This window comes from Ranitomeya variabilis, chromosome 2 (assembly GCF_051348905.1).
Source record: "Ranitomeya variabilis isolate aRanVar5 chromosome 2, aRanVar5.hap1, whole genome shotgun sequence".
Taxonomy (NCBI): Eukaryota; Metazoa; Chordata; class Amphibia; order Anura; family Dendrobatidae; genus Ranitomeya; species Ranitomeya variabilis.
This window is the reverse complement of record NC_135233.1, coordinates 26227665-26299753: the sequence shown is the minus strand read 5'-3', so window position 1 is coordinate 26299753 and position 72089 is coordinate 26227665.

Here is a 72089-nt window from a genome sequence, read left to right as displayed (position 1 = left end):
AATAGAAATTTTGTGTAAAAAAAAAAGTACTTTTTCATTTTTACGGATCAATTTGTGAAGTACCTGAGGGTTTAAAGTGCTCACTATGCTTCTAGATAAGTTCCTTGGGGGTCTAGTTTCCAAAATGGGGTCACTTGTGGGGGAGCTCCAATGTTTAGGCACACAGGGGCTCTCCAAACGTGACATGGTGTCTGCTAGCGATGGAGATAATTTTTCATTCAAAAAGTCAAATGGCGCTCCTTCCCTTCCGAGCCTTACCATGTGCCCAAACAGTGGTTTACCCCCACATGTGAGGTATCGGTGTACTCAGGAGAAATTGTCCAACAAATTTTAGGATCCATTTTATCCTGTTGCCCATGTGAAAATGAAAAAATTGAGGCTAAAATAATTTTTTTGTGAAAAAAAGTAATTTTTCATTTTTACGGATCAATTTGTGAAACACCTGGGGGTTTAAAGTGCTCACTATGCTTCTAGATAAGTTCCTTGGGGGGTCTAGTTTCCAAAATGGGGTCACTTGTGGGGGAGCTCCAATGTTTAGGCACACGGGGGCTCTCCAAACGCGACATGGTGTCCGCTAAAGATTGGAGCCAATTTTTCATTCAAAAAGTCAAATGGTTCTCCTTCCCTTCCGAGCCCTGCCGTGCACCCAAACAGTGGTTTACCCCCACATATGAGGTATCAGCGTACTCAGGACAAATTGGACAACAACATTCGGGGTCCAGTTTCTCCTTTTACCCTTGGGAAAATAAAAAAATTGTTGCTAAAAGATCATTTTTGTGACTAAAAAGTTAAATGTTCATTTTTTACTTCCATGTTGCTTCTGCTGCTGTGAAACACCTGAAGGGTTAATAAACTTCTTGAATGTGGTTTTGAGCACCTTGAGGGGTGCAGTTTTTAGAATGGTGTCACTTTTGGGTATTTTCAGCCATATAGAACCCTCAAACTGACTTCAAATGTGAGGTGGTCCCTAAAAAAAATGGTTTTGTAAATTTTGTTGTAAAAATGAGAAATCACTGGTCAAATTTTAACCCTTATAAAAAATTGTTTCCAAAATTGTGCTGATGTAAAGTAGACATGTGGGAAATGTTATTTATTAACTATTTTGTGTGACATAACTCTCTGGTTTAACAGAATAAAAATTCAAAATGTGAAAATTGCGAAATTTTCAAAATTTTCGCCAAAATTCCGTTTTTTTCACAAATAAACTCAGAAATTATCGACCTAAATTTACCACTAACATGAAGCCCAATATGTCACGAAAAAACAATCTCAGAATCGCTAGGATCCGTTGAAGCGTTCCTGAGTTATTACCTCATAAAGGGACACTGGTCAGAATTGCAAAAAACGGCAAGGTCATTAAGGCCAAAATAGGCTGGGTCATGAAGGGGTTAATGTCTGCCTAGCTGCAAATCCAAGCCTATCATGGGCAATACTTTGTTGCTGGGCAGTGTATCTAATCCACTCATATGTCATACTAAGTGCAAAGATGCTGTATCTAATCCTATCATATATGATATGGACTGCCTAGTTGTGTATCCAAGCTTATGATATGTGATAGTATCTTCTGGACTGTGTATTTAAGCTAATCATGTTTGATACTTTGTGTTGAGCTGTGTATCTAATCCTAGGGCGTGTCTGTGATACTGTCTGCTAAGGTGCTGTATCTAAGTTTATGTATAATACTATGTGCTAAGGTGGTGTATCTAATCCTATCATATATGAAACTGTCTGCCTAGCAGTGTATCCAAGCCTTTCCTGTGTGATATTGTCAGTTGAATGTGCCTATCCAAGACTATAATGTTTCACACTGTCCGCTAAGTTGCTGTATCTAAGCTTATGTTAAATATAATAGTGTTCTGCTGAGCAGACATATCTAACCCTGTGATGTGATACAGCCTAACATGCCAGTGTATCTAATCCAATTATGTAAGGTACTGGACACTTGGCTCCTGTATCTAAGAAAATTATCTTTGATACTATCTGATGAACGTAGGTTCATCTCCTAGTGTATCCTCACCCACCCCCTGCAGACTGTGAGCCCTCGCGGGCAGGGTCCTCCCTCCTTATGTACCGGTATTTGTGTGTGCCTTGTATTGCTCATGTTTATTGTACTTGTCTATATTTGCCCCGTTCACATGTAAAGCTCCATGGAATAAATGGTGCTATAAAAATGTATAATAATAATAATAACTGTTGCATCTAATCTTTCCACATGTGATTTTTGCTGGTGTATCTAAGCTGTTTTGTCATGGCGTGATACATTGTAACATGTTTTCACAGGAAAAAAGATTCTGACCTGTAGTAATTTGTGATTGATCTGCTGTATACGCTGATTACACAGGAACTAGACATCCTGTACAGCTGGTATAACCTGGGCATCTCCTGTATATAATTATATATGTACAGCTGGTATAACCTGGGCATCTCCTGTATATAATTATATATGTACAGCTGGTATAACCTGGGCATCTCCTGTATATAATTATATATGTACAGCTGGTATAACCTGGGCATCTCTTGTATATAATTATATATGAAGAGCTGCTATAACCTGGGCATCTCCTGTGTATAATTATATATGTACAGCTGCTATAACCTGGATATCTCCTATATATAATTATATATGTACAGCTGGTATAACCTGGGTATCTCCTGTATATAATTATATATGTACAGCTGGTATAACCTGGGCATCTCCTGTATATAATTATATATGAAGAGCTGCTATAACCTGGGCATCTCTTGTATATAATTATATATGAAGAGCTGCTATAACCTGGGCATCTCCTGTGTATAATTATATATGTACAGCTGCTATAACCTGGATATCTCCTATATATAATTATATATGTACAGCTGGTATAACCTGGGTATCTCCTGTATATAATTATATATGTACAGCTGGTATAACCTGGGCATCTCCTGTATATAATTATATATGAAGAGCTGCTATAACCTGGGCATCTCCTGTGTATAATTATATATGTACAGCTGGTATAACCTGGGCATCTCCTGTATATAATTATATATGTACAGCTGGTATAATCTGGGCATCTCCTGTATATAATTATATATGTACAGCTGGTATAATCTGGGCATCTCCTGTATATAATTATATATGTACAGCCGGTATAACCTGGGCATCTCCTGTATATAATTATATATGTACAGCTGATGTAACCTGGGCATCTCCTGTATATAATTATATATGTACAGCTGGTATAATCTGGGCATCTCCTGAATATAATTATATATGTACAGCTGGTATAACCTGGGCATCTCCTGTATATAATTATATATGTACAGCTGCTATAACCTGGATATCTCCTGTATATAATTATATATGTACAGCTGGTATAACCTGGGTATTTCCTGTATATAATTATATATGTACAGCTGGTATAACCTGGGCATCTCCTGTATATAATTATATATGAAGAGCTGCTATAACCTGGGCATCTCCTGTGTATAATTATATATGTACAGCTGGTATAACCTGGGCATCTCCTGTATATAATTATATATGTACAGCTGGTATAACCTGGGGATCTCCTATATATAATTATATATGTACAGCTGGTATAACCTGGGCATCTCCTGTATATAATTATATATGTACAGCTGCTATAACCTGGATATCTCCTATATATAATTATATATGTACAGCTGGTATAACCTGGGTATCTCCTGTATATAATTATATATGTACAGCTGGTATAACCTGGGCATCTCCTGTATATAATTATATATGAAGAGCTGCTATAACCTGGGCATCTCCTGTGTATAATTATATATGTACAGCTGGTATAACGTGGGCATCTCCTGTATATAATTATATATGTACAGCTGGTATAACCTGGGCATCTCCTGTATATAATTATATATGTACAGCTGGTATAACCTGGGCATCTCCTGTATATAATTATATATGTACAGCCGGTATAACCTGGGGATCTCCCTTATATAATTATATATGTACAGCTGGTATAACCTGGGCATCTCCTGTATATAATTATATATGTACAGCTGGTATAACCTGGGCATCTCCTATATATAATTATATATGTACAGCTGGTATAACCTGGGCATCTCCTGTATATAATTATATATGTACAGCTGCTATAACCTGGGCATCTCCTGTATATAATTATATATGTACAGCTGCTATAACCTGGGCATCTCCTGTATATAATTATATATGTACAGCTGCTATAACCTGGATATCTCCTGTATATCATTATAGATGTACAAACAAATAAAGAAAAATGTACAATGAACGGCACCAGAGGAGTACACATTCAGGACTTGGATCCACGTGAGTCCGATTAGAAGCCCGCATGAAATCCCAGGGTCTGAGGTGCTCAGCAATTATAGCATGTAGCTAAATGAACATTAAGTGGAAAGAAATGCGGCACTCACCCTTTTGTGCTTGTGGAATCATGCTCTTTATTGGACCGACATAAGATCGTTGTTACATGTCCATGTAATACATCAGGCGTACAGGAGGGTGCGGGATGGAAGGTGGACAACGGCCGTTTCGCGCAGATTGCGCTTCGACGAGTGGACCCGTCCAATAAAGAGCACGATTCCACAAGCACAAAAGGGTGAGTGCCGCATTTCTTTCCACTTAATGTTAATAATTATAGATGTACAGCTGGTATAATCTGGGTATTACCTCTATATAATTATATATGTATAGCTGGTATAACATGGGCATCCCCTGTATATAATTATATATGTACAGCTGGTATAACCTGGGCATCTTCTGTATATAATTACCGTATATATGTGCAGCTGGTATAACCTGAGCATCTTCTGTATATAATTATATATGTACAGCTGGTATAATCTAGGCATCTTCTGTATATAATTACCGTATATATTTACAGCCGGTATAACCTGGGCATCTCCTGTATATAATTGTATATGTACAGCTGGAATAACCTGGGCATCTCCTGTATATAATTATATATGTACAGCTGGTATAACCTGGGCATGTATATAATTATATATGTACAGCCGGTATAAACTGGACATCGCCTATATATAATTATATATGTACAGCTGGTATAACCTGGGCATCTCCTCATATAATTGTATATATACAGCTGGTATAACCTGGGCATCACCTGTGTATAATTATATATGTACAGCTGGTATAACCTGGGCATGTAAATAATTATATATGTACAGCCGGTATAAACTGGGCATCGCCTATATATAATTATATATTTACAGCTGGTATAACCTGGGCATCTCCTCATATAATTGTATATATACAGCTGGTATAACCTGGGCATCTCCTGTATATAATTATATATGTACAGCCGGTATAACCTGGGCATCTCCTGTATATAATTATATATGTACAGCTGATATAACCTGGATATCTCCTGTATATAATTATATATATACAGCTGGTATAACCTGGACATATCCTGTATATAATTATATATGTACAGCTGGTTTAACCTGGGCATCTCCTGTATATAATTATATATGTACAGTTGGTATAACCTGGGCATCTCCTGTATATAATTATATATGTACTGCTAGTATAATCTAGGCATCTCCTGTATATAATTACCGTATATATGTACAGCTGGTATAAGCTGAGCATCTTCTGTATATAATTATATATGTACAGCTGGTATAACCTGGGCATCTCCTGTATATAATTATATATGTACAGCTGGTATAACCTGGGCATCTCCTGTATATAATTATATACGTACAGCTGGAATAACCTGGGCATCTCCTGTATATAATTATATATGTACAGCTGGTATAACCTGGGCATCTCCTGTATATAATTATATAGGTACAGCTTGGAATAACCTGGGCATCTCCTGTATATAATTGTATATATACAGCTGGTAAAATCTGGGCATCTCCAGTATATAATTATATATATACAGCTGGTATAACCTGGGAATCTCCTGTATATAATTATATATATACAGCTGGTATAACCTGGGAATCTCCTGTATATAATTATATATGTACAGCTGGTACAATCTGGTCATCTCCAGTATATAATTATATATGTACAGCTGGTGTAACCTGGGTATCTCCTGTATATAATTATATATGTACAGCTGGTATAACCTGGGTATCTCCTGTATATAATTATATATGTACAGCTGGTATAACCTGGGTATCTCCTGTATATAATTATATATGTACAGCTGGTATAACCTGGGCATCTCCTGTATATAATTATATATGTACAGCTGGTATAACCTGGGTATCTCCTGTATATGATTATATATGTACAGCTGAGCTGATATAACCTGGGTAAATTTTGTGTTTCTTGAGTGTGAAATCACTTTAGAAACATATTGGAATTTATAGTCATCTCAATGTGACATGTGGGAACTTTGTGTAATTTGGTTGCCCCCTCCTCCTTCCCCCATATAAGTGTATGGAGCCTTTAGACACAGTTGCAGTCAGTGTGATACAACATTGTGGGTCTGTGGTGAATGATGCTGCCACCATGCACAGCTGTGTAATGTACATGACAGCCCCGTGTTATATCACATCAATCCTGATACAATATTAGGCAAAGAATCTCCCCCTATAAGAGTGTATGGACAGGGCAGGGGGTGCACAGGAAGCAGTAACATTCAGGCTCTTGTCCCCAAAACTTTTACAGAATTTGCATTGGGACAAAAATAACAAATGACTCCACAGAACCTCTCCTCTTCTGTGAGCAGCCAGAGGACATGTCTGTCACCAGATGTTTGGGGGACACACACAATGACATTGGCCGCAGGTTGTGCACCATTGTTCTACTAGTTACAGTCATCAATTCACAAGACAGATTGTCTTGGGATGGAAAATGTAAGGCTCAATGGGAAGGGCATTTTTGGCTACTGCTATGGGTTTATTTAACTATGTCATACTCTTTCTGAAACAGATTATCTCTCTACATAATATCAATGGACAATTGAGCAGGAGTAGTTTTCTATGAGACCACCCCTTTAAGAGATGTATAGGAATATCCATTGTATCAATCATAATGACCACCAAATTCTTCTCAAAGTCCCAAGACCCTTGTTCACCAGACGGAAATAAGTGTCATGATCCAGTCCGGGGTTTGGTTCTGATTATTCTCTCCGCGGGATGGTCATGTGGGGGTTAATCTTCCTTGCCTCATTTTGGGATCTGTCTGGCTATTTCAGTCCACTGTTACCTGCAAGCAGTGTCCGTTATAGTTCCTGTCTCTGGCTTGAGCAGCTGACTCCGTTATACCCCAATTCATTCTCTGCCCGTTTACCTAGGTCCCGTTTCTGTGTTCCCCTGTAACTTCTCTCGTTGTGTTACTCGCTCTCCGTATTGTGAACCCTTGGTATTTGACCCGGCTTGTTCTCTGACCTGTTGCGTTTCTGGCTTTCCTTATCCCGTTCGGCTCTGACATATTTGGCTTGTTTACGACCACGTGTATTGGTGTGATCTCTGTTACTTCATTCCCTCTCTATTGCTGACCCGGCTTTGTCTGACTACTCTTTCGCCACCTAGTGGCTCCTGCCTGCTGCTCTGTGATTTCACTGAGAGTGTACCTGTTTTCCTTCACCCACACCCCCTGGTGGAGGTTGTGTGCTACTGCACTGCAGCAGGCATTACATGAGCCTGTGTAACAGACACCATACTCTGATATCTAGAGAAAGAAGTACATAAGACTCATAAGGATAAGTAATGAGAGATCTTTAAGTCAAGCAGAGTGCTGATGGATAAGTCAAAATGGGGGATTGGTATAATACAATAATTATAACAAATATTTTGAAAACATTTCAAAAGGTTCCAGAAACGTAAACTCTTGAGCTCCATTGAGAATTCCAACATAGTCAGAAAAGAACAAGAGCGTTTCCTGTTTCCACTTCCATGTACAGATGTTTATTTGAAGGGTTCACGACATTCCAAGGATGTGAGAAGGAAGAAATTGATCCGTCACCCGCGCCTCTCGTTCTGCGCTCCGGCCTGCTTACACTATCTTAATGAGAAACCACTCTAGAAAAGGAAAAAAACAAGGAAAGAAAATGTTACCAGCTGTGTGTCATGGAGAAATATTATCCTGAGCTCAAACTCCCGCACAAAATCTGCTTTTGTCATTTTAGAGGTATGGCGGACCATCCTATCCTCAGATGCCCTGCAGCTATAGTTAAAGTGAACCTACCATTGTCATTTTCTTTTCTCGCAGAAATAGCGCTCCCTTTGTCTGTGGTCAGTATCTGGTATTGCAGTTCATCCTGATGAAAATGCAAGAGGACCATGCCTCGCTCAATCGTTAATGGTTTTACCTGGGAGTTTTCTCCTCCCAGGTAAAGAGCTGGTTGCATCCACTACCCACTACTACAAACTATTCTATCAATAGGTGTCAAGGTAACAGCACTCTGCTCCCTCCAATTGTCAGCACAATACGAAATTGACCAATAATTGATGAACGAGGCGACGGCTGCTTTCACTGCTAGGTCAATTATTGGGAAATTCACAGCTATTAAATAGGCAGTATTTATAAAAATATACAAAAGTTTCTACAAAGGGGACAGAACAATACAGCATATACAGTGACATAAAGTAAAAAAGAATAACGAAAGAAAATTACTAAAACTGGGTCACGGAAATGGCTCAGATTTATGGAGGGAAGAACAACTCCAGTGAAACATGGGACAATCCTACAAAACAATGTATCTTCCTGGCATTGAACAAGGATCATAATTGGCATTGGCTTTTTATTAACACAAGTTACACCCATACACCTCCCCTCAGGTGACAAATAACAGGGCTGGTCTTCAGGGAGTTATAGGATGTGTCTTAGTCTTAAAAAATTATGGGAGTAATTACCGTGATCTTTCCTATCACGATTTATCTATTCATAGATAGGAGACATGGTATGTTGTCATCTATCTGGACGTTATTAATTTGGCGGAGGGTGGCCATGCTTTACATTTGCCATTTCATCACGTTTCCAAAAATATGACTTTCCTATCTATTATTTTGACGCAGTTCATAAAACCTCACTTGATAATTTCTAAAAAGTAGACAAAGAAATGTTATGTTTTCTTTTTTAGCTGGGGCTCTTATCTATACTGGTCGTAAATCTGCCCTTCTCTGCATTCTTGTGCATTTAAGTTAAGGTTGGCCTCCCATCTGCTAGCCGTTAGGATTTTCCTTTCCTTAATTATCTGTTTCCAAAGGAGGGGATCAGCTAAAAAAGTGGTCATGTAAAGGTAACTTATTAGATTGCAAGCGCTTGAGTCTCCTTATGGTTTTGCAATCATATCTTTAACAATAGGATTAACATCGTTTGGCAAATAAAATATTTTCTGAATTTTATAGTGTAAGACAGTGAAACTTCTCCCAAAAGTGGACATTTCTGGGGTCTTTTTTGGCTTTCATAAGCTGGTTGAGGAAGGTCTTGTTAAGAGGTATGCAGTAACATGTACAATGGAGAGGGGACCCTATATCCAACATCAAAATGTGGCCCTATTATGCTGCTGAGTTTTGCCAAAGAGAAGGACCTGCTGGCTTCTTTAGCCTTCCAGAAACTTTCCATGATCCTTTGTACCTACCTCCCTCTTGATTGCTAGTAATGCAGTTCCTGTGGGGTGGGGCATCCTGCACACATTCTTGCAGTTCCTTTGAAATGAAGCATCCTGGAAAGATTTTCTTAGTTTCCCTTGGGATGGGCATCCCATACATGTCCTCTCAGTTCCAATGGGGTATGGCACTGATCTCTTAGTTCATCTGGGCTGGGGCAACCCACACAAGTTCTCACAGTTCTTCTGGGAAGGGGTATCCCACAAAGGTTTTCCATGTTCCCCTAGGGAGGGGAATCCTGTACAGGTTCTCTCAGTTCCTCTGGGAAGGGGAAAACCACACAGGTTCTCCAAGTTCCTCATGGGAGGGGCATCCTGTACAGGTTCTGACTTCCTCTTGGGTGGAGCATCCCGCTCAGAGTATTTTATTTTGTGTAGGCTTACTGCACTGGTTCTCTGTTGTGATTTTGCTTTTTGCTCCCTCTAGTGGTCATTAGTGATTTGACTCTGGAGCTTCTGTCTTTTCCTATATCCTCACCTGGGCCGTTAGTTCAGGGGCGTTGCTATATAAGCTCCCTGGACCTTCAGTTCAATGCCTGGCATCGTTGAAATCAGAGCTAATCTGTTGTGCTCTTGTCCTATGATCCTGGTTCCTGTATTTCAAGCTAAGTCTGCTTCCTTGCTTTTTGCTTTTGTTTTGTTTGGTATTTTTGTCCAGCTTGTTCCAATCTGTATCCTGACCTTTGCTGGAAGCTCTAGGGGGCTGGTGTTCTCCCCCCGGACCGTTAGACGGTTCGGGGGTTCTTGAATCTCCAGCGTGGATTTTTATAGGGTTTTTGTTGACCAGATAAGTTATCTTGCTATATTCTGCTATTAGTAAGCTGGCCTCTCTTTGCTAAACCTGGTTCATTTCTGTGTTTGTAATTTCCTCTTACCTCACCTGTTGTGAAATTGGATTTTGGGCTCCCCCGGTGGCCACTGGTGGAATTGAACTGGTGTGCATCATCCTCTCTGTTCACCTGTTTCCATCAGGATGTGGGAGTCGCTATTTAGCCTTGCTCCTCTGTCACTTCCATGCCGGTCAACATTGTAATCAGAAGCCTTTCTGTGCATGTTCCTGCTGCTAGACAACTCCCAGCTAAGTTGGACTTTAGTCCTTGTTTGTTTTTGCATTTTGTTCCAGTTCACAGCTGTAGTTTCGTTTCTGTGTCTGGAAAGCTCTTGTGATCTGAAATTGCCACTCTGATGTTATGAGTTAATACTAGAGTCTTAAAGTAATTTCAGGATGGTTTTTTGATAGTGTTTTCAGCTGACCATGAAAGTGCCCTTTCTGTCTTCCTGCTATCTAGTAAGCGGACCTCAATTTTGCTAAACCTATTTTCATACTACGTTTGTCATTTCATCTAAAATCACCGCCAATATTTGTGGGGGCCTCTGTCTGCCTTTCGGGGAAATTGCTCTAGAGGTGAGCCAGGACTATATTTTCCTCTGCCAGGATTAGTTAGTCCTCCGGCCGGCGCTGGGCGTCTAGGGATAAAACGCAGGCTACGCTACCCGGCTACTGTTAGTTGTGCGGCAGGTTAGTTCATGGTCAGTTTAGTTTCCATCCTTCCAAGAGCTAGTTCTTATGTTTGCTGGGCTATGTTCTCTTGCCATTGAGAACCATAACAGTTTGACTGGCCACCAAAGGGTTAAATTAATTGACAGAGAAAGGAGAGAAAAGAGAAGTCTGCTGAAGATTTTTTTTTTTTTTCCTTCAGTTCTGAGTGTGCTTGTAATTGAATCTCTTGCAAGTCTGCCTATATTGCAGCCTTTCTCTCTCTCTCTCCTTCTAATCCTGGAATGGCTCTGTGTTCACCTGTTTAAAATGGATATTCAGAGTTTAGCTGCAGGTTTGAATAATCTCACCACGAAAGTTCAAAATTTACAAGATTTTGTTGTTCATGTTCCTATATCTGAACCTAGAATTCCTTTGCCTGAATTTTTCTCGGGGAATAGATCTTGCTTTCAAAATTTCAAAAATAATTGCAAGTTGTTTTTGTCCCTGAAATCTCGCTCTGCAGGAGATCCTGCTCAGCAGGTCAGGATTGTGATTTCCTTGCTCCGGGGCGACCCTCAGGATTGGGCTTTTGCATTAGCTCCAGGGGATCCTGCGTTGCTCAATGTGGATGCGTTTTTTCTGGCCTTGGGGTTGCTTTATGAGGAACCTCAGTTAGAACTTCAGGCGGAAAAGGCCTTGATGTCCCTATCTCAGGGACAAGACGAAGCTGAAATATACTGCCAGAAATTCCGTAAATGGGCTGTGCTTACTCAGTGGAATGAGTGCGCCCTGGCGGCGAATTTCAGAGAGGGTCTCTCTGATGCCATTAAGGATGTTATGGTGGGGTTCCCTGTGCCTGCGGGTCTGAATGAGTCCATGACAATGGCTATCCAGATCGATAGGCGTCTGCGGGAGCGCAAACCTGTGCACCATTTGGCGGTGTCTACTGAGAAGACGCCAGAGAATATGCAATGTGATAGAATTCTGTCCAGAAGTGAACGGCAGAATTTTAGACGAAAAAATGGGTTGTGCTTCTATTGCGGTGATTCAACTCATGTTATATCAGCATGCTCTAAGCGTACTAAGAAGCTTGATAAGTCTGTTTCAATTGGCACTTTACAGTCTAAGTTTATTCTATCTGTGACCCTGATTTGTTCTTTATCATCTATTACCGCGGATGCCTATGTCGACTCTGGCGCCGCTTTGAGTCTTATGGATTGGTCCTTTGCCAAACGCTGTGGGTATGATTTGGAGCCTCTTGAAACTCCTATACCCCTGAAGGGGATTGACTCCACCCCATTGGCTAGCAATAAACCACAATACTGGACACAAGTAACTATGCGGATTAATCCGGATCACCAGGAGATTATTCGCTTTCTTGTGCTGTATAACCTACATGATGTGTTGGTGCTTGGATTGCCATGGCTGCAATCTCATAACCCAGTCCTTGACTGGAAAGCTATGTCTGTGTTAAGCTGGGGATGTAAGGGGACGCATGGGGACGTACCTGTGGTTTCCATTTCATCATCTATTCCCTCTGAGATTCCTGAATTCTTGACTGAATATCGTGACGTTTTTGAAGAACCTAAGCTTGGTTCATTACCTCCGCACCGAGAGTGCGATTGTGCCATAGATTTGATTCCGGGTAGTAAATACCCTAAGGGTCGTTTATTTAATCTGTCTGTGCCTGAACATGCTGCTATGCGAGAATATATAAAGGAGTCCTTGGAAAAGGGACATATTCGTCCTTCGTCATCTCCCTTAGGAGCCGGTTTTTTCTTTGTGGCTAAGAAAGATGGCTCTTTGAGGCCGTGCATTGATTATCGGCTTTTGAATAAGATCACGGTTAAATATCAATATCCGTTGCCACTGCTGACTGATTTGTTTGCTCGAATAAAAGGGGCTAAGTGGTTCTCTAAGATTGATCTCCGTGGGGCGTATAATTTGGTGCGAATTAAGCAGGGGGATGAGTGGAAAACCGCATTTAATACGCCCGAGGGCCACTTTGAGTATTTGGTGATGCCTTTTGGTCTTTCAAATGCCCCTTCAGTCTTTCAGTCCTTTATGCATGACATTTTCCGTGATTATTTGGATAAATTTATGATTGTGTATCTGGATGATATTTTGATTTTTTCGGATGACTGGGACTCTCATGTCCAGCAGGTCCGGAGGGTTTTTCAGGTTTTGCGGTCTAATTCCTTGTATGTGAAGGGTTCTAAGTGCGTTTTTGGGGTTCAAAAGATTTCCTTTTTGGGATATATTTTTTCCCCCTCTTCCATCGAGATGGATCCTGTCAAGGTTCAGGCTATTTGTGATTGGACGCAACCCTCTTCTCTTAAGAGTCTCCAGAAATTTTTGGGCTTTGCTAACTTTTATCGTCGATTTATTGCTGGTTTTTCTGATGTTGTTAAACCATTGACTGATTTGACTAAGAAGGGTGCTGATGTTGCTGATTGGTCCCCTGCTGCTGTGGAGGCCTTTCGGGAGCTTAAGCGCCGCTTTTCTTCCGCCCCTGTGCTGCGTCAGCCTGATGTTGCTCTTCCTTTTCAGGTTGAGGTCGACGCTTCTGAAATCGGAGCTGGGGCGGTTTTGTCGCAGAGAAGTTCCGATTGCTCCGTGATGAGACCTTGTGCTTTTTTCTCACGTAAATTTTCGCCCGCCGAGCGGAATTATGATGTTGGGAATCGGGAGCTTTTGGCCATGAAGTGGGCTTTTGAGGAGTGGCGTCATTGGCTTGAGGGGGCTAGACATCAGGTGGTGGTATTGACTGACCACAAAAATCTAATTTATCTTGAGTCCGCCAGACGCCTGAATCCTAGACAGGCGCGCTGGTCGTTGTTTTTCTCTCGGTTTAATTTTGTGGTGTCTTACCTGCCGGGTTCTAAGAATGTTAAGGCGGATGCCCTTTCTAGGAGTTTTGAGCCTGACTCCCCTGGTAATTCTGAACCTACAGGTATCCTTAAGGATGGAGTGATATTGTCTGCCGTTTCTCCAGACCTGCGGCGGGCCTTGCAGGAGTTTCAGGCAGATAGACCTGATCGTTGCCCACCTGGTAGACTGTTTGTTCCTGATGATTGGACCAGTAAAGTCATTTCTGAGGTTCATTCTTCTGCGTTGGCAGGTCATCCTGGAATCTTTGGTACCAGGGATTTGGTGGCAAGGTCCTTCTGGTGGCCTTCCCTGTCTCGAGATGTGCGAGGCTTCGTGCAGTCTTGTGACGTTTGTGCTCGGGCCAAGCCTTGTTGTTCTCGGGCTAGTGGATTGTTGTTGCCCTTGCCTATCCCGAAGAGGCCCTGGACGCACATCTCGATGGATTTTATTTCGGATCTTCCTGTTTCTCAGAAGATGTCTGTCATCTGGGTGGTGTGTGATCGTTTCTCTAAGATGGTCCATTTGGTTCCCCTGCCTAAGTTGCCTTCTTCTTCCGAGTTGGTTCCTCTGTTTTTTAAAAATGTGGTCCGTTTGCATGGTATTCCGGAGAATATCGTTTCTGACAGAGGTACCCAATTCGTGTCTAGATTTTGGCGAGCATTCTGTGCTAGGATGGGCATAGATTTGTCTTTCTCGTCTGCTTTCCATCCTCAGACTAATGGCCAGACCGAGCGGACGAATCAGACCTTGGAGACATATTTGAGGTGTTTTGTGTCTGCAGATCAGGATGATTGGGTTGCTTTTTTGCCTTTAGCGGAGTTTGCCCTCAATAATCGGGCCAGCTCTGCCACCTTGGTGTCTCCCTTTTTCTGTAATTCGGGGTTTCATCCTCGATTTTCTTCTGGTCAGGTGGAATCTTCGGATTGTCCTGGAGTGGATGCTGTGGTGGAGAGGTTGCATCAGATTTGGGGGCAGGTAGTGGACAATTTGAAGTTGTCCCAGGAGAAGACTCAGCTTTTTGCCAACCGCCGGCGTCGGGTTGGTCCTCGGCTTTGTGTTGGGGACTTGGTGTGGTTGTCTTCTCGTTTTGTCCCTATGAGGGTTTCTTCTCCCAAGTTTAAGCCTCGGTTCATCGGCCCGTACAAGATATTGGAGATTCTTAACCCTGTGTCCTTCCGTTTGGACCTCCCTGCATCTTTTTCTATTCATAATGTTTTTCATCGGTCATTATTGCGCAGGTATGAGGTACCGGTTGTGCCTTCCGTTGAGCCTCCTGCTCCGGTGTTGGTTGAGGGCGAGTTGGAGTACGTTGTGGAAAAAATCTTGGACTCCCGTGTTTCCAGACGGAAACTCCAGTATCTGGTCAAATGGAAGGGATACGGTCAGGAGGATAATTCTTGGGTGACTGCCTCTGATGTTCATGCCTCCGATTTGGTCCGTGCCTTTCATAGGGCTCATCCTGATCGCCCTGGTGGTTCTGGTGAGGGTTCGGTGCCCCCTCCTTGAGGGGGGGGTTCTGTTGTGAAATTGGATTTTGGGCTCCCCCGGTGGCCACTGGTGGAATTGAACTGGTGTGCATCATCCTCTCTGTTCACCTGTTTCCATCAGGATGTGGGAGTCGCTATTTAGCCTTGCTCCTCTGTCACTTCCATGCCGGTCAACATTGTAATCAGAAGCCTTTCTGTGCATGTTCCTGCTGCTAGACAACTCCCAGCTAAGTTGGACTTTAGTCCTTGTTTGTTTTTGCATTTTGTTCCAGTTCACAGCTGTAGTTTCGTTTCTGTGTCTGGAAAGCTCTTGTGATCTGAAATTGCCACTCTGATGTTATGAGTTAATACTAGAGTCTTAAAGTAATTTCAGGATGGTTTTTTGATAGTGTTTTCAGCTGACCATGAAAGTGCCCTTTCTGTCTTCCTGCTATCTAGTAAGCAGATCTCAATTTTGCTAAACCTATTTTCATACTACGTTTGTCATTTCATCTAAAATCACCGCCAATATTTGTGGGGGCCTCTGTCTGCCTTTCGGGGAAATTTCTCTAGAGGTGAGCCAGGACTATATTTTCCTCTGCCAGGATTAGTTAGTCCTCCGGCCGGCGCTGGGCGTCTAGGGATAAAACGCAGGCTACGCTACCCGGCTACTGTTAGTTGTGCGGCAGGTTTAGTTCATGGTCAGTTTAGTTTCCATCCTTCCAAGAGCTAGTTCTTATGTTTGCTGGGCTATGTTCTCTTGCCATTGAGAACCATAACACTCACCGTTATTATTTGTGGGGGGCTTGTATCTTGCTTTGGGGTCCCTTTCTCTGGAGGCAAGAGAGGTCTTTGTTTTCTTCTCCTAGGGGTAGTTAGATTCTCCGGCTGGCGCGAGTCATCTAGCGATCACCGTAGGCATGATCCCCGGCTACTTCTAGTGTTGGCGTTAGGAGTAGCTATTTGGTCAACCCAGTTACCACAGCCCTATGAGCTGGATTTTTGAATCTCGCAGACTTACACGTTCCTCTGAGACCCTGTCCACTGGGGTCATAACAGTATGCCAGGCCAGTATTAAATGTTTAATGCATTGCAGAAGTGGGATTATAAGAAAGAAAATTTTGAGGTTTTTTTTTTTCCCTCTCTCATTTTTTTTTTTTTTTTTCTTTTCCCCTTTACCTCTGAGTGGCTTAAGCTTGCTGCAGACATGAATGTCCAGACCTTGATTACAAGTGTGGACCAGCTTGCCGCTCGTGTGCAGGGTATACAAGATTATGTTACCAGAAATCCTAGGTCTGAACCCAAGATTCCGATTCCTGAACTGTTTTCAGGAGACCGATTTAAGTTTAGGAATTTCAGGAATAATTGTAAATTGTTTTTGTCCCTGAAACCTTGTTCGTCTGGAGACTCTGCTCAACAAGTAAAAATTGTTATTTCATTCTTACGGGGTGACCCTCAAGATTGGGCTTTTTCGTTGGCGCCAGGAGATCCGGCATTGGCTGATATTGATGCGTTTTTTCTGGCGCTCGGTTTACTTTATGAGGAACCCAATCTTGAGATTCAGGCAGAGAAAGCCTTTTATGGCTATGTCTCAGGGCCAGGACGAGGCTGAGGTGTATTGCCAAAAATTTCGGAAATGGTCCATGCTGACACATTGGAACGAGTGTGCACTGGCCGCTAATTTTAGAAATGGCCTTTCTGAGGCCATTAAGAATGTTATGGTGGGTTTTCCCATTCCCACAGGTCTGAATGATACCATGTCCCTGGCTATTCAAATTGACCGGCGGTTGCGGGAGCGCAAAACCGCAAATTCCCTCATGTTGTTGTCTGAACAGACACCTGATGTGATGCAATGTGATAGAAAAACCGCAAATTCCCTCATGGTGTTGTCTGAACGGACACCTGATTTGATGCAATGTGATAGAATCCTGACTAGAAATGAGAGGAAAATTCATAGACGCCGGAATGGCTTGTGCTACTACTGTGGTGATTCTACACATGTTATCTCAGCATGCTCTAAACGTATATCTAAGGTTGTTAGTCCGGTCACCGTTGGTAATTTGCATCCTAAGTTTATTCTGTCTGTAACTTTGATTTGCTCACTGTCATCTTATCCTGTCATGGCGTTTGTAGATTCAGGTGCTGCCCTGAGTCTTATGGATCTCTCATTTGCTAAGCGCTGTGGTTTTATTCTTGAACCATTAGAAAATCCTATCCCTCTTAGGGGTATTGATGCTACACCATTGGCAGAAAATAAGCCGCAGTATTGGACACAGGTTACCATGTGCATGACTCCTGAACACCGCGAGGTGATACGTTTTCTCGTTCTACATAAAATGCATGATTTGGTTGTTTTGGGGCTGCCATGGTTACAGACCCATAATCCAGTCCTTGACTGGAAGGCTATGTCAGTGTCTAGTTGGGGCTGTCGTGGTATTCATGAGGATTCCCTGCCTGTGTCTATTGCTTCTTCTACGCCTTCGGAAGTTCCGGAGTATTTGTCTGATTATCAGGATGTCTTTAGCGAGTCCAGGTCCAGTGCATTGCCTCCTCATAGGGAATGTGACTGTGCAATAGATTTGATTCCAGGCAGTAAGTTTCCTAAGGGAAGACTGTTTAATCTGTCGATACCTGAACATACCGCGATGCGTTCATATATCAAGGAGTCTCTGGAGAAAGGACATATTCGTCCGTCTTCTTCCCCCCTTGGTGCGGGATTCTTTTTTGTGGCAAAAAAGGACGGATCTTTGAGGCCTTGTATTGACTATCGGCTTTTAAATAAGATCACTGTCAAATTTCAGTATCCTTTGCCGCTGTTGTCTGACTTGTTTGCCCGGATTAAAGGTGCCAAGTGGTTTACCAAGATAGACCTTCGTGGTGCGTACAACCTTGTGCACATTAAGCAGGGAGATGAATGGAAAACCGCATTCAATACGCCAGAAGGTCATTTTGAGTACTTGGTGATGCCTTTTGGGCTCTCTAATGCTCCCTCAGTATTTCAGTCCTTTATGCATGATATTTTCCGGAAGTATCTGGATAAATTTTTGATCGTTTATCTGGATGATATTCTGTTTTTTTCTGATAATTGGGACTCGCATGTGGAGCAGGTCAGGATGGTCTTTAAAATTTTGCGTGAAAATTCTTTGTTTGTCAAGGGCTCAAAGTGTCTTTTTGGTGTACAGAAGGTTCCCTTTTTGGGGTTCATTTTTTCCCCTTCTGCTGTGGAGATGGACCCAGTCAAGGTCCGAGCTATTCTTGATTGGACTCAGCCCTCGTCAGTTAAGAGTCTTCAGAAGTTCTTGGGTTTCGCTAACTTCTACCGTCGTTTTATCGCTAACTTTTCTAGCATTGTGAAACCTTTGACGGATATGACCAAGAAGGGCTCCGATGTGGTTAATTGGGCTCCTGCTGCCGTGGAGGCTTTCCAGGAGTTGAAACGTCGGTTTACTTCGGCGCCTGTTTTGTGCCAGCCTGATGTCTCGCTTCCCTTTCAGGTTGAGGTGGATGCTTCAGAGATTGGAGCAGGGGCCGTTTTGTCGCAGAGAGGCCCTGGTTGCTCTGTTATGAGACCTTGCGCCTTTTTCTCTAGGAAGTTTTCGCCTGCGGAGCGAAATTATGATGTGGGCAATCGGGAGTTGTTGGCCATGAAATGGGCATTTGAGGAGTGGCGTCATTGGCTCGAGGGTGCTAAGCATCGTGTGGTGGTCTTGACTGATCACAAAAATCTGATGTATCTCGAGTCTGCTAAACGCCTGAATCCTAGACAGGCCCGCTGGTCATTGTTTTTCTCCCGTTTTGACTTTGTTGTCTCGTATTTACCAGGTTCAAAAAATGTGAAGGCCGATGCTCTTTCCAGGAGCTTTGTGCCTGATGCTCCTGGAGTCGCTGAACCTGTTGGTATTCTTAAGGATGGTATTATCTTGTCAGCTATTTCTCCAGATCTGCGACGTGTGTTGCAGAGATTTCAGGCTGATAGGCCTGATTCTTGTCCACCTGACAGACTGTTTGTGCCTGATAAGTGGACCAGCAGAGTCATTTCCGAGGTTCATTCCTCGGTGTTGGCAGGTCACCCAGGAATTTTTGGCACCAGAGATCTGGTGGCCAGATCCTTTTGGTGGCCTTCCTTGTCTAGGGATGTGCGGTCATTTGTACAGTCCTGTGGGACTTGTGCTCGAGCTAAGCCTTGCTGTTCTCGTGCCAGCGGGTTGCTCTTGCCCTTGCCTGTCCCTAAGAGACCTTGGACACATATCTCCATGGATTTCATTTCTGATCTTCCGGTGTCTCAAGGCATGTCTGTTGTTGTGAAATTGGATTTTGGGCTCCCCCGGTGGCCACTGGTGGAATTGAACTGGTGTGCATCATCCTCTCTGTTCACCTGTTTCCATCAGGATGTGGGAGTCGCTATTTAGCCTTGCTCCTCTGTCACTTCCATGCCGGTCAACATTGTAATCAGAAGCCTTTCTGTGCATGTTCCTGCTGCTAGACAACTCCCAGCTAAGTTGGACTTTTGTCCTTGTTTGTTTTTGCATTTTGTTCCAGTTCACAGCTGTAGTTTCGTTTCTGTGTCTGGAAAGCTCTTGTGATCTGAAATTGCCACTCTGATGTTATGAGTTAATACTAGAGTCTTAAAGTAATTTCAGGATGGTGTTTTGATAGGGTTTTCAGCTGACCATGAAAGTGCCCTTTCTGTCTTCCTGCTATCTAGTAAGCGGACCTCAATTTTGCTAAACCTATTTTCATACTACGTTTGTCATTTCATCTAAAATCACCGCCAATATTTGTGGGGGCCTCTGTCTGCCTTTCGGGGAAATTTCTCTAGAGGTGAGCCAGGACTATATTTTCCTCTGCCAGGATTAGTTAGTCCTCCGGCCGGCGCTGGGCGTCTAGGGATAAAACGCAGGCTACGCTACCCGGCTACTGTTAGTTGTGCGACAGGTTTAGTTCATGGTCAGTTTAGTTTCCATCCTTCCAAGAGCTAGTTCTTATGTTTGCTGGGCTATGTTCTCTTGCCATTGAGAACCATAACAGTTTGACCGGCCTCAAAGGGTTAAATTAATTGACAGAGAAAGGAGAGAAAAGAGAAGTCTGCTGAAGATTTTTTTTTTTTTTTTTTTTTTTCCTTCAGTTCTGAGTGTGCTTGTAATTGAATCTCTTGCAAGTCTGCCTATATTGCAGCCTTTCTCTCTCTCTCTCTCCTTCTAATCCTGGAATGGCTCTGTGTTCACCTGTTTAAAATGGATATTCAGAGTTTAGCTGCAGGTTTGAATAATCTCACCACGAAAGTTCAAAATTTACAAGATTTTGTTGTTCATGTTCCTATATCTGAACCTAGAATTCCTTTGCCTGAATTTTTCTCGGGGAATAGATCTTGCTTTCAAAATTTCAAAAATAATTGCAAGTTGTTTTTGTCCCTGAAATCTCGCTCTGCTGGAGATCCTGCTCAGCAGGTCAGGATTGTGATTTCCTTGCTCCGGGGCGACCCTCAGGATTGGGCTTTTGCATTGGCTCCAGGGGATCCTGCGTTGCTCAATGTGGATGCGTTTTTTCTGGCCTTGGGTTTGCTTTATGAGGAACCTCAGTTAGAACTTCAGGCGGAAAAGGCCTTGATGTCCCTATCTCAGGGGCAAGACGAAGCTGAAATATATTGCCAGAAATTCCGTAAATGGGCTGTGCTTACTCAGTGGAATGAGTGCGCCCTGGCGGCGAATTTCAGAGAGGGTCTCTCTGATGCCATTAAGGATGTTATGGTGGGGTTCCCTGTGCCTGCGGGTCTGAATGAGTCCATGACAATGGCTATCCAGATCGATAGGCGTCTGCGGGAGCGCAAACCTGTGCACCATTTGGCGGTGTCTACTGAGAAGACGCCAGAGAATATGCAATGTAATAGAATTCTGTCCAGAAGTGAACGGCAGAATTTTAGACGAAAAAATGGGTTGTGCTTCTATTGCGGTGATTCAACTCATGTTATATCAGCATGCTCTAAGCGTACTAAGAAGCTTGATAAGTCTGTTTCAATTGGCACTTTACAGTCTAAGTTTATTCTATCTGTGACCCTGATTTGTTCCTTATCATCTATTACCGCGGATGCCTATGTCGACTCTGGCGCCGCTTTGAGTCTTATGGATTGGTCCTTTGCCAAACGCTGTGGGTATGATTTGGAGCCTCTTGAAACTCCTATACCCCTGAAGGGGATTGACTCCACCCCATTGGCTAGCAATAAACCACAATACTGGACACAAGTAACTATGCGGATTAATCCGGATCACCAGGAGATTATTCGCTTTCTTGTGCTGTATAACCTACATGATGTGTTGGTGCTTGGATTGCCATGGCTGCAATCTCATAACCCAGTCCTTGACTGGAAAGCTATGTCTGTGTTAAGCTGGGGATGTAAGGGGACGCATGGGGACGTACCTGTGGTTTCCATTTCATTATCTATTCCCTCTGAGATTCCGGAATTCTTGACTGAATATCGTGACGTTTTTGAAGAACCTAAGCTTGGTTCATTACCTCCGCACCGGGAGTGCGATTGTGCCATAGATTTGATTCCGGGTAGTAAATACCCTAAGGGTCGTTTATTTAATCTGTCTGTGCCTGAACATGCTGCTATGCGAGAATATATAAAGGAGTCCTTGGAAAAGGGACATATTCGTCCTTCGTCATCTCCCTTAGGAGCCGGTTTTTTCTTTGTGGCTAAGAAAGATGGCTCTTTGAGGCCGTGCATTGATTATCGGCTTTTGAATAAAATCACGGTTAAATATCAATATCCGTTGCCACTGCTGACTGATTTGTTTGCTCGCATAAAGGGGGCCAAGTGGTTCTCTAAGATAGATCTCCGTGGGGCGTATAATTTGGTGCGAATTAAGCAGGGGGATGAGTGGAAAACCGCATTTAATACGCCCGAGGGCCACTTTGAGTATTTGGTGATGCCTTTTGGTCTTTCAAATGCCCCTTCAGTCTTTCAGTCCTTTATGCATGACATTTTCCGTGATTATTTGGATAAATTTATGATTGTGTATCTGGATGATATTTTGATTTTTTCGGATGACTGGGACTCTCATGTCCAGCAGGTCAGGAGGGTTTTTCAGGTTTTGCGGTCTAATTCCTTGTGTGTGAAGGGTTCTAAGTGCGTTTTTGGGGTTCAAAAGATTTCCTTTTTGGGATATATTTTTTCCCCCTCTTCCATCGAGATGGATCCTGTCAAGGTTCAGGCTATTTGTGATTGGACGCAACCCTCTTCTCTTAAGAGTCTTCAGAAATTTTTGGGCTTTGCTAACTTTTATCGTCGATTTATTGCTGGTTTTTCTGATGTTGTTAAACCATTGACTGATTTGACTAAGAAGGGTGCTGATGTTGCTGATTGGTCCCCTGCTGCTGTGGAGGCCTTTCGGGAGCTTAAGCGCCGCTTTTCTTCCGCCCCTGTGTTGCGTCAGCCTGATGTTGCTCTTCCTTTTCAGGTTGAGGTCGACGCTTCTGAGATCGGAGCTGGGGCGGTTTTGTCGCAGAGAAGTTCCGATTGCTCCGTGATGAGACCTTGTGCTTTTTTCTCGCGTAAATTTTCGCCCGCCGAGCGAAATTATGATGTTGGGAATCGGGAGCTTTTGGCCATGAAGTGGGCTTTTGAGGAGTGGCGTCATTGGCTTGAGGGGGCTAGACATCAGGTGGTGGTATTGACTGACCACAAAAATCTAATTTATCTTGAGTCCGCCAGACGCCTGAATCCTAGACAGGCGCGCTGGTCGTTGTTTTTCTCTCGGTTTAATTTTGTGGTGTCCTACCTGCCGGGTTCTAAGAATGTTAAGGCGGATGCCCTTTCTAGGAGTTTTGAGCCTGACTCCCCTGGTAATTCTGAACCTACAGGTATCCTTAAGGATGGAGTGATATTGTCTGCCGTTTCTCCAGACCTGCGGCGGGCCTTGCAGGAGTTTCAGGCGGATAGACCTGATCGTTGCCCACCTGGTAGACTGTTTGTTCCTGATGATTGGACCAGTAAAGTCATTTCTGAGGTTCATTCTTCTGCGTTGGCAGGTCATCCTGGAATCTTTGGTACCAGGGATTTGGTGGCAAGGTCCTTCTGGTGGCCTTCCCTGTCTCGAGATGTGCGAGGCTTTGTGCAGTCTTGTGACGTTTGTGCTCGGGCCAAGCCTTGTTGTTCTCGGGCTAGTGGATTGTTGTTGCCCTTGCCTATTCCGAAGAGGCCCTGGACGCACATCTCGATGGATTTTATTTCGGATCTTCCTGTTTCTCAGAAGATGTCTGTCATCTGGGTGGTGTGTGATCGTTTCTCTAAGATGGTCCATTTGGTTCCCCTGCCTAAGTTGCCTTCTTCTTCCGAGTTGGTTCCTCTGTTTTTTCAAAATGTGGTCCGTTTGCATGGTATTCCGGAGAATATCGTTTCTGACAGAGGTACCCAGTTCGTGTCTAGATTTTGGCGGGCATTCTGTGCTAGGATGGGCATAGATTTGTCGTTCTCGTCTGCTTTCCATCCTCAGACTAATGGCCAGACCGAGCGGACGAATCAGACCTTGGAGACATATTTGAGGTGTTTTGTGTCTGCAGATCAGGATGATTGGGTTGCTTTTTTGCCTTTAGCGGAGTTTGCCCTCAATAATCGGGCCAGCTCTGCCACCTTGGTGTCTCCCTTTTTCTGTAATTCGGGGTTTCATCCTCGATTTTCTTCTGGTCAGGTGGAATCTTCGGATTGTCCTGGAGTGGATGCTGTGGTGGAGAGGTTGCATCAGATTTGGGGGCAGGTAGTGGACAATTTGAAGTTGTCCCAGGAGAAGACTCAGCTTTTTGCCAACCGCCGGCGTCGGGTTGGTCCTCGGCTTTGTGTTGGGGACTTGGTGTGGTTGTCTTCTCGTTTTGTCCCTATGAGGGTTTCTTCTCCCAAGTTTAAGCCTCGGTTCATCGGCCCGTACAAGATATTGGAGATTCTTAACCCTGTGTCCTTCCGTTTGGACCTCCCTGCATCTTTTTCTATTCATAATGTTTTTCATCGGTCATTATTGCGCAGGTATGAGGTACCGGTTGTGCCTTCCGTTGAGCCTCCTGCTCCGGTGTTGGTTGAGGGCGAGTTGGAGTACGTTGTGGAAAAAATCTTGGACTCCCGTGTTTCCAGACGGAAACTCCAGTATCTGGTCAAATGGAAGGGATACGGTCAGGAGGATAATTCTTGGGTGACTGCCTCTGATGTTCATGCCTCCGATTTGGTCCGTGCCTTTCATAGGGCTCATCCTGATCGCCCTGGTGGTTCTGGTGAGGGTTCGGTGCCCCCTCCTTGAGGGGGGGGGTACTGTTGTGAAATTGGATTTTGGGCTCCCCCGGTGGCCACTGGTGGAATTGAACTGGTGTGCATCATCCTCTCTGTTCACCTGTTTCCATCAGGATGTGGGAGTCGCTATTTAGCCTTGCTCCTCTGTCACTTCCATGCCGGTCAACATTGTAATCAGAAGCCTTTCTGTGCATGTTCCTGCTGCTAGACAACTCCCAGCTAAGTTGGACTTTTGTCCTTGTTTGTTTTTGCATTTTGTTCCAGTTCACAGCTGTAGTTTCGTTTCTGTGTCTGGAAAGCTCTTGTGATCTGAAATTGCCACTCTGATGTTATGAGTTAATACTAGAGTCTTAAAGTAATTTCAGGATGGTGTTTTGATAGGGTTTTCAGCTGACCATGAAAGTGCCCTTTCTGTCTTCCTGCTATCTAGTAAGCGGACCTCAATTTTGCTAAACCTATTTTCATACTACGTTTGTCATTTCATCTAAAATCACCGCCAATATTTGTTGGGGCCTCTGTCTGCCTTTCGGGGAAATTTCTCTAGAGGTGAGCCAGGACTATATTTTCCTCTGCCAGGATTAGTTAGTCCTCCGGCCGGCGCTGGGCGTCTAGGGATAAAACGCAGGCTACGCTACCCGGCTACTGTTAGTTGTGCGACAGGTTTAGTTCATGGTCAGTTTAGTTTCCATCCTTCCAAGAGCTAGTTCTTATGTTTGCTGGGCTATGTTCTCTTGCCATTGAGAACCATAACAGTCTGTTATCTGGGTGATATGTGATCGCTTCTCCAAGATGGTCCATTTGGTTCCTTTGCCTAAGCTGCCTTCCTCTTCCGATCTGGTTCCTGTGTTTTTCCAGAACGTGGTTCGTTTGCACGGCATCCCTGAGAATATTGTGTCAGACAGAGGATGCCAGTTCGTTTCCAGATTCTGGCGATCCTTTTGTAGTAGGATGGGCATTGACTTGTCGTTTTCGTCTGCTTTCCATCCTCAGACTAATGGACAGACGGAGCGAACTAATCAGACTTTGGAGGCTTATTTGAGGTGTTTTGTCTCTGCTGATCAGGACGATTGGGTGACCTTCTTGCCGTTGGCTGAGTTTGCCCTTAATAATCGGGCTAGTTCCGCCACCTTGGTTTCGCCGTTTTTCTGCAACTCTGGTTTCCACCCTCGTTTTTCTTCGGGTCATGTGGAACCTTCTGACTGCCCTGGGGTGGATTCTGTGGTGGATAGGTTGCAGCGGATCTGGAATCTTGTGGTGGACAACTTGAAGTTGTCACAGGAGAGGGCTCAGCGCTTTGCCAACCGCCGCCGCGGTGTGGGTCCCCGACTACGTGTTGGGGACTTGGTGGCTTTCTTCCCGCTTTGTTCCTATGAAGGTTTCCTCTCCCAAATTTAAACCTCGTTTTATTGGTCCTTACAAGATATTGGAAATCCTTAATCCTGTATCCTTTCGCCTGGATCTTCCTGTGTCGTTTGCTATCCACAACGTGTTTCATAGGTCCTTGTTGCGGCGGTACGTTGTGCCTGTGGTTCCTTCTGCTGAGCCTCCTGCTCCGGTGTTGGTTGAGGGCGAGTTGGAGTACGTGGTGGAGAAGATCTTGGATTCTCGTCTCTCCAGGCGGAGGCTTCAGTACCTGGTCAAGTGGAAGGGCTATGGTCAGGAAGATAATTCCTGGGTGGTCGCCTCTGATGTTCATGCGGCCGATTTAGTTCGTGCCTTTCACGCCGCTCGTCCTGATCGCCCTGGTGGTCGTGGTGAGGGTTCGGTGACCCCTCACTAAGAGGGGGGTACTGTTGTGATTTTGCTTTTTGCTCCCTCTAGTGGTCATTAGTGATTTGACTCTGGAGCTTCTGTCTTTTCCTATATCCTCACCTGGGCCGTTAGTTCAGGGGCGTTGCTATATAAGCTCCTTGGACCTTCAGTTCAATGCCTGGCATCGTTGAAATCAGAGCTAATCTGTTGTGCTCTTGTCCTATGATCCTGGTTCCTGTATTTCAAGCTAAGTCTGCTTCCTTGCTTTTTGCTTTTGTTTTGTTTGGTATTTTTGTCCAGCTTGTTCCAATCTGTATCCTGACCTTTGCTGGAAGCTCTAGGGGGCTGGTGTTCTCCCCCCGGACCGTTAGACGGTTCGGGGGTTCTTGAATCTCCAGCGTGGATTTTTATAGGGTTTTTGTTGACCAGATAAGTTATCTTGCTATATTCTGCTATTAGTAAGCTGGCCTCTCTTTGCTGAACCTGGTTCATTTCTGTGTTTGTAATTTCCTCTTACCTCACCGTTATTATTTGTGGGGGGCTTGTATCTTGCTTTGGGGTCCCTTTCTCTGGAGGCAAGAGAGGTCTTTGTTTTCTTCTCCTAGGGGTAGTTAGATTCTCCGGCTGGCGCGAGTCATCTAGCGATCACCGTAGGCATGATCCCCGGCTACTTCTAGTGTTGGCGTTAGGAGTAGCTATTTGGTCAACCCAGTTACCACAGCCCTATGAGCTGGATTTTTGAATCTCGCAGACTTACACGTTCCTCTGAGACCCTGTCCACTGGGGTCATAACAGTTCTCACACCCAATGGCAAATTAGATTAGTCTCTAAGGGTCACATAGTTGTCCTTAGGTCGCTAATGCCCTCAACACCCACAATGTATAATTTCTCTTATTCGTGAGTGTGAAAAGCATTAAAGGGAATCTGTCACCTCGTCCCTAAGTTATTCATATGGGCATACAGGTTCTAGAACACTTAAAACAGTCGAACCTGTATGTCTCAACTGCGATGTTTTGCCCTTTGATGGACTTTGCCGTCTTGTAATTTAAGTATAGCATAGGACTGGACAGTAGCTGAAATGCTAGATTAATTTCTGATCATTTCAAGCATTACCCGGACATCTGCTTTAAGTTATACTTTTTTTTTAACTTTTTCCATATTCATTTAAGTATTTGCAGACAATGAATTTGGGTCAACCCCACTGTGAAGAGTCGGTGTAAGTTTTCAGTGCCTCTTCTCCTTGTGAATCGTTACAGGTCCCATTGGGCATACAGTAATGGCGAGAGATGGAGAATAAGAACGGCCGTGTCTTTGTCTCCTGCATAATAATGTAACAGTATTAATAGGGCAGAGACAAAGAGAAGGAACCTGCGTCTCGCGTCTTCCCACTGTCCTTTTGATAGCAGATCCTGCAGTCTCACAGCCTCGGTGAGGAGATAATCAATTATAAGACAAGGAACCATGGACGGCACGGAGAAAACTTGTAAGACATTTTATTCCATGCCCGATTGTCAAAACCATCAATGGAGAAGACATTACTGCCCGCCGGCAGAAACTTTTCACAGATTTCTATGTCAATTCTAGAATGCTCGTTGAGTTTTTATCGCACAGTTATTGTATTGTTAGAAACTGAACAGAAATGCTCAATTAATACTGTTATAAAATGTAGTTTAATTGACCTTAAAAAGCCACCGTACCTTAAAGGGAACCTATCACCCCTTTTTTTTCGGTATGAGATAAAAATACTGTTAAATAGGGCCTGAGCTGTGCATTACAATAGTGTAGTTTGTGGACCCCGATTCCCCACCTATGCTGCCGAAATACGTTACCAAAGTAGTCATTTTCGCCTGTCAATCAGGCTGGTCAGGTCGGATGGGCGTGGCTTCTTCCCCCAGATATTGCGTAGTTTTCCGTTGGTGGCGTAGTGGTGTGCGCATGTCCAAGGTCCCCAATCCTGCACGGGGGGGGTGAAAATAGCAGCGATGTCCGTTATTCCATTGGTGGTCGGTGGGCGCGGCCATCTTCCTTTGGCCGCGCGTGCGCAGAAGCGGCGCTCTGCTGGCCGCGGCTTCAGGAAAATGGCTGCCGCGATCTCCATCTGCGCACGCGCGGCATCCCGCGGCCATTTTCCTGAAGCCGCGGCCAGCAGAGCGCCGCTTCTGCGCACGCGCGGCCAAAGGAAGATGGCCGCGCCCACCGACCACCAATGGAATAACGGACATCGCTGCTATTTTCACCCCCCCGTGCAGGATTGGGGACCTTGGACATGCGCACACCACTACGCCACCAACGGAAAACTACGCAATATCTGGGGGAAGAAGCCACGCCCATCCGACCTGACCAGCCTGATTGACAGGCGAAAATGACTACTTTGGTAACGTATTTCGGCAGCATAGGTGGGGAATCGGGGTCCACAAACTACACTATTGTAATGCACAGCTCAGGCCCTATTTAACAGTATTTTTATCTCATACCGAAAAAAACGGGGTGATAGGTTCCCTTTAAAGGGGATGACTACTTATGGGGACATTTTTAATTAAATGCATGTATTTGAGGCTAAAAATGATTTTTGCTATTGGGTTTCATTCAAAAGTTTGCCATCTATAGCCTCGATTTTGTGCTGTCTATTGCTGGCTGTAGAATGAGTTTACTGAGAATCCCTCAGTGAGCTCGTTCTGTTAATCTTAAAGACTTAAAGGAGTATTTGCAGACCTTATCTCTGATTTTTTTGTGGGCGCCACTCAGCTGATTGATAACCACAGACCCCCATCGAAGGTTAATGCGCAGGGGAACAAAGAATCTGTAAAAACCTAAGGCTATGATCCCTCGATGAGTATTTGGTGGGTTTTTTTACGCTGCGTATTTACGGAAAAATGCAAGTAACCTGTATTACTTAATGAATGCAGAAATGGTGCAGAAAATCTACAACATCAAAAGCTCACCAAAAACCCATTGTGAGAACGTAGCCTAACGATGCAAAATTTTTAATGAATCCCAATTGCAAAAATTATTTTTATTCCCAAATACATACATTTAAATAAAAAGAAAGAAAAACTATCCCCAAAGGGAACAATCCCTTTAAATTGTCAGCTTATTAATAATCTGTACTACATCGTATTATTATTGGGTGGACGCTACTCTTTACAGAGGGGAGGATGTACAGAGACAGGTGATATGATAAACTGTAAAGCGCTGCGGAATATGTTAGCGCTATATAAAAATAAAGATTACTATATGAGACAGACAGTTAAAGGGGCATTTAATCTGCGCAATTAACTTCAATAAGGTCACGATAATCTTGTTGGCTAATCAGTCTGCCGATCACTCGATGCACAAATAAAATACTCATTCGTCTGGTGAAAGGATCTGTTGATTTGCCCCAAAGACCATCGTTCTCAGCAGCGCAATGTCCTATGTATACCTTTGGACCTGTGCTGCCGAGAACAATGTCAGTCTATACTTGTTTGCTAACTGGCGGTTTACACAGGCAGGCGCGCTTCAGATGTGCTGAACGGTCTGTAATAGATAATTCCGTGCGCATCTGCAGTGAATAGCTGATCGGCTGTGGTGTAATGCTGCCGCTCGGCAGCTGTCAGCTCAATTACTGTTCTCTCCCCATACATAGGAACTGTCACATTATCTCTGGAGTTCTCTATGAGAAAGCCGCTGCCAGACTCCCCTGTTGTCTTCCAGACCCCTCTGTCCTTCTCCAGACTCAACTGTCCTCTTCAAGACTCTTCTGCTTTCCCCAAGACTCTTCTGCCTTCTCACAAGCTTCTCTGTCCACCTCTACATCCCTCTGCCCTCCTTATAAGGACCTCACTGTCCTCCTCCTGATCTCTCTGTCCTCCTCCAGTCTCCTCTGTCCTCATCCTCCAGACTCCTCTGTCCTCTTCCTCCAGTCTTCTGTCCTCCTCCAAATCCCTTTTTCCTCCTCCAGACTTCTCTGTTCTCCTCCAGACTCCTCTGTCCTCTTCCTCCAGACTCCTCTTCCAGACTTCTCTGACCTACTCCAGACACCCCTGTCCACCTCTAGATCCCTCTTTTTCTCCTAATACAGACTCCTTTGTACTCCTCCTTCAGACTTCTCTGTCCTTCTCCTCCAGATTCCTTTGTCCTCCAGGCTCCTGTTATCCTACTGACTCCCCTGTCATCCTCCAGAGCATTCTGTCCCTCCTCCATCTCTCGTTATCCTCCTCCAAATTCCTCTGTCCTCATTCAGACCCCACTGTTTTTCTCCAGACTCCTCTGTCCTCCTCTTTCAGATCCCTCTGTCCTCCATAACTTCTCTGTGGTCTTCCAGATTCCTCTGTCTTCCTTCAAATTGCTCTGTTAACTTCCAAACTCCACTTATCTCCCAGAGAACAAAAAGGATTGTCTGTTGGAAATCCAACACTGCAGCCTTTCTCTTCCATGTCATCATCTGTCCAATGACAGTCCAAAGTCCTCATACACATTACATTTTTGGTTGATCTTGCTGGGTTCTAATTAATTTAGTTTAATGTACACTCTGCACCCCATCTTGACTGAAAAAAACTGAAATGTAGAAATTTTTGCAAATTTATTAAAAAAGAAAACCTGAAATATCCCATGGCCATAAGTCTTCAGCCCCTTTGCTCAGTAGTGAGTAGAAGCCCCTTTTGAGCTAGTACAGCCATGAGTCTTCTTGGGAATGATGTAACAAGTTTTTCACCCCTGTATTTGGGGATCCTCGGCCATTCCTCCTTGCAGATCCTCTCCAGTTCCGTCAGGTTGGATGGTGAACGTTGGTGGACGGCCATTTTCAGGTCTCTCCAGAGAGGCTCAGTTGGGTTTAGGTCAGGGCTCTGGCTGGGTCAGTCAAGAATGGTCACAGAGTTGCTCTGCAGCCACGCCTTTGTTATTTTAGATGTGTGACTAGGGTCATTGTCTTGTTGGAAGGTGAACCTTCAGCCAAGTCTGAGGTCCAGAGCACTCTGGAAGAGGTTTTCATCCAAAATATCTCTGTACTTGGCCGCATTCATGTTTCCCTCAATGACAACCAGTCGTCCTGTTCCTGCAGCTGAAAAACACCCCCATAGCATGATGCAGCCACCACCATGTTTCACTGTTGGGATTGTATTGGGCAGGTGATGAGCAGTGCCTGGATTTCTCCACACATACCTCTTAGAATTATCACCAAAAAGGTCTATCTTCATCTCATCAGACCAGAGAATCTTATTTCTCATAGTCTGGGAGTTCTTCATGTGTTTTTTAGCAAGCTCTATGTGGGTTTTCATATGTCTTGCACTGAGGAGAGGCTTCCGTCGGGCCACTGTGCTATAAAGGCCCGACTGGTGGAGGGCTACAGTGATAGTTGACTTTGTGGAACTTTCTCCCATCTCCCTACTGCATCTCTGGAGCTCAGCCACAGTGATCTTGGGGTTCTGATGGTCCCAAACTTCTTCCATTTAAGGATTACTCGTATCACCTCTCTTCCACGAACTGTCCCGACGTGGAGACTAAATGACTCCCTATTAGATAATAAGAATCATGTATTCCAATTAAAAGTCTCTATTACTAGATTTTTTTGAGAAAATATATTGGAAAATGGCACTACTCCCATTATTTGGGAAACCCGCCAGGCAGTCCTCAGGGGTGAACTAATAGCATTGAGCGCCCACATTAAACGAGAGAGAGATAAGGAAATCTCTTCTCTTTTACAACAAATTGGTTTAATGTAAAGGCTTCATAAAAAATATAGGTCTGAACGTTCACTAGCTGACATTTGTTCTCTGCGTGGTTGACTAAGGCTAGGTTCACATTGCGTTAGGGCAATCCGTTTAGCGCTAGCACTAGCGGATTGCGCTAACGCAATGTTTTTTTCGGGGCCGCGTTTAGGGGTCGTGTTAACGTCCCCGCTGTAGCAGATCCCAGATCTGCGAGAGCGGGGAACGGACCTCGGGCGTGCCGCGGACGCTGCAAGCAGCGTCCGCGGCGCGACACAAAAGAACGGCACATCGCTAGCGCGAGCCGAAAAAGGCACGCGCTTGCGATGCGCTACAGGCGAAATTTACATTGCTGTCAATGGGTGCGCTAACGGACCCGTTGCACGGCGTTAATTGCGACATTTTCGCCGTGCAACGCTGTCCGTTAGCGTGCACACATTAACGCAATGTGAACCTAGCCTTAAAGATTTACTAAACCATTTAAGGATTATGGAGGCCACTGTGCTCTTAGGAACCTTGAGTACTGCATAAATTCTGTTGTAACCTTGGCCAGATCTGTGCCTTGCCACAATTCTGTCTCTGAGCGCCTTGGCCAGTTCCTTTGACCTCATGATTCTCCTTTGGTCTGACATGCACTGTGAGATGTGAGGTCTTATATAGACAGGTATGCGCCTTTCCAAATCAAGTCATATCAGTTTAATTACACACAGCTGGACTCCAATAAAGGAGTAGAATCATCTCAAGGACGATCACAAGGAAATGGACAGCATGTGACTGAAATATAAGTGTCTGAGCAAAGGGTCTGAATACTTATGACCATGTGATATTTCAGTTTTTCTTAAATAAATTAGCAAAAACTACTACATTTCTGGGGGGGGGGGTTTCAGTCAAGAAGGGGGTGCAGAGTGTACATTATTGTGAAAAAAATGAACTTTTTTTTAATTTACCAAATGGCTGCAATGAAAAAGTGAGAGAGTGAAAAATGTAAAGGGGTCTGAATACTTTCCATACCCACTTTAATAGACAGATGATAGATAGATAGATAGATGATAGATAGTTATGCAGCGCCCCAGAGTCCTGGACGTTGCAGTACTGTGGCTCCGCCACTAAGGGGAGCCATGGTGCGTTCGATGGCACTGAAGGAGTTCCTCCAATCAGGTATCACAGACACCAATATGTTTCACAGCTGGGCCTCCGGGGGGAGCTAAGGGTGCTATTCATTAGGCCACTCCCCACCATAGTGGGTAAACTGGGGGTCAGGCAGGAAGTTAGTAGAGAAAGCTGACTGGATCGAACGAAGCAACACCTAGTGAGAGAGGGTGTTGTGGAGGAAGAGACAGTAGGGTCTCTGCCAGGGGTGGGATCCTGGCAGAGGCTTGGCATTGAAAGAACGTAACGGGACCGTGCCTGCTCAGAATAGCGGCGGTGCCCTAAGAAAGGATTAGAAGCGAGATAGATTGTGCTGAGTGAGAAACGAAATCGAGCAGAAGGAGAATACCAGCAGGGGTTTTGTTGAAAGAGGCAGCACCTTGCTGAGGCGCATTACCGGTGGCCGGAACGCCGAGGGAGTGGAATAATATACAGCTTTAAGCCATACTCCAAACAGCGGCAGGACAGTCAGTCTCAGGCGGGCTGTCTACCACATATCACCTATGAAGTCTTGGGGGGCAATTTCGGGAGAGGGGCGTCTCTAGGGTCCCGGAAGAACTCCAGGCCTACCTGACAAACGGGTGCCGTTCTGACTGTAACATCAGGAAGGGACGGAAGATTAGCAGAAGATCAGTTAATCGAGTTGTGAGGGAACTTAAGAAACAGACACAACAGTTGTGGGGTACTTTCCGTAAGCACAGCAGGGAAGGACTACAACACAAAGCGCTAAGAAGGAAGGCACTGATTTCCACCTGTGAGGAGAACTCTGGAAGTGCCATTGGACCGGCCGGACTTGCGCAGCCTGGTGGACCGGATTCTGGACTGAGGACCGAGAGATCTCCAGTAAAGAGGTAAAGAGACTGCAACCTGGTGTCCTCGTTATTTACCGCGACCTGCACCCCACAACTGCACCGCTACACCACCGTTAACAGCACCTATTTGTAACGGACGTCCCCCACTGACAGACAGGGCCACGGACCGGGTCTAGCCACCGTGACAACCCCAGGACTGAGATCCCAGAGGCCCGGCTCCGGGTACCCCTCGGCCCTGCGGCGGTGTGGGGGCGCTCCAGTTACACGTTTTACCAGGAGAATTCGATTAGCAAAGAAGTTATTCTTAGAGAACTAAATGACCTTTATTATATCTACTAGATGGTGGCCCGATTCTAACGCATCGGGTATTCTAGAATTTGTATGTATATAGCAGCCACATAGTATAACAAATAACAGAACATGTGACGAATCGTCGTAACTGATCGCCTGACGCAAGTGTGACCCTGACGAGTACAGTGTCATTATACGAGTCTGTTATAATCGGCAGCTTGGAGCAGCGATCACCCGCAGGGATTTGTGGCAGGAGGATTCTCAGTCTCTGGATTGTACGCCGGGTGTCTCTTCATAAACTGGTTGCTATGGTTTAATAGATTTCTTGTGATTAATAGATTTAACAAGATAAAGTCTTAAATATGATCTGAAATTAGATCACGGTTGCTAAGCGAAGCTATAATATTTTCAGGGCGTTTAATTACTTGGAGCAAAATCACATTTCAGGAGAGAGCAGCCCGGATCCTGCCAAACCTGGAGATAATCACCGCACACTGGGCAGGCAAGAGACGCTGCTATTGGGGTACAGGATAATGACCCCGACACTCGGGGTACAGGATAATGACACTGACACTGGGGGTACAGGATAATGACACTGACACTCGGGGTACAGGATAATGACACTGACACTGGGGGTACAGGATAATGACACTGACACTGGGGGTACAGGATAATGACACTGGGGTACAGGATAATGACACTGACACTGGGGGTACAGGATAATGACACTGGGGGTACAGGATAATGACACTGACACTGGGGGTACAGGATAATGACACTGACACTGGGGGTACAGGATAATGACACTGGGGGTACAGGATAATGACACTGACACTGGGGGTACAGGATAATGACACTGACACTGGGGGTACAGGATAATGACACTGACACTGGGGGTACAGGATAATGACACTGGGGGTACAGGATAATGACACTCGGGGTACAGGATAATGACACTGACACTGGGGGTACAGGATAATGACACTGACACTGGGGGTACAGGATAATGACACTGACACTGGGGGTACAGGATAATGACACTGACACTGGGGGTACAGGATGACACTGACACTCGGGGTACAGGATAATGACACTGACACTGGGGGTACAGGATAATGACACTGACACTCGGGGTATAGGATAATGACACTGACACTCGGGGTACAGGATAATGACACTGACACTGGGGGTACAGGATAATGACACTGACACTGGGGGTACAGGATAATGACACTGACACTCGGGGTACAGGATAATGACACTGACACTGGGGGGACAGGATAATGACACTGACACTGGGGGGACAGGATAATGACACTGACACTGGGGGTACAGGATAATGACACTGACACTGGGGGTACAGGATAATGACACTGACACTCGGGGTACAGGATAATGACACTGGGGGTACAGGATAATGACGCTGATACTCGGGGTACAGGATAATGACACTAACACTCGGGGTACAGGATAATGACACTGACACTCGGGGTACAGGATAATGACACTGACACTCGGGGTACAGGATAATGACACTGACACTCGGGGTACAGGATAATGACACTGGGGGTACAGGATAATGACACTGACACTGGGGGTACAGGATAATGACACTGACACTCGGGGTACAGGATAATGACGCTGACACTGGGGGTACAGGATAATGACACTGACACTCGGGGTACAGGATAATGACCCCGACACTCGGGGTACAGGATAATGACACTGATACTCGGGGTACAGGATAATGACCCTGACACTCGGGGTACAGGATAATGACACTGACACTCGGGGTACAGGATAATGGCACTGACACTCGGGGTACAGGATTATGGCACTGACACTCGGGGTACAGGATAATGACACTCGGGGTACAGGATAATGACACTGACACTGGGGGTACAGGATAATGACACTGGGGGTACAGGATAATGATGCTGACACTCGAGGCACAGGATAATGACACTGACGCTTGGGGTACAGGATAATGACACTGACACTGGGGGTACAGGATAATGACGCTGACACTGGGGGTACAGGATAATGACACTGACACTCGGGGTACAGGATAGTGACACTGACACTCGGGGTACAGGATAATGACTGACACTGGGGGTACAGGATAGTGACACTGACACTCGGTTACAGGATAATACCACTGACACTCGGGGTACAGGATAATGCCACTGACACTCGGGGTACAGGATAATGATGCTGACACTCGGGGTACAGGATAATGACACTGACACTCGGGGTACAGGATAATAACACTGACACTGGGGGTACAGGATAATGACACTGACACTTGGGGTACAGGATAATGCCACTGACACTCGGGGTACAGGATAATGACACTGACACTTGGGGTACAGGATAATGACACTGACACTGGGGGTACAGGATAATGACACTCGGGGTACAGGATAATGCCACTGACACTCGGGGTACAGGATAATGATGCTGACACTCGGGGTACAGGATAATGCCACTGACACTCGGGGTACAGGATAATAACACTGACACTGGGGGTACAGGATAATGACACTGACACTTGGGGTACAGGATAATGCCACTGACACTCGGGGTACAGGATAATGACACTGACACTGGGGGTACAGGATAATGACACTGACACTGGGGGTACAGGATAATGACACTGACACTCGGGGTACAGGATAATGACACTGACACTGGGGGTACAGGATAATGACACTCGGGGTACAGGATAATGCCACTGACACTGGGGGTACAGGATAATGACACTGACACTCGGGGTACAGGATAATGACACTGACACTCGGGGTACAGGATAATGATGCTGACACTCGGGGTACAGGATAATGCCACTGACACTCGGGGTACAGGATAATAACACTGACACTGGGGGTACAGGATAATGACACTGACACTTGGGGTACAGGATAATGCCACTGACACTCGGGGTACAGGATAATGACACTGACACTGGGGGTACAGGATAATGACACTGACACTGGGGGTACAGGATAATGACACTGACACTCGGGGTACAGGATAATGACACTGACACTGGGGGTACAGGATAATGACACTCGGGGTACAGGATAATGCCACTGACACTGGGGGTACAGGATAATGACACTGACACTCGGGGTACAGGATAATGACACTGAGGGTACAGGATAATGACACTGACACTCGGGGTACAGGATAATGATCCTGACACTCGGGGTACAGGATAATGACACTGACACTCGGGGTACAGGATAATGACACTGACACTCGGGGTACAGGATAATGACACTGACACTCGGGGTACAGGATAATGACACTGACACTGGGGGTACAGGATAATGACACTGACACTCGGGGTACAGGATAATGACACTGACACTCGGGGTACAGGATAATGACACTGACACTCGGGGTACAGGATAATGACGCTGACACTCGGGGTACAGGATAATGACGCTGACACTCGGGGTACAGGATAATGACGCTGACACTCGGGGTACAGGATAATGACACTGACACTGGGGGTACAGGATAATGACACTGACACTCGGGGTACAGGATAATGACACTGACACTCGGGGTACAGGATAATGACACTGACACTCGGGGTACAGGATAATGACGCTGACACTCGGGGTACAGGATAATGACGCTGACACTCGGGGTACAGGATAATGACGCTGACACTGGGGGTACAGGATAATGACACTGACACTGGGGGTACAGGATAATGACACTCGGGGTACAGGATAATGCCACTGACACTGGGGGTACAGGATAATGACGCTGACACTCGGGGTACAGGATAATGACACTGACACTCGGGGTACAGGATAATGACACTGAGGGTACAGGATAATGACACTGACACTCGGGGTACAGGATAATGATCCTGACACTCGGGGTACAGGATAATGACACTGACACTCGGGGTACAGGATAATGACACTGACACTCGGGGTACAGGATAATGACACTGACACTCGGGGTACAGGATAATGACACTGACACTGGGGGTACAGGATAATGACACTGACACTCGGGGTACAGGATAATGACACTGACACTCGGGGTACAGGATAATGACACTGACACTCGGGGTACAGGATAATGACGCTGACACTCGGGGTACAGGATAATGACGCTGACACTCGGGGTACAGGATAATGACGCTGACACTCGGGTTACAGGATAATGACGCTGACACTCGGGGTACAGGATAATGACGCTGACACTGGGGGTACAGGATAATGACACTGACACTCGGGGTACAGGATAATGACACTGACACTCGGGGTACAGGATAATGACACTGACACTCGGGGTACAGGATAATGACGCTGACACTCGGGGTACAGGATAATGACGCTGACACTCGGGGTACAGGATAATGACGCTGACACTGGGGGTACAGGATAATGACACTGACACTCGGGGTACAGGATAATGACACTGACACTCGGGGTACAGGATAATGACACTGACACTCGGGGTACAGTATAATGACACTGACACTCGGGGTACAGGATAATGACACTGACACTCGGGGTACAGGATAATGACACTGACACTCGGGGTACAGGATAATGACGCTGACACTGGGGGTACAGGATAATGACGCTGACACTCGGGGTACAGGATAATGACACTGACACTCGGGGTACAGGATAATGACGCTGACACTCGGGGTACAGGATAATGACACTGACACTCGGGGTACAGGATAATGACGCTGACACTCGGGGTACAGGATAATGACACTGACACTCGGGGTACAGGATAATGACACTGACACTCGGGGTACAGGATAATGACGCTGACACTCGGGGTACAGGATAATGACGCTGACACTCGGGGTACAGGATAATGACGCTGACACTCGGGGTACAGGATAATGACACTGACACTGGGGGTACAGGATAATGACACTGACACTGGGGGTACAGGATAATGACACTGACACTCGGGGTACAGGATAATGACACTGACACTCGGGGTACAGGATAATGACGCTGACACTCGGGGTACAGGATAATGACGCTGACACTCGGGGTACAGGATAATGACACTGACACTGGGGGTACAGGATAATGACACTGACACTGGGGGTACAGGATAATGACACTGACACTCGGGGTACAGGATAATGATGCTGACACTCGGGGTACAGGATAATGACGCTGACACTGGGGTACAGGATACTGACACTGACACTCGGGGTACAGGATAATGACACTGACACTCGGGGTACAGGATAATGACGCTGACACTCGGGGTACAGGATAATGACGCTGACACTCGGGGTACAGGATAATGACGCTGACACTGGGGGTACAGGATAATGACGCTGACACTCGGGGTACAGGATAATGACACTGACACTCGGGGTACAGGATAATGACACTGACACTCGGGGTACAGGATAATGACGCTGACACTCGGGGTACAGGATAATGACGCTGACACTGGGGGTACAGGATAATGACACTGACACTGGGGGTACAGGATAATGACACTGACACTGGGGTACAGGATAATGACACTGACATTTGGGGTACAGGATAATGACGCTGACACTGGGGGTACAGGATAATGACGCTGACACTGGGGGTACAGGACAATGACACTGACACTCGGGGTACAGGATAATGACGCTGACACTGGGGGTACAGGACAATGACACTGACACTCGGGGTACAGGATAATGACACTGACACTGGGGTACAGGATAATGACACTGGGGGTACAGGACAATGACACTGACACTCGGGGTACAGGATAATGACGCTGACACTGGGGTACAGGATAATGACACTGGGGGTACAGGATAATGACACTGACACTCGGGGTACAGGATAATGACACTGACACTCGGGGTACAGGATAATGACGCTGACACTGGGGGTACAGGATAATGACACTGACACTCGGGGTACAGGATAATGACACTGACACTGGGGGTACAGGATAATGACACTGACACTCGGGGTACAGGATAATGACACTGACACTGGGGGTACAGGATAATGACACTGACACTGGGGGTGCAGGATAATGACACTGGGGGTACAGGATAATGACACTGACACTCGGGGTACAGGATAATGACACTGACACTCGGGGTACAGGATAATGACACTGGGGGTACAGGATAATGACACTGACACTCGGGGTACAGGATAATGACACTGACACTCGGGGTACAGGATAATGACGCTGACACTGGGGGTACAGGATAATGACACTGACACTCGGGGTACAGGATAATGACGCTGACACTGGGGGTACAGGATAATGACACTGACACTGGGGGTACAGGATAGTGAAACTGACACTCGGGGTACAGGATAATGACGCTGACACTGGGGGTACAGGATAATGACACTGACACTCGGGGTACAGGATTATGACACTGACACTCGGGGTACAGGATAATGACACTGACACTCGGGGTACAGGATTATGACACTGACACTCGGGGTACAGGATAATGACACTGACACTGGGGGTACAGGATTATGACACTGACACTCGGGGTACAGGATAATGACACTGACACTGGGGGTACAGGATAATGACACTGACACTGGGGGTACAGGATAATGACACTGACACTGGGGGTACAGGATAATGATGCTGACACTGGGGGTACAGGATAATGACACTGACACTGGGGGTACAGGATAATGACACTGACACTGGGGGTACAGGATAATGACACTGACACTTGGGGTACAGGACGCTGACACTGGGGGTACAGGATAATGACACTGACACTGGGGGTACAGGATAATGACACTGACACTGGGGGTACAGGATAATGACACTGACACTGGGGGTACAGGATAATGACACTGACACTTGGGGTACAGGACGCTGACACTCGGGGTACAGGATAATGACACTGACACTGGGGTACAGGATAATGACACTGACCCTCGGTGCAGGATAATGACACTGACACTTGGGGTACAGGACGCTGACACTCGGGGTACAGGATAATGACACTGACACTGGGGGTACAGGATAATGACACTGACACTGGGGGTACAGGATAATGACACTGACCCTCGGTGCAGGATAATGACACTGACACTTGGGGTACAGGACGCTGACACTCGGGGTACAGGATAATGACACTGACACTGGGGGTACAGGATAATGACACTGACACTGGGGGTACAGGATAATGACACTGACACTCGGGGTACAGGACAATGACACTCGGGGTACAGGATAATGATCCTGACATCTGCCTCTGATCATACACATGTTGGTGTTTGCTAGCGCAGGACGGATGCTCCTCTTGAGCTCGGCAGCTCTGGATTTCATATTCAAACTCCAGGGATCCGGATTTACATAGCGCGCGAGCGTCCGTCTGGACAATTCAAATTAGTTTCCATCGCTGAGGTATTTTTTTCCGTTCCTAGTTAAAGGATTTATCCAAATTGACCTCAGTCCTGAGAGCAGGAAAAGCTCAGCAGCCGCGAGATTTATGTCAAAGAAAACAAGAGCTGCCGAATTGTGCGAAAATGCGGGGATCACCCCTGGAATAAAGAGCACCCCTGTAGTTAATGTAAATCCTCACATCTTCTCTATGAATTTTCAGGCATTTTGTTTTAAGTAATAAAAGGGCTTCCCCAGCTTTCTGTCACTCCTGAATGGCAGCGTTGTCTAATATTCAGGTATATGAGATCTACGGAATGTGTCGCGGGACCGAAGAAAGCTGGTTGGAGACAGAACCCCTCCGTGAAAGCCATAGCCACCAACATTCACAGTGGTTTTTTAGGGACCCCAAGAAATCAGCCATTTGTAAGAGGAGATTTTGACAAATAAATAATTGGATAATTTAACAGTTTACAAGATTTTTCTTCCATAAAATCTTGTTTTACATTATATCAGTATTTTTAGGGGAATGAACAGCAGACATAGAACCAAATATTAACCACTAAACACATCAATGGCGGCAGATTGATAAAAACACTCTAAAATAAAGACTGGCTTTGTTGCCCGTAGCAACCAATCACAGCACAGCTTTCATTTTTTAAGAGCAGATTACAAAATGAAAGCTGTGCTGTGATTGGTTGCTATGGGCAACATAGACCATTTTTCTTTCAGTTTCATAAACCTGCATCAGATCCCCCAACCCGAAAAAAAAAATTGAATTGACTCCTTTGATGGGAGAAAAGCAAGGGACCAAAAACTTACGTGTACGATTATGTTACTATGTAAGTCATGGCCCGCCATTTTTCATGTTATTGTCACTGGCGCCCCCTTCTGGTGGTGCTGTATTCTGCAGTTTGTTATCTTTTGTTATTTTTTAAGCAGAATGAACCTGTTTTTGTTTTTTTCTTTCGTGTTTCTATTGCGGGGATATTTCTGGCGGAGTCCGGAAGGTCTTCATTGCCGGAGATAATGTTGTTTGATCATTATTATTATTTAAAGTTCTGAAGTGAACACAGGAAGCTGACGCCACAAGGTTGCCAGCACTGTCGTCTGGGGAGGATGAAAAGGAGGAAATTCAAAGTTATTAAAATCAAACTTCAAACAGAAAGGTGTCGCCCTCCCCTGTGTCCATAGCGCTGGCATCGTGGCCCCGTGGCATTGGATCTGTTTGGAGGCTGTGGTAGATCAGCTCACTCAGCTGTACACGGAGGTAGACACAGGAACACTGTCTCTTTAAGGCCTTCACTGGTTTATTAGGTAAATGCAGCATAAACCATGGTGAAGTAAAAATAAATGCAGCGCCCCAGAGTCCTGGTCGTTGCAGTAATGTCGCTCTGCCACTAAGGGGGGCGATGTTACATCTGATGGCACTAAAGGAGTTTCTCTGACCAGGTAACACTCACACTACACTTCACACTCCGGCCACCAGGGGGGGTGGTTCTATCTAGTAGGCCACTCCTCACAGTCTGGTAAAACTGGGGGTTGGACAGGAAGACAGTGAGAAGTAACTGGGAAGAGCTAGTGAGAGGACCTGTCAGGGATGGGATCCTGACAGATTCCCAAGAGCAGCACAAACCAGTGAGCAACGGGGACACAGCAAAGAAGTGATAGAACCAGAAGGAGTCGTGCTGTAAGATCGAGGCAACATCCTTCTGAGGCGCAAACAGTCGGTGGCCGGAACGCCGAGCAAGTAAGAGACTACAAGCATTACTTCAAACCACGGCCGGACAGCCAATTATAGGTTGGCTGTCTCACTAAAACACCTAAGCAGACAACGGAGGCAGCTGTGGGAGAGGGGCAACTCTAGGGTCCCGGAAGAACTCCAGGCCTACCCCGTCATACGGGTGCGTCCTACCATATCACCTGGGGGACGGAGAGAACGATCATCAGAGACAGACAGAAGCAGTTGTGAGGACTATCCCGGGAGCTCAGCAGGGAAGGACTACAACACACAGGCGCTAGAAGGTAGACACTGATCCCCACCTGTGAAGGGGACTCCTGATGTGCCTTCGGACCGGCCGGTCTCAGACAGCCCGGTTAACAGTGCCCTGGATTGGACACCTGAAGCCTTCAGTAAAGAGGTAAAGAGACTGCAACCTGGTGTCCTCGTTATTTACTGCACCGCACCACCACCATCATCCAGATCTATTACTGTATGCCCCTCAGCAGGGTCACGGACCGGGTCTAGCCACCGTGACAACCCCAGAGCAGAGACTCAGAGGCCCGGTACCGGGTACCCCTCGGCCCTGCGGCAGTGGGGGCGCTCCAACTTGGCGTCACGAACAGGATTTAATTAAGCCTGAAGAATCAGGTCATGTGTGCCTTGGAACTGTGATTTATTATACTTGGACTGTGACTTATTGCAAGGACTGTGTATTGTCATTTACCGCCAAAATTTGCCATTGCCGCGCACGGAAGGAGGAGCCTCAGCTTCGTGGGCGGAATCGGCCAAAAGAAGCGCGGAACGGAAAAGCGCGGTAAGGCGCCAATCCCGGAAGAGGAACTCCGACCTCCAGCAGGTTAGTGGGAGGAAGGGACAGCCATGTCCGAGTCGGGAGGAGAGGAGGTGGCGGCCGCAGCCGTGGACGCAGAGGCACCTCTGGTCCCCGCAGCGGGCGAAGCCGCAGCCCTAATACCACCACTGGCAGCCCCAGAGCCCGTTGCCCCCATCAGCCAGTCAGACACCGCCGCTACCGCAAAGGCTATAATGCCCTTCTCTATGCCATACCTGCCCGGGGCGGCCTGGCTCCCGCGATACTCCGGGGATTCACATACATTCACTGACTTTAAAGAAGGGATCTGCAGCCTGCTCAAGTTCTATCCCCTGACAGAGCCTCAGAAGGTTCATCTGATAACAAACCAACTCTTTGGGGCGGCTCTGAGAGAAATGAAATCCTGGCCCGCCGCGGATAAGAGAACTGCACAGCACGTTTTTGCAAAGCTTAAAGCCACCTTTGATACCCGCACTGCTACCGAAATTAAACTGACTTTCTATGGGTGCAAGCAGAGGCCGCAGGATAGCTTACGGGATTATGCCCTTAATCTCCAGGAGGCGATGCGGGCCATTAAGCAGAGTGACCCTGACAGCATGCAGGATGAGGATAAACTCCTGAAGGAGCGGTTCATTGAGGGGCTCCTGTGCAGCCACCAAAGGGGTCAACTGCACTTCCTGGCCATGCAAAATCCAGACTTGACTTTTGCGCAATTCAAGGATAAAGCTATCCAGGCATTGCAGTAGCGACAGCCTAGCCGTGCAGCACCTCCCAGGCGTCCCGCTCTCACATACCACCAGGAGGTGGCGTCGGATGTTCCAGTCGCCGCCGAGGCCGATGCCCAGAGCCTAGAAGACGACTCCCCTGCAGGACTCCGCCTTCAGATGCAGGAGCTGACCAAGAGCGTTTCTGCCCTGGCCCGAACGGTGCAGTCCCTACAGGAGGCCCCCAAGGAGAAGATCCAGCTGGCCACCAGACCGGAGGATGTTCCTTGGATGCGACAGAGGAGGACCCCTACGACCAGAGGCTGGTCCAACGATCGCTTCCATGAGGATGGACGACCCATCTGCCGCCGCTGTCATCAGGTGGGCCACCTGGCAAGGTACTGTCCTTCAAACGAGCAACCCCTGGGGCAAAGGGCCAACCCCCAGGAATAGGACGGTCAGGCCCACAGTATTGGATAGCCAAATACATTGGAGGACGACCAGTTCTCCCTGTAGTGGTTGACGGTATCCCCCTGAACGCTCTGCTGGACACCGGTTCTCATGTGACGACTATACCTTATGTACTCTATAAACGGTATTGGGAGCACACCGATATTACTCGTGGCCCCGATGACGATTTCACCATAATAGCCAGTAATGGTCAGCCATTGCCACAAGTGGGGTATAAGGAAGTCACCATCAAAGTGGGGCGGGTGGAATTGAAAGCCCAAGGGATTGTGATTGTTGATATTGATCGTCGAGAATGTTATCCCATGATGACTCTTGGTACTAATGTTATAGAAAATTGTCTTGCAGAAGTTATTGTTTTGTTCCAACAGGTAGCCGAAACCGCTGGCCACAGCGAACAACGTGCCCTGCAAAAAGAAATCAGAGCTCTGATGCAGAGACAGCAGGTAGAGCTGACTGGTGGTGAGATTGGTCGTGTCACTGTGAGTGATTCAAACCCCATTGCGATACCCCCCAGGAGTGAAATGTTAATATGGTGTCGGGCAGCCATAGGCCTCAGGGAAAAGGACTACCAGGCCTTGGTAGAACCCGTGTATTCAGCAATAGGCCTACTATTCTGACAGCCCGGGGGGTGGTCGACGTGCGCCAGGGGAGGGTGCCCGTACGTGTCCTCAATTGTGGGGAGGAAGAGGTTCATCTCACCAAGTATGCCACACTCGCCAAACTGTTCACTGTCAACAATAGTGTGATAAGGACACCTGAACCCTTGGTCCCGTCAAACGTGGCGGAGGACAACGGTTCTGCAGGGCACATGAAAGATTGGTGTCGGGAATTGCATGTGGGCACTGACTCTACCCCTTCCCATCAAAAACAAGGGGCTTACAGGGTGGTTCACGAGTACGAGCGGGTATTTAGCAAACACCCCTTAGATTTTGGACAGGTGAAAGGGATTCAACACCATATCCCCACGGGAGATCACCGGCCCATAAAAGAGAGATACCGCCCTGTACCCCCAGCTCATTACCAGTGTGCCAAGGACATGTTGCGAGAAATGAAGGAGGCTGGGGTGGTGAGAGACAGTTGTAGCCCCTGGGCAGCTCCATTAGTCCTGGTTAAAAAGAAGGATGGTACAATGAGGATGTGTGTTGATTATAGACAGTTGAATCGCATTACACATAAGGATGCATACCCACTGCCCAGGATAGAGGAGTCTCTGGCTGCCTTAAAATCTGCTAACTACTTCTCTACCTTAGATCTCACCAGTGGGTACTGGCAGGTTCCCGTGGCGGAGGCGGACAAAGAGAAGACGGCCTTCACGATGCCGATGGGTCTCTGTGAATTCAACTACATGCCCTTCAGATTGTGCAATGCCCCGGGGATGTTCCAGAGGATGATGGAGTGCTGTCTGGGGCACAAGAACTTTGAAACTGTACTGCTGTATCTGGACGATGTCATTATCTTCTCCAAGACCTACGAAGACCATCTGAAGCACCTGGCCAAGGTGTTTGAAGGCCTATCCAACTTTGGCTTGAAGGTGAAACCGTCCAAATGTCATCTGCTGAAACCCAAAGTGCAGTACCTGGGCCATGTGGTGAACGCCGAAGGAGTGGCCCCAGACCCCGACAAGGTCACGGTGATCCAAGACTGGCCGAAGCCCAGCAACCTCCACGAAGTCCGGCAGTTCCTCGGACTGGTAGGCTACTACCGAAGGTTCATCAAGGACTTCACCAAGAAGGCCGCGCCCTTGCAAGACCTGTTGGTGGGCCAATCAAAGAAGGCCAAGGGGAAGAAAGCCCCATTTGACTGGAACGAGGGGCTGGAAGGATCCTTCACGTGTTTGAAGTCGGCACTGATGGGAGAAGAGGTACTGGCCTATCCTGAATACGACCAACCATTTGTGCTGTACACGGATGCCAGCAATGTGGGATTGGGAGCCGTGCTGTCCCAGGTCCAGAAAGGCAAGGAGAGGGTGATCGCTTACGCCAGCAGGAAGCTTCGTCCCACGGAAAGGAACCCTGACAACTATAGTTCCTTTAAACTGGAGTTCCTGGCCATCGTCTGGGCAGTGACAGAGAGGTTCAAACACTACCTGGCCTCAGTGAAGTTCACCGTCTTCACGGATAACAATCCGCTAACGCATCTGGATACAGCCAAGCTCGGGGCCTTGGAGCAGCGGTGGATGGCCCGGCTGTCCAACTACAACTTCACCATCAAGTACCGGGCAGGACACAAGAATGCGAATGCCGATGCCTTGTCTCGGATGCCCAATTTGCCAGAAGCAGAGGAAGACCCGGAGGCACTTGAAGAGGTGGAGCTGCCCGCATTCCATCGCCCTAAAGCCTCTCAGAATTCCCATCATGTGAGGAACAGGCATAAGAACCAACCGGATGCTACGCTGAACCCCCTGCCCCATCACGGGTGGGCGGAAACCCAGGATGGTGACCCCGCGGTCCGTCGGGTGAAAGAGCTCTTGATGCAGGCAGGGTTACGTCCCGGCCCAGATGACCCACAGGAAACCCAACAGCTGTGGAAGGGGAGAAGCAAACTGTTTATCCATGATGGCAAGCTGTGCAGGAGAAGCATCGATCCACGTACTCATGAATTGGTGTGGCAGATAGTGGTGCGAGGCGAGATGCGCCCATGGTTCTGGGAGCCTACCACGATGGAGCCGGACACTTCGGATGGAGGAAGCTAGAGAGGCTACTCCGAGGGAGGTTCTATTGGATTGGCATGAAGAGAGCCATTGAAAAGTGGTGTCGGGAGTGCTGTCCATGTAGCCTACGCAGGAAGGACCGTGGCAGCCAACAAGATCCCCTGCGGCCTATCATCACCAGACGGCCGCTCGAACTGGTAGCGCTGGATCATGTGAAGCTGACACCTAGCCGATCAGGCTATATCTACGCTCTTACCATCGTAGACCACTACTCCAGATTTTTGGTGGTTGTACCTGTCAAGGATCTAACGGCCAGGACTGCCGCCAAGGCCTTCCAGCAGTACTTTTGTAGGCCCCATGGCTACCCGGAGAAGGTATTGACCGATCAGGGACCAGCATTCGAAGCAGAAGTGTTCCAAGAATTTTGTCAACTGTACGGGTGTAAGAAGATCAGAACCACACCGTACCACCCTCAAACCAATGGGATGTGCGAAAAGATGAACCAAGTGGTGATTGACTTATTGAAGACCTTGCCTGTAGAGGAACAGAACCTGTGGCCGACAAAGTTGCCTGACTTGGTGGATATATACAATCACATCCCAGTAAATTCCACCAATTGCACTCCAGCATACCTGATGCGAGGAAGGTCTAGCCAGTTACCCGTTGATCTGGACATGGGGGTCCTAGTCCCCGAAAATACCTCACCGGATGCAGATTGGGATGTAGAGAGGCAGCAAAGGTACCGCAAAGTACAGGAGTGCGTAGAAAGAAGTCTCACCCAGGCTAGGCAAAAACAAGAAAGGGACTACAACCAGCACGCTCCTGCGATTCCCCTGTCACCTGGTGAGCAAGTACTCAAACGAAAGAGGAGACTACACAAGCTCGATGACCAATGGGAAGCGGAACCTTATACCATCCTGCCATCTGATTTCGACAACACGAAGGTCTGTCTCATCAGCAAGGACGGAGGGGAGACCTCGGCAGCGATATCCAGGGATCATATTAAGATCTGCCCTGATAAATTGAGAGAGGGGGAAACGGCTCCAGGAATCTCCCCGCCTGTGGAAGAGGAGAAGATGATCCACACTGTCTTTGGTGATTTTCCCCAGTCCTGGACTCAGATAAATCAGGCCATCGTGGTACCTGTTCTAATGTTCCAACAGCCGGACCCACCAGAAACAATGGTGGTACCAGATCGTCCGGTCCCGCAGCCTCAGCAAGCTCAGCAGATCCGACCTGAAGATGCCATGCCAACCGTTGAACCGGCAAGTCTTCCCTCTGCTATCGGCGAATCTGTCGTACCCACTGTTGGTAGCAGCAGCCCTGAGAGCTCTAGCCTGCCAGTGCTACCCAGACTCACTAGAAGTGTAGCTAGAAGGCAGTGCACTACACCAGCGGTAGCAAGCACATTGGGCCCTGTTAGGCCAGTAGCAACCCCTGCGCTGCGAAGGTCTATGCGCAGCACTCAGAATCAAACTCCCCTCCGCTACAAAACTTGGAGGTATTAATGAGGGCTGCTATTTAGTTGAAAATGTTTGTGTGCATATTTTCTGTTGCAGGTTTTAAAAATGGACAACGGAGTAATGGACAGTGAATTGCTCCAAAAACTTCTAAAAGGGGACCCCTTTGTTTACCCGGGGTCCCCGCTGTTTCAACCACTGAACTGAGAGTCATAAACTGTGCATGACCTAACTTTTGCAACGTTCAAGAGTCCTCACCTTCCATAAAGGGAAGCACTGTTATGTTTAATTGTTTATGATGTTTCAACATTTTGTGTGTTTCCTGTTAACATGTATTGTTGTTCTTATTTTCCCAGTCCGGGAGTACTGGATTTAACCGGGGGGGAGTGCAGCGCCCCAGAGTCCTGGTCGTTGCAGTAACGTCGCTCTGCCGCTAAGGGGAGTGATGTTACATCTGATTGCACTAAAGGAGTTCACCTGACCAGGTAACACTCACACTACACTTCACACTCCGGCCACCAGGGGGAGTGGTTCTATCTAATAGGCCACTCCTCACACTCTGGTAAAACTGGGGGTTGGACAGGAAGACAGTGAGAAGTAACTGGGAAGAGCTAGTGAGAGGAGCTGTCAGGGATGGGATCCTGGCAGACTCCTAAGAATAGCACAAACCAGTGAGCAACGGGGACACAGCAAAGAAGTGATAGAACCAGAAGGAGTCGTGCTGTAAGATCGAGGCAACATCCTTCTGAGGGGCAACAGTCGGTGGCCGGAACGCCGAGCAAGTAAGAGACTACAAGCATTACTTCAAACCACGGCCGGACAGCCAATTATAGGTTGGCTGTCTCACTAAAACACCTAAGCAGACAACGGAGGCAGCTGTGGGAGAGGGGCGACTCTAGAGTCCCGGAAGAACTCCAGGCCTACCCCGTCATACAGGTGCGTCCTAGCCATATCATCTGGGGGACGGAGAGAACGAGCATCAGAGACAGACAGAAGCAGTTGTGAGGACTATCCCGGGGTGCTCAGCAGGGAAGGACTACAACACACAGGCGCTAGAAGGTAGACGCTGATTCCCACCTGTGAAGGGGACTCCTGATGTGCCTTCGGACCGGCCGGTCTCAGACAGCCCGGTTAACAGTGCCCTGGATTGGACACCTGAAGCCTTCAGTAAAGAGGTAAAGAGACTGTACCCTGGTGTCCTCGTTATTTACTGCACCGCACCACCACCATCATCCACATCTATTACTGTACGCCCCTCAGCAGGGTCACGGACCGGGTCTAGCCACCGTGACAACCCCAGAGCAGAGACTCAGAGGCCCGGTACCGGGTACCCCTCGGCCCTGCGGCAGTGGGGGCGCTACATAAACACGGCCCTTTGGGCAAAACAGGAAAACAAAACAAAATGGTAGATCACAGTCTGCGGGGATCCGCCTGCTCAGGGTTGGCAAAAACACATGGTTCAGTTTAGCACCAACACCAACCAGCACTTTCATGGAGTTAGCCTCTCCAGACACACTGACTGAGCACTGAATGCCCTAGAAGGCCGACTATTATATTCCCAGACCTCACCTGGGGTGGAGATAAGCTGGACAACCTCCCACCCAGTCTATGGTTGTCCACAAAAACCCAGGCCTAAAAATGGCCGATTAACCCCTCTCAACACATAGTGTGCTGAAGCAAACTTCTGGGTTTCAAATCACTGAAGCTAATAGCCTCAGTGAAACGTATCACCCCTCCAGCACTTTGCCAGTGACTTTGTCACAAGGCCTAAATGGTCAAGATCAGAGTCACACTCGCATTGTAGAATTATTTTTTCTTTGAACACGGTTACATCTCCACTATAGCCTATAGCAACCACAGCCACAACATTGCAGCTGCAGCCCAAATATAGCAGCCACATTTCCACCATAGCAGCCATATCCCCAACATTGCACTCTCAGTCCCAGCATTGCAGCCGCAGTCCCAGCATTGCAGACATATCTTCTTTCTCATCCCAACAGTTACAGCACAAAAGCGCCACACACTGCTGCAGCATGTGCAGCTGACCCAATGTGTTTGTTATTGCCTGTAACCCTGTGCACACTGCAATCTGCTTTTTTCATATGCAGTCTGAATGATGAAGGTCATTGTATGACCGAAAAATATTTATTTTTGGATTGCTGCACACAATAAAATTATTTTCTTGCAACATTTACCTGAGTGACAAGTTTTCTACAACAAGATCCATCTGATAGTGTCCAGGATCTTTGCCAAAATTCCTGGTTTGTGTTGATTTTCCATCATCATCGAAGTTTCACACACCAAGATTTCAAGGTTATAGGTGTGTAGTGCAGGGTCTGTCACCTTCTACCTGTCCTTCATATGTAGTGCGGGGTCTGTCACTCGCTACTTGTCCTCCATGTGTAGTGCGGGTCTGTCACTCTCTACCTGTCCTCCATGTGTAGTGCGGGGTCTGTCACTCTCTACCTGTCCTCCATGTGTAGTGTGGGGTCTGTCCCTCTCTACCTGTCCTCCATGTGTAGTGCGGGGTCTGTCACTCTCTACCTGTCCTCTATGTGTAGTGTGGGGTCTGTCACTCTCTACCTGTCCTCCATGTGTAGTGTGGGGTCTGTCACTCTCTACCTGTCCTCTATGTGTAGTGCGGGGTCTGTCACTCTCTACCTGTCCTCCATGTGTAGTGTGGGGTCTGTCCCTCTCTACCTGTCCTCCATGTGTAGTGCGGGGTCTGTCACTCTCTACCTGTCCTCTATGTGTAGTGTGGGGTCTGTCACTCTCTACCTGTCCTCCATGTGTAGTGCGGGGTCTGTCACTCGCTACCTGTCCTCCATGTGTAGTGCGGGGTCTGTCACTCTCTACCTGTCCTCCATGTGTAGTGTGTGGTCTGTCACTCTCTACCTGTCCTCCATGTGTAGTGCGGGGTCTGTCATTCTCTACCTGTCCTCTATGTGTAGTGTGGGGGTCTGTCACTCTCTACCTATATTACTGTATGGGGACCAGAATGGGGATATTATATTATTACTGTATATGGAACAATATTATTGTATGGGGACACAATGTGGAAAATTATTACTGAATGGAGGACAATATTTCTGTATGGGGGCCAGAGTGTATGATGTTACTACTGTATGGGAGACAATATTACTGTATGAGGGCCAGAATATGGGATATTATTACTGTATGGGGGAAAATATTACTGTATGGGGATATTATTACTGCACTAGATGGTGGCCCGATTCTAACATATCGGGTATTCTAGAATATGTAGGTAGTATATAGCACAGGCTACATACTATATTGCACAGTGACGTAGTATATAACACAACCGACATAGTATATAACATAGCAACGTAGTATATAACAGAGCTATGTAGTATGTAACACAGCGTACATAGTATATAGCAGAGCTACGTGGTATATAACAGCCATATAGTATATAACATAGCCACGTAGTGTATTGCACAGCTACGTAGTGTATTGCACAGGCACGTAGTATATTGGTCAGCCACGTAGTATATAGCAGAGCCACGAAGTATATAACATAGCCACGTAGTATATTGCACAGGCACGTAGTATATTGCACAGCCACGTAGTATATTGCACAGGCACGTAGTATATTGCACAGCCACGAAGTATATAACACAGTCACGTAGTATATAACACAGTCACGTAGTGTATTGCACAGCTACGTAGTGTATTGCACAGCTATGTAGTATATTGGTCAGCGACGTAGTATATAGCAGAGCCATGTAGTATATAACATAGCCACGTAGTATATTGCACAGCCACGTAGTATATAACAGAGCCACGCAGTATATTGCACAGTCGACGTAGTATATAACAGAACCGATACAGCCACATAGTATATTGCACAGCTATGTAGTATATAACACAGAGCACGTAGTATATTGCCCAGCCACGTAGTATATTGGACAGTCACGTTGTATTTTGCACAGTCACGTTGTATATTGCACAGTCACGTTGTATATTGCCCAGTTGCATAGTATATAGCACAGAGATGTAGTATATAACAGAGCCCATGCAGTATGTAACACAGCCCACGTAGTATATAGTAATATGGGCACTATATGCGTGGTTAAAAAAGACTTAAAATAAAAAATAAACATATACTCACCTTCCGAAGGCCCCTTGAAGTTCTGGCGCCTGTGTGCGGTGCACGCGGCAGCTTCCTGTCCCAGGGTTGATATGAGCGCAGGACCTGTGATGACGTCATGGTCACATGACCATGACGTCATGACAGGTCCTTCTCGCATAGCATCCTTGGCACTGGAACCTGCCGCTTGCACTGCCGAGGACAGCGCGCGACGATGGAAGGTGAGAATAGCAGGTGTTTTTTTTTTATTTTTAGCATTACATCTTTTTACTATTGATGCTGCTTAGGCAGCATCAATAGTAAAAAGTTGGGGACACACAGGGTTAATAGCAGCGGTAACGGAATGCGTTACACCACGGCATAACGCGGCCCGTTAGCCCTGGCATTAACCCTGTGTGAGCGGTGACTGGAGGGGATTATGGAGCGGGTGCCGGGCACTGACTGCAGGGGAGTAGGGAGGGACTAATCGGACTGTGCCCGTCGCTGATTGGTCGCGGCAGCCATGACAGGCAGCTGGCAAGACCAATCAGCGACTTGGATTCCATGACAGACAGAGGCTGTGACCAATGAATATCCGTGACAGACAGAAAGAAAGACAGACAGACAGAAGGACAGACAGAAGGACGGAAGTACCCCTTAAACAATGATATACATAGATGGGGTGACAATCTTACTACATGGGGGCCAGAATCAGGGCTGTGGAGTCGGTAAGCCAAACCTCAAACTCAGACTCCTCAATTTCCATGACACCGACTCCACCAAAATGGGCTCCAACTCCACGACTCCGACTCCACAGCCCTGGCCAGAATGGGGATACTATTACTTCACAATTTGAAGCATTAATAATATTCCCGTTATGGCCAATATATTATTAGTCATTAATTTATGAGCCTTAATTTAAGATGTTCCACCTCTATTGAGGCACAAAAGGTGGACACTATTGCTGTATGGGGCTGAAAAGATGTAAGTTAATACTTCATTGACACCACTAGGGAGTGGAAATTATTGTTGCATTTAAGCACAAAGATTTACTAGTGCATGGGGGGCACAAATAGGAATTTTACTATTGTATGGGGTCACAAAAGGGACATATGCATTAACATTGTATGGGGGCTACAGAGAGGGACATTCCTGCTGTGAGGCGGTCACAAAGGGCTATAAAGCGCTGCGGAATATGTTGGCTCTATATAAATAAAGATTATTATTATTATTATAAGGGAGACATCAATATTGTAATATATTTTATTGTGGGGGATATTGTTGTAGTGCAGGGCACCAGGTCAGCACTATTGCAGTTTTCTTCTTCATCTGGCGCAGTGGAGACAAATATTTGGAGGGTGCTGTAGAAGTGATCAGCCATAAATGTCAGTGTGTTACTCTCTGCAGAGACAAATCGTGGCTCATAGCGGTCTGTGCCACATTGGAGATGTCCCTGGTGAGTTACCTGTAGACTTAATCTATATACTGTATACAGAGCTCCTGTATTTAGGGTCACTGGCGGTAATATTAGTGTGAGTACTGTGGGTTTTTTCATACTAACCAGTATGGTGATGCAGCGCCCCAGAGTCCTGGTCGTTGCAGTATTGTCGCTCTTCCACCAGGGGGAGTGATGGTACGTCTGATGGTAAAAAAAAAATCACAGAGAAAAAAGCAGAGATGGTTACCTGCTTGAAGCCTCCAAACAAATGCACCAGCAGGGCGCATCGGACCCGATTAATGATGGCAAAAACACAGGTGCAAAAAATACCGATGAAACAACCACTTTCAATCCAGTATTGGTTGTTTGGCATTAGTGCACAAAAAGATAAGCGATAATAGTCTGTATGTGGCATTGTTCACACAGGCAATGCAGAGCATCTGGTCTACAGCCTATTACTAACGCACATACAGGCGGGCTGCCCAGTGCTACAAAATGCATGCTGTGTGAATAGAGGCCTACAGTTTACAGAGCCATCTTGGTCTGACTGCGCCCTGCAAGTTAAAGTGCAAAAAAACCACATATCAATGTATGTAAGGTATTAGTTTATATTGGGGCCTCAATACTTAAGCCGGCAACCCACGTCAAGGGTCCCTACATTTTTGCCGGTCCTAGCGCTAAACATTGAGTAAAAGCTCACAGACACACAAAGAGGACTTCTGATGGTACTAAATGAGTTCACCTGACCAGGTATCACAGTCACACACAACACTTCACACTCCAGTCCACCAGGGGGAGCAAAGGTTCTATGTATTAGGCCATTCCTCACACTCGGGTAAAACTGGTGGGTTGGATAGGAAGTTAGAGAGAAAGCTGCTGGGCGAGACCCAGAGAAGACCTGTCAGGCAGACAGGGGGAGAAGGAGGAACATCTGAGCTGCAGACAGAGGTCCCTGTCAGGGGTGGGATCCTGGCAGAGACTTAGCAAGAGAAAGAACGTTACGGAGCTGCGCCTGCACCTCATTGCGGCAGCATCCTAAGAAAGGACAAGAAGCGGAGTATATTGTGGAGAGTGAGAAACGAGATCACAGCACAAGGAGATAACACCGGGAGGAGTTCTGCCTTAAGACCGGCAACATCCTTCTGAGGCACGTAGCCAGTGGCCGGAACACCGAGGGAGTAATTGGCTCTACGCATTACTTCAAACAACGGCAGGACAGTTAATTCCAAGTTGGCTGCCCGACCTTTAACCTAATGAAGACAACGGAGGCAAATTGTGGGAGAGGGGCGTCTCTAGGGTCCCTATAAAATAGCTCCAGGCCTACCCCGTCATACGGGTCGTCCTATCCATACCATCTGGGGGACGGAGAGAGAACATCAGAAATATACACGAGAGTTGTGAGGACTATCCCGTGGTGCTCAGCAGAGAGGTACTACAACACCCAGGCGCTAGTAGGAAGGCTACTGATTTCCACCTGCAAAGGGAACTCTGGATGTGCCTTCGGACCGGCCGGACTCTGCCTGCCCTGTGAATGGTACTCTGGACTGTGGACGCTGAAGTCTACAGTAAAAGGTAAAGAGACTGCAACCTTTGTGTCCTCGTTATTCATCACGCCTTATAACATCCACCATTACCACCTACTCTTCAAGGGAAGCCCTGGGGACATACTTCACCTGTGGGAAGGTATAACATCTAGCTGCCATTCCATCACCCCAGCGGACCCCTAGCAGCGTCGGTCACCCTGACCGAACACCACAGGTGGCATCATGAACACTTGACAAACTACACCTTTAATTGGGCGCCCCTTAGCAGGGCCACGGACCGGGTCGGGCCACCGTGACATCCCCAGAACCGAGACAGAGGGACCCGGTACCAAGTATCCCACTGCCCTGCGCCTGGGGGCGATCCAGTGACATTATTATTTGGTCACTATGTGGTGGTAATATAGGGTCTGGTCATGGTGTGGCGGTATTATTTATCCCTTGTATGTGGTATTATTGGTATATTGGTCTTGATGTAGTGGACTTTGTTCAGTAACAGGATGATGGTTATAGTCAGACACTATGCGGTGATAATATATGGCCATGGTGTGGCGGTATATAGCCCCTATGTGTGGTTTATTTTTGGTATATTAGCTTTGAAATACTGGACTTTGTTCAGTAACGATATAGAAATAATTATTATTCAATTACTTTATGACTATTTATTTATTTTTTCCGGCGGTGAGCCCGCATCAACGCATTTGAACAGCTGACATGTGCCCGCGATAGCGGCGGGTGAAATCGCGATTCACCCGCCGCTATTAACTAGTTAAATGCCGCTGTCAAACGCAGACAGCGGTATTTAACTGGCGCTTCAGGCCGGGCATGAGCGCATTGCCGACCCCCGTCACATGATCTGGGGTCAGTGATGCGTCAGAATGGTAACCATTGAGGTCCTTGAGACCTCTATGGTTACTGATGCCGGCCTGCTGTGAGCACCACCCTGTGGTCGGCGCTCATAGCGCACCTGCATTTCTGCTGCATAGCAGCGATCTGATGATCACTGCTATGTAGCAGAGCCGATCGCGTTGTGCCAGCTTATAGCCTCCCATGGAGGCTATTGAAGCATGGCAAAAGTAAAAAAAAAAGTTACAAAAAATGTGAAAAAATATAAAAGTTTAAATCACCCCCCTTTCGCCCCAATCAAAATAAATCAATTAAAAAAAATCAAACCTACACATATTTGGTATCGTCGCGTTCAGAATCACCCGATCTATAAAAAAAAAGCATTAACCTGATCGCTAAACGGCGTAGCGAGAAAAAAATTCGAAACGCCAGAATTACGTTTTTTTGGTTGCCACGACATTGCATTAAAATGCAATAACGGGCGATCAAAAAAATGTATCTGCACCGAAATGGTATCATTAAAAACGCCAGCTCGGCACGCAAAAAATAAGCCCTCAGCCGACCCCAGATCATGAAAAATTGAGACGCTACGAGTATCGGAAAATGGCGCTTTTTTTTTTTCTAGCAAAGTTTGGCATTTTTTTTACCACTTAGATAAAAAATAACCTAGTCATGTTAGGTGTCTATGAACTCGTAATGACCTGGAGAATCAAAATGGCAGGTTAGTTTTAGCATTTAGTGAACCTAGGAAAAAAGCCAAACAAAAAACAAGTGTGGGACTGCACTTTTTTGCAATTTCACCGCACTTGGAATTTGTTTCCCGTTTTCTAGTACACGACATGGTAAAACCAATGATGTCGTTCAAAAGTACAACTCGTCCCGCAAAAAATAAGCCCTCACATGGCCAAATTGACGGAATAATAAAAAAGTTATGGCTCTGGGAAGGAGGGGAGCGAAAAACGAACACGGAAAAATGGAAAATCCCAAGGTCATGAAGGGGTTAAAAAAAATCTTATTGCCATGTTTTCTGTGAGATGTATGAATTTTATCGTTTTTTTTTTTTAAAGGGGGGGACACAACATATATGTCTTTATAGGATCTAGAATGCTACAGGGGTGTGTACATCTGGCAAACACACTGTTGGAGGATGGGGGCCCAGGTGCAAATTTTACCCTGGGGACCATCGGACTCTAGTTACTCCTCTGTCTGCACATATGCGCCATCTAGTGGTAAAATGTTAAAATTACATTTTTATTTTTTACATTTGACCTAACACAAACGAACAGAAAATCCTGCGCAGATTAATTCAATAATGTATCTATATAGAGGTTGCAACTTCATTTGTCAGAGACAGAGCTCAAAATCCTCTGCTTCCCCTCACACAGCGGTACAGTTACAAGATAAAACACTACCTGCGGTCACCACTAGGTGGAGCTCGCACACTGATATGAACAGCCTCTGTTTATATTTTAGATTGTTAAAGGGGTTGGCCATTACTTTTTTTTAGTGATGGTCTATCTTCAAGATATAATGCATGTCTGTGTCCCCATAAAGTAGTAATGTTCCCCGTTGTGTTTCAATGCTGTAGTCATGTACCTCTCTGTGCACCCATACAGTAGTTGTATTCCCCTCTGTGCCCCCATATAGCAATAATGCCCCCTTTTCTGCCTCTCTACAGTTGTGATGTTCTGCCCTCTGTGGACATAATGCAGTCATGCCCCTATAAAGTAGTAATAATTCCCCTTTGTGCCGCTATATAGTATTAATATCCTCCATTGTTCCTCCATACAGTAGAAAACCCCTACTTTGTGTCCCTGTTCAGTATTAATGCCTTTTTGTTCCCCTCACACAGTAGCAATGTCCCTGTTTGTGCCTCCATGCAGTAGTAATTCTCCCTTCTGTGGCCCTATACATTAGTAATGTTTTCATCTTTGAGCTCACGGAGTAGTAATGTCCCCCTCTATACCTCCATACAGTAGTAATGTCCCCCTCTGTGCTATCATACAGTAGTAATGTCCCCCTCTGCGCTATCATACAGTAGTAATGTCCCCCTCTGTACCCCATACAGTTGTAGTGTTCCCCTCTGTGCTATCATACAGTAGTAATGTCCCCCTCTGTACCCCATACAGTAGTAATGTCCCCCTCTGTGCTATCATACAGTAGTAGTGTTCCCCTCTGTGCTATCATACAGTAGTAATGTCCCCCTCTGTATCCCATACAGTTGTAGTGTTCCCCCCTGTGCTATCATACAGTAGTAATGTCCCCCTCTGTACCCCATACAGTTGTAGTGTTCCCCTCTGTGCTATCATACAGTAGTAATGTCCCCCTCTGTACCCCATACAGTAGTAATGTCCCCCTCTGTGCTATCATACAGTAGTAGTGTTCCCCCCTGTGCTATCATACAGTAGTAATGTCCCCCTCTGTGCTATCATACAGTTGTAGTGTTCCCCTCTGTGCTATCATACAGTAGTAATGTCCCCCTCTGTACCCCATACAGTTGTAGTGTTCCCCCCTGTGCTATCATACAGTAGTAGTGTTCCCCTCTGTGCTATCATATAGTAGTAAAGCCCCCTTCTGTACCTCCATACAGTTGTAGTGTTCCCCTCTGCGCTATCATACAGTAGTAATGTCCCCTTCTGTACCTCCATACAGTTGTAGTGTTCCCCTCTGTGCTCCCATACAGTAGTAATGCCCCTCACTGTAGCAATGTTCCTGGATCGCCCCCAGGCGCAGGGCAGTGGGGTACTCGGTACCGGGTCCCTCTGTCTCGTTTCTGGGGATGTCACGGTGGCCCGACCCGGTCCGTGGCCCTGCTAAGGGGCGCCCAATTAAAGGTGTAGTTTGTCAAGTGTTCGTGACGCCATCTGTGGTGTTCGGTCAGGGTGACCGACGCTGCTAGGGGTCCACTGGGGTGATGGAATGGCAGCTAGATGTTATACCTTCCCACAGGTGAAGTGTGTCCCCAGGGCTTCCCTTGAAGAGTAGGTGGTAATGGTGGATGTTATAAGGCGTGATGAATAACGAGGACACAGGGTTGCAGTCTCTTTACCTTTTACTGAAGACTTCAGCGTCCACAGTCCAGAGTACCGTTCACAGGGCAGGCTAAGTCCGGCCGGTCCGAAGGCAAATCCAGAGTTCCCTTTGCAGGTGGAAATCAGTAGCCTTCCTACTAGCGACTGTGTGTTGTAGTACCTCCCTGCTGAGCAACACGGGAAAGTCCTCACAACTCTCGTGTATATTTCTGATGTTCTCTCTCCGTCCCCCAGATGGTATGGATAGGACGCACCCGTATGACGGGGTAGGCCTGGAGCTATTTTATAGGAACCCTAGTGACGCCCCTCTCCCACAATTTGCCTCCGTTGTCTTCATTAGGTTAAAGGTCGGGCAGCCAACTTGGAATTAACTGTCCTGCCGTGTTTCGAAGTCATGCGTAGAGCCAATAACTCCCTCGGTGTTCCGGCCACCGGCTACGCGCCTCAGAAGGATGTTGCCAGTCTTAAGGCAGAACTCCTCCTGGTATTATCTCCTTGTGCTGTGATCTTGTTTCTCACTTCTGCACAATATACTTCAATTCTTGTCCTTTCTTAGGATGCCGCCGCAATGAGGTGCAGGCGCAGCTCCGTAACGTTCTATCTCTTGCTATGTCTCTGTCAGGATCCCACCCCTGACAGGGACCTCTGTCTGCAGCTCAGATGTTCCTCCTTTTCTCTCTCTGCCTGCCTGACAGGTCTTCTCTGGGTCTCACCCAGGCAGCTTCCTCCCTAACTTCCTAACCCCCAGTTTTACCCGAGTGTGAGGAGTGGCCTAATAGATAGAACCTTTTTCTCCCCCTGGTGGCCGGAGTGTGAAGTGTAGTGTGTGACTGTGATACCTGGTCAGGTGAACTCATTTAGTACCATCAGACGAACCATCACTCCCCCTGGTGGAAGAGCGACAATACTGCAACGACCAGGACTCTGGGGCGCTGCACTCCCCCCCCCCGCCCGTTAAATCCAGTACTCCGGACTGGGACAGGAAGAACAACAATACATGTTAGCAAAAGACATACAAAATTTTTGGAATGCTGTAAACAAGTAAATATAACAATGCTTCCCTTTATGGGAGGTGAGAACACTTGAACGTTGCAAGCAAAAACATATTTACATTGTGCTTATAATTTTTAAATAACACCTATTAATTAACTAACTATAAATAACTGTTATTACCCATACAGGTATGCTATCTACTAAGTGCAAATACAAAACAGTACTTTTCCTTTAAGGGCGTGTACCCACTAAAGGCATGCTATAAAACTCAAAAGTGCAAATTAACATTTCCTTTATTTCTCTCACTTTCACGTATGCAGGACTATCTGTCTACCCCTACGGGCCTACTGCATCTTTCTTTTAGCTTTTCTCTCAGCAATTCTAATATTACTTTAACTTCGATTTTATTCAAGAACATTATAAGACATTTCTATTCCTAGCTACATACTATCACTATATAAAACATTATCACTGTCTAACTATTTAAGGCAACATTATCATGTTTCGACTACGTGCAACAAATTAACATCCCCTTTAAGAGAAAACCAAGTCTCTTCCAAGGTAGTGCAAACTATCAATTTGCAAGTCTGTTTAAAGCAAGAACTTCCGCGCTGTAATCAGGAACAGTCTCTTCAAAAAGCTCTTCTTTGTAAAACCAGTAGAGGGCACCTTTAAGAAGGTGCAAACTGTGTACAGCAACAGTTTGTGATCATGCACAGTTCATGATTCAGAAGTTCTTTTTTTTTTTTTTTTTTTAATTTAAACTTTGGCAAACTGGAAACAGTAGGGATCCTGGGTCAACAAAGGGATCCCCATAACCCTGAATGGGTTTAACCCCTTAACGACCGCCAATACGCCTTTTAACGGCGGCCGCTAAGGGTACTTAATCCACAGCGCCGTTAATTAACGGCGCTGTGGAAAAAGTGAATAGCGCCCCCCAGAGTCGGATTTTCTCTGGGGTCTCGGTTGCCGAGGGTAGCCGAGACCCCAGAGAACATGATTCGGGGGGTTTTTACCAACCCCCGAGTTGCGATCGCCGGTAATTAACCGTTTACCGGCGGTCGCAACAAAAAAAAAAAAAACGCGATTTGCCGTTTAATTTCTCTGTCCTCCGATGTGATCGCACATCGGTGGACAGAGAAATGTGGTCCCCGATGGCCCCCAATAGCCCCTGTTGTGAATTTGGATTCTGGGCTCCCCCGGTGGCTACTGGTGGAATTGAACTGGTGTCTTCATCTTCTCTGTTCACCTGTTCCCATCAAGATGTGGGAGTCGCTATATAACCTTGCTGCTCTGTTAGTTGCTTGCCGGTCAACAATGTTATCAGAAGCCTCTCTGTGCTTGTTCCTGCTCCTAGACAACTACTAGATAAGTTGGACTCTTGTCCATGTTTGTTTTTGCATTTTGTTCCAGTTCACAGCTGTAGTTTCGTTACTGTGTCTGGAAAGCTCTTGTGAACGGGAATTGCCACTCTGGTGTTATGAGTTAATGCCAGAGTTTTAAAGTAATTTCTGGATGGTGTTTTTGATAGGGTTTTCAGCTGACCATGAAAGTGTCCTTTCTGTCTTCTGCTATGTAGTAAGTGGACCTCAAATTTGCTAAACCTATTTTCATACTACGTTTGTTATTTCATCTCAACTCACCGCCAATACATGTGGGGGGCCTCTGTCTCCTTTCGGGGTATTTCTCTAGAGGTGAGCTAGGACTAATATTTTCCTCTGCTAGCTTTATTTAGTCCTCCGGCTGGGCTGGGCATCTAGAATCAACGTAGGCATGCTACCCGGCCACTGCTAGTTGTGCGTTAGGTTTAGTTCATGGTCAGCTCAGTTCCCATCTTCCAAGAGCTAGTTCCTATATATGCTTATGCTATGTTCACTTGCCATTGAGATCATGACAGTTTGACCGGCCAGCAAAGTGTTAATTGTTTGGGCTGAAGCAGGAGAAAAAGAAGTGTTGAAGGGAAATTTTTTTTTTTTTTTCCCCTCAGAGTTTTGCTGCCTAGCCCTTAATTGCTGTCTAGCTGCTTCTTACCTCCTCTTAACCCTTGAATGGCTCTGTGTCCACCTGTTTGTAATGGATCTTCAGAGTGTAACTGCAGGTTTGAATAATCTCGCCACGAAGGTACAAAATTTGCAAGATTTTGTTTGTCATGCACCTGTATCTGAGCCGAGAATTCCTTTGCCGGAATTTTTCTCGGGGAATAGATCCGGGTTTCAGAATTTTCGAAATAATTGCAAATTATTTTTGTCTCTGAAATCTCGCTCTGCCGGAGACCCTGCACAGCAGGTCAGGATTGTGATTTCCTTGCTCCGGGGCGACCCTCAAGACTGGGCTTTTTCATTGACACCAGGGGATCCTGCGTTGCTCAATGTGGATGCGTTTTTTCTGGCCTTGGGGTTGCTTTATGACGAACCTCATTTGGAGCTTCAGGCAGAAAAAACTTTGATGTCCCTATCTCAGGGGCAAGATGAAGCGGAAATTTACTGCCAAAGATTCCGTAAATGGTCTGTGCTTACTCAGTGGAATGAGTGCGCCCTGGCGGCGACTTTCAGAGAGGGTCTCTCTGATGCCATTAAGGATGTTATGGTGGGGTTCCCTGTGCCTGCGGGTCTGAATGAGTCCATGACAATGGCTATTCAGATCGATAGGCGTTTGCGGGAGCGCAAACCAGTGCACCATCTGGCGGTGTCCACTGAGAAGTCGCCAGAGAGTATGCAGTGTGATAGAATTCTGTCCCGAAGCGAGCGGCAGAATTTTAGATGGAAAAATGGGTTGTGTTTCTATTGTGGTGATTCTACTCATGTTATATCAGCATGCTCTAAGCGCACTAAAAAGCTTGGTAAATCTGTTTCCATTTGCACCTTACCGTCTAAATTTATTCTATCTGTGACCCTGATTTGCTCTTTGTCATCTATTACCACGGACGCCTATGTCGATTCTGGCGCCGCTTTGAGTCTTATGGATTGGTCCTTTGCCAAACGCTGTGGGTATGATTTAGAGCCTTTGGAGACTCCTATTCCTCTGAAGGGGATTGACTCCACCCCATTGGCTAATAATAAACCACAATACTGGACACAAGTAACTATGCGTATTAATCCGGATCACCAGGAGATTATTCGCTTTCTGGTGCTGTATAATCTACATGATGATTTGGTGCTAGGATTGCCTTGGCTGCAATCTCACAACCCAGTCCTCGACTGGAGAGCTATGTCTGTGTTGAGCTGGGGATGTAAGGGGGCTCATGGGGATGTACCTGTGGTTTCCATTTCATCATCCATTCCCTCTGAAATTCCTGAGTTCCTGTCTGACTATCGTGACGTCTTTGAAGAATCCAAGCTTGGTTCGTTACCTCCGCACCGAGAGTGCGATTGTGCCATAGATTTAATCCCGGGTAGTAAATACCCAAAGGGTCGTTTATTTAATCTGTCTGTGCCTGAACATGCTGCTATGCGAGAATATATAAAGGAGTCCTTGGAAAAGGGACATATTCGTCCATCGTCATCTCCCTTAGGAGCCGGTTTTTTCTTTGTGTCAAAAAAAGACGGCTCTTTGAGACCATGTATTGATTATCGGCTTTTGAATAAAATCACTGTTAAATATCAATACCCATTGCCGTTGCTGACTGATTTGTTTGCTCGCATAAAGGGGGCCAAGTGGTTCTCTAAGATTGACCTTCGTGGGGCGTATAATTTGGTGCGAATCAGGCAGGGGGATGAGTGGAAAACCGCATTTAATACGCCCGAGGGCCACTTTGAGTATTTAGTGATGCCTTTTGGTCTTTCTAATGCTCCGTCAGTTTTCCAGTCCTTTATGCATGATATTTTTCGCGATTATTTGGATAAATTTATGATTGTGTATCTGGATGATATTCTGATTTTTTCGGATGACTGGGACTCTCATGTCCAGCAAGTCAGGAGGGTTTTTCAGGTTTTGCGGTCTAATTCTTTGTGTGTGAAGGGTTCTAAGTGTGTTTTTGGGGTACAGAGGATTTCCTTTTTGGGATATATTTTTTCCCCCTCTTCCATTGAAATGGATCCTGTCAAGGTTCAAGCTATTTGTGATTGGACGCAGCCCTCTTCTCTTAAGAGTCTTCAGAAATTTTTGGGCTTTGCTAACTTTTATCGTCGATTTATTGCTGGTTTTTCGGATATTGCTAAGCCATTGACCGATTTGACTAAGAAGGGTGCTGATGTTGCTGATTGGTCCCCTGATGCTGTGGAGGCCTTTCGGGAGCTTAAGCGCCATTTTTCCTCTGCCCCTGTGTTGCGTCAGCCTGATGTTGCTCTACCTTTTCAGGTTGAGGTCGACGCTTCTGAGATCGGAGCTGGGGCAGTGTTGTCGCAGAAAAGTTCTGACTGCTCCGTGATGAGGCCTTGTGCCTTCTTTTCCCGTAAATTTTCGCCCGCTGAGCGGAATTATGATGTTGGGAATCGGGAGCTTTTGGCCATGAAGTGGGCTTTTGAGGAGTGGCGCCATTGGCTTGAGGGGGCCAGACATCAGGTGGTGGTATTGACTGACCACAAAAATTTGATTTATCTTGAGACCGCCAGGCGCCTGAATCCTAGACAGGCGCGCTGGTCATTATTTTTCTCTCGGTTTAATTTTGTGGTGTCATACCTACCGGGTTCTAAGAATGTTAAGGCGGATGCCCTTTCTAGGAGTTTTGAGCCTGACTCGCCTGGTAACTCTGAGCCCACAGGTATCCTTAAGGATGGAGTGGTATTGTCAGCCGTTTCTCCAGACCTGCGGCGGGCCTTGCAGGAGTTTCAGGCGGAGAGACCTGATCGTTGCCCACCTGATAAACTGTTTGTTCCTGATGATTGGACCAGTAGAGTCATCTCTGAGGTTCATTCTTCTGCGTTGGCAGGTCATCCTGGCATTTTTGGTACCAGGGATTTGGTGGCAAGGTCCTTCTGGTGGCCTTCCCTGTCACGAGATGTGCGAGGCTTTGTGCAGTCTTGTGACGTTTGTGCTCGGGCCAAGCCTTGTTGTTCTCGGGCTAGTGGATTATTGTTGCCCTTGCCTATTCCTAAGAGGCCTTGGACGCACATCTCGATGGATTTTATTTCAGATCTGCCTGTTTCTCAGAAGATGTCTGTCATCTGGGTGGTGTGTGACCGTTTTTCTAAGATGGTCCATTTGGTTCCTCTGCCCAAGTTACCTTCTTCTTCCGAGTTGGTTCCTCTGTTTTTTCAAAATGTTGTTCGTTTGCATGGTATTCCTGAGAATATTGTTTCTGACAGAGGGACCCAATTCGTGTCTAGATTTTGGCGGGCATTCTGTGCTAGGATGGGCATAGATTTATCTTTTTCGTCCGCTTTCCATCCTCAGACGAATGGCCAGACCGAGCGGATTAATCAGACCCTGGAGACATATCTGAGGTGTTTTGTGTCTGCTGACCAGGATGATTGGGTTGCTTTTTTGCCATTGGCGGAGTTCGCTCTCAATAATCGGGCCAGCTCTGCCACTTTGGTGTCCCCGTTTTTCTGTAATTCGGGGTTTCATCCTCGATTTTCCTCTGGTCAGGTGGAATCTTCGGATTGTCCTGGAGTGGATGCTGTGGTGGAGAGATTGCATCAGATCTGGGGGCAGGTGGTGGACAATTTGAGGTTGTCCCAGGAGAAGACTCAGCTTTTTGCCAACCGCCACCGTCGTGTTGGTCCTCGGCTTTCTGTTGGGGATTTGGTGTGGTTGTCTTCTCGTTTTGTCCCTATGAGGGTCTCTTCTCCTAAGTTTAAGCCTCGGTTTATCGGCCCGTATAAGATATTGGAGATTCTTAACCCTGTTTCCTTCCGTTTGGACCTCCCTGCATCCTTTTCTATTCATAACGTTTTTCATCGGTCATTATTGCGCAGGTATGAGGTACCGGTTGTGCCTTCCGTTGAGCCTCCTGCTCCGGTGTTGGTTGAGGGTGAGTTGGAGTACGTTGTGGAGAAAATCTTGGACTCTCGTGTTTCCAGACGGAGACTCCAGTATCTGGTCAAGTGGAAGGGATACGGCCAGGAGGATAATTCTTGGGTGAATGCATCTGATGTTCATGCCTCCGATCTGGTTCGTGCCTTTCATAGGGCCCATCCTGATCGCCCTGGTGGTTCTGGTGAGGGTTCGGTGCCCCCTCCTTGAGGGGGGGGTACTGTTGTGAATTTGGATTCTGGGCTCCCCCGGTGGCTACTGGTGGAATTGAACTGGTGTCTTCATCTTCTCTGTTCACCTGTTCCCATCAAGATGTGGGAGTCGCTATATAACCTTGCTGCTCTGTTAGTTGCTTGCCGGTCAACAATGTTATCAGAAGCCTCTCTGTGCTTGTTCCTGCTCCTAGACAACTACTAGATAAGTTGGACTCTTGTCCATGTTTGTTTTTGCATTTTGTTCCAGTTCACAGCTGTAGTTTCGTTACTGTGTCTGGAAAGCTCTTGTGAACGGGAATTGCCACTCTGGTGTTATGAGTTAATGCCAGAGTTTTAAAGTAATTTCTGGATGGTGTTTTTGATAGGGTTTTCAGCTGACCATGAAAGTGTCCTTTCTGTCTTCTGCTATGTAGTAAGTGGACCTCAAATTTGCTAAACCTATTTTCATACTACGTTTGTTATTTCATCTCAACTCACCGCCAATACATGTGGGGGGCCTCTGTCTCCTTTCGGGGTATTTCTCTAGAGGTGAGCTAGGACTAATATTTTCCTCTGCTAGCTTTATTTAGTCCTCCGGCTGGGCTGGGCATCTAGAATCAACGTAGGCATGCTACCCGGCCACTGCTAGTTGTGCGTTAGGTTTAGTTCATGGTCAGCTCAGTTCCCATCTTCCAAGAGCTAGTTCCTATATATGCTTATGCTATGTTCACTTGCCATTGAGATCATGACAAGCCCCCCAATACTTACCTACCTCCCCCGGTGCTCCTCGTGTCTCCCCATGGGCGCCGCCATCTTTTTTCCGGGAAAAAATGGCGGGCGCACGCGCAGTGCGCCCGCCGCCCGGCACCCGGATGTTCTTTGGGGTCTCGGCTGCCGGGGGTAGCCGAGACCCCAAAGAACATGATCGGGGTCGGTTTGCACCGACCCCTGCTTTGCGATCGCCGGTAATTAACAGTTTACCGGCGACCGCAAAAAAAAAAAAGCGATCAGTTATTTCTCTGTCCTCTGATGTGATCGCACATCAGAGGACAGAGAAATAGGGGGATTCGGGGACCCTATCATACTCACCCGGGGTCCCTGGGTCCTCTTCTGTCTTCTCCTGCCAGCCGGCTTTTTCATCATGGCGGGCGCATGCGCAGTGCGCCCGCCATCTGCTGCCATCTGCCGGCCGGCAGGAGAAGACAAGTTGGGGCTAAAATTAGGGTTAGGGTTAGGGTTAGGGTTAGAGTTAGGGTTAGGGTTAGGGTTAGAGTTAGGGTTAGGGTTAGAGTTAGAGTTAGGGTTAGGGTTAGAGTTAGGGTTAGGGTTAGAGTTAGGGTTAGGGTTGGGGCTAAATTTAGGGTTAGGGCTAGGGTTAGGGTTAGGCTACTTTCACACTAGCGTTTTTTGGCTTCCGTCGCAATGCGTCGTTGGAGAAAAAACGCATCCTGCAAAAGTGCTTGCAGGATGCGTTTTTTCTCCATTGGCTTGCATTAGCGACGCATTGCGACGGATTGCCACATGTCGCATCCGTCGTGCGACGGATGCGTCGTGCTTCGGCGGACCGTCGACACAAAAAAAACTACATGTAACTTTTTTGTGCGACGTGTCCGCCATTTCCGACCGCGCATGCGTGGCCGGAACTCCGCCCCCGCCTCCCCGCACCTCACAATGGGGCAGCGGATGCGTTGAAAAAACAGCATCCGCTGCACCCGTTGTGCGGCGCTTACAACGCTAGCGTCGGTACGTCGGCCTGACACACTGCGATGGGCCGAGTACGACGCTAGTGTGAAAGTAGCCTTAGGCTTCTTTCACACTTGCGTCGGTACGGGGCGGTCGCAATGCGTCGGCCCGATGTACCGACGCACGTTGTGAAAATTGTGCACAACGTGGGCAGCGGATGCAGTTTTTCAACGCATCCGCTGCCCAGTGTATGTCCTGGGGAGGAGGGGGCAGAGTTACGGCCACGCATCCGCGGAAATGGCGGACGCGACGTACAAAAAAAAGGTTACATTGAACTTTTTTTGTGACGACGGGGGCTAAAGTTATGGATAGGGTTGGGGCTAAAGTTAGGGTTGGGGCTAAAGTTAGGGTTAGAGTTGGGATTAGGGTTAGGGTTTGGATTAGGGTTGGGATTAGTGTTACGTTTGGGATTAGGGTTGGGATTAGGGTTAGGGTTGGGATTAGGGTTAGGGGTGTGTTGGATTTAGGGTTTTGATTAGGGTTATGGTTAGGGTTGAGATTAGGGCTGTTTTGGGGTTAGGGTTGTGATTATCGTTAGGGTTGTGATTAGGATTATGGATCGGGTTGAGATTAGGGTTAGGGCTGTGTTGGGGTTAGGGTTGGAGTTAGAATTGGGGGGTTTCCACTGTTTAGGTACATCAGGGGGTCTCCAAACACGACAGCCAATTTTGCGCTAAAAAAGTCAAATGGTACTCCCTCCCTTCTGAGCTCTGCCGTGCGCCCAAACAGTGGTTTACCCCCACATATGGGGCATCAGCGTACTCGGGATAAATTGGACAACAACTTTTGGGGTCCAATTTCTCCTGTTACCCTTGTGAAAATAAAAACTTGGGGGCTAAAAATCTTTTTTGTTGGAAAAAAATATATTTTTTTATTTTCACTACTCTGCATTATAAATTTCTGTGAAGCACTTGAGCTTTCAAAGTTCTCACCACATATCTAGATAAGTTCCTTAGGGGGTCTAGTTTCCAAAATTTGGTCACTTGTGGGGGTTTCTACTGTTTAGGTACATTAGGGGTCTGCAAACGCAACATAACGCCCGCAGACAATTCTATCAAAGTCTGCATTCCAAAATGGCGCTCCTTCCCTTCCGAGCTCTGCCGTGCGCCCAAACAGTGGTTTACCCCCACATATGGGGTACCAGCATACTCAGGACAAATTGGACAACAACTTTTGGGGTCCAATTTCTCTTGTTACCCTTGTGAAAATTAAAATTTGGGGGCTAAAAAAATCTTTTTTGTGGGAAAAAAAATATTTTTTATTTTCACTACTCTGCATTATAAACTTCTGTGAAGCACTTGGGCATTCAAAGTTCTCACCACATATCTAGATAAGTTCCTTGGGGGGTCTATTTTCCAAAATGGGGTCACTTGTTGGGGGTTTCTACTGTTTAGGTACATTAGGGGTCTGCAAACGCAACATAACGCCCGCAGACAATTCTATCAAAGTCTGCATTCCAAAATGGCGCTCCTTCCCTTCCGAGCTCTGCCGTGCGCCCAAACAGTGGTTTACCCCCACATATGGGGTACCAGCATACTCAGGACAAATTGGACAACAACTTTTGGGGTCCAATTTCTCTTGTTACCCTTGTGAAAATAAAAATTTGGGGGCTAAAAAAATCTTTTTTGTGGGAAAAAAAATATTTTTTATTTTCACTACTCTGCATTATAAACTTCTGTGAAGCACTTGGGCATTCAAAGTTCTCACCACATATCTAGATAAGTTCCTTGGGGGGTCTATTTTCCAAAATGGGGTCACTTGTTGGGGGTTTCTACTGTTTAGGTACATTAGGGGTCTGCAAAGGCAACATAACGCCCGCAGACAATTCTATCAAAGTTTGCATTCCAAAATGGCACTCCTTCCCTTCCGAGCTCTGCCGTGCGCCCAAACAGTGGTTTACCCCCACATATGGGGTACCAGCATACTCAGGACAAATTGGACAACAACTTTTGGGGTCCAATTTCTCTTGTTACCCTTGTGAAAATAAAAACTTGGGGGCTAAAAAATCTTTATTGTTAAAAAATATATATTTTTTATTTTCACGACTCTGCATTATAAACTTCTGTGATGCACTTGGGCATTCAAAGTTCTCACTACACATCTAGATAAGTTCCATGGGGGGTCTAGTTTCCAAAATGGGGTCACTTTTGGGGGGTTTCTGCTGTTTAGGCACATCAGGGGCTCTCCAAACGCGACATGGCGTCCGATCTCAATTCCAGTCAATTTTGCATTGAAAAGTCAAATGGCGCTCCTTTGCTTCTGAGCTCAGCCATGCGCCCAAACAGTGGTTTACCCCCACATATGGGGTGTCGGCGTACTCAAGACAAATTGTACAACAGCTTCTGGGGTCCATTTTCTCCTGTTACCCTTGGTAAAATAAAAATTTGGAGGCAAAAAGATCATTTTTGTAGAAAAAATGCGATTTTTTTATTTTCACGGCTCTACGTTATAAACTTCTGTGAAGCACCTGGGGGTTTAAAGTGCTCACCACACATCTAGATAAGTTCCTTAAGGGGTCTAGTTTCCAAAATGGTGTCATATGTGGGGGGTCTCTACTGTTTAGGCACATCAGCGGCTCTCCAAACGTGACATGGCGTCCGATCTCAATTCCAGCCAATTCTACATTGAAAAAGTAAAACGACACTCCTTCTCTTCCAAGCTCTGCGGTGCGCCCAAACAGTGGTTTACCCCCATATATGGG